Genomic DNA, 72,089 nt, shown 5'->3' with positions numbered 1-72,089 from the left:
ATGATTATCTCCACCAGTCAGCATCTTTACAATTTTCATGTGATCCAAAAATATGTGGTACAATTCTTTGCAGTCCAATCTTAGTGTCATCTTCATTGTCACATCCCTTACATAAAACACCTTAATATATCTGCCTTTCAATTATAAAAAAAAAGATCCTAGTTTCTATTTTTTCAATGTCAACCTTTCTGTTCTAAACTTTATATAGCCTCACTAAAAACTATTTGGTTGTTCCATAATTTAAGCCATGAAGATTACTCATACATGCATATATATATACTAATAGTTCTTTCAATTTTCTATGTACATGTAATGTTTGTGAGTTCAATCAACACAAAGGCCTTTATTTGTCTTTAAACCACACAAAATTGAAATTTCATTGTAAAGTTTTTTTTACAGTTAGTAACAATCTTCACAGATCAATATAATAAGATCTATAAGTATGATTTGATTTAGTAAAAGATTGGGCTTAAGCCTGGTCATAGACATACTTGTAACACTAAAATTAATTTGTATGGGAACACATTCTACTAAAGCAGATCAGTCTCTCTTCATAAAGAAAAATCATAGTGACCAAGGAACGACCATTCAACTTCAAGGGGGTTAAGTTTTTTTCCTTAAAAAATATTCAGATCCCAATTTGATGGAAAAAAGATATTCTGGTCAAGCAGATGAAAAAAAATATTTTGAATGCAGTAAATATAGTGTTAAACAACACACGCAAACATGCGACACGAAAATTACTCTAGCAACCAACACCACCTTTTTTGACATCCACAAAAAATGACAGTTTTCAATATTCCGATTTACCAGCATTTTTTGCTGTTGTAAACTTATTCTAACAGATTCCTCAAAGAGAATGCGGCAAACTTTACAAATTTCTATTTGGTTTATCATTGTCTTTATAGTTCAATGAATTAACTTTTAAAAATAATTCACTCTTCAATTAAGTAGTGTATAAACATTGTTGTACATATAGACTAACAAAACTAATGTTTGTCTCAATATAATTCTGTACACTGAACCAAGCATCTCACATACAATCGTCTAAGCGGTAAAGCCTAACTGGAGCCTTAACTTTCTAATTTCTCTGCTTTGGGAGAGATACATAGCTGTGTATTGTCATGTAAGTTATTCGATAAAGCTTCACAAAGTTTATCTAGTTTGACAAAATATCGCTACACCGCGTCTCCATCATTCTTTATTTTTGGGGGTGAATATATCCGACTACTTTCACTTATACACATCTACCAAACAACCGTGATAAATTTCCTGAGCCTGCTGCAAGGCACTTTAGTGGTGGTCCATATTCAATACAAGTATGTACTTTCATTGTCTAGCGGCAGTTCAAGTGTCATTGACCTTTTATCATGCCGGATGGCAACTATTACAGGGCCTTTTTAAATTTTGTTTACTGCCAACTGATTGTTCTCGGCCTCAACGTTGTGAAAAAATTATTAAAATCGCAGAATTAAATGGAGCTTAATTGACTATTAAACTGTTAAAAGTCACTTAATTGTCTATTAGTTAATAGTATCCTTAAAAGTGATTCAGGCAACGCTATTAAATCACTCTATTAACTAATTGTCAATTAGATATTTAATAGTCTATTAGAAGTTAATAGTCTATTAACTTAATAGATGTTTGTGCAACCCAGTCCTGGTCATAGAAATACTAAAATTTATCAGTAAAAATACCTCTTTGAAATATTATACAAGCTTTTTGATAACCCCTTCTTCACATGGTTCTGGTTATCTTTTTTCTGTAGGTTTCCAAACTCAACTTCAAGTCTGGCTCAGATGTTGCTGCATCATTATCAGCATTTATCGCTAGTTTGTACATTTTTCCTTTTTTTGTGATAATTTCCATATCATGCTTATTGTTTGAGATGGAAACATTATCGCTAGAAACTAAGGAGATCATTTGGCGTGGCTAACGAAATTGACATTGAAACTGACAACGTCGTCATAGGTAAAATAGCGATAAACAGATTATCATTGGTCATCTCAACTGTACCAGCTCAAGCGAGAAAATCAATCTCGTTGAGATAATCAATGATAATCTATAAATATGACTGAAAAGAAGATTGAATAATAATTATAAACCTACAAAAAAGACAACACAAGAGCGGTCAAGATATACAACGGCAAGCATATTTCTTTATTTGGAAAATAGTGATAGCTGTTATATTCTGCCCTATTTAATTACATGTAGCTAATGTAAATAAAGCAACTTAAATAAATATAAACTGGACTTGTACATGATATTGGTATATGTCATAAAAGTGTAAGAATAAAATCCAAGTTTCCTGTAAAAATCACAAAATGATCACCTTTTAAATTTGAGAGTATATTTGAAATAAGAGTTATTTCCCTTTATATGATATTTTCAATGCTTTTTGAGGAACTCAAATTCTTTTTTTTTTAATATGAAACATACCATTAATTTCACATTCATCATCTTTTAGTCTGTGGACCATTGACACGGTCATATCTGCCTCCATGGATTTACTAGACCCATGCCAATTCAAATGACACTGATGCTCCAGAACTGTCTCTTTTCTGTTTTGATGGAACTCACAAATCTTACATGTCTTGATTCTTAAATCGAATGACAGCACATTTCCTGTCTCCTTTCCAATAAAAGTTGCATGTCCTGTTATAGACATGTATTATTTCAAATATGTATTTCATCACAGCTTTGATGTTTTTAACTAAACCATTGTCTCGTCAGTAATTATCAAAAATCACTTTTTTTATGTTTATCATAAAAAGTTTTGATATTTTCTCATGATTGCAACCTTAAACTGTCATGACTGTAGATCTAAAATAATGAAATATACATGCAGAAAGCGCTGTTAATTTCTTTAAGTACCCATGCCATGTCAACTTCAAGGGCCTGTGAATTAGTATTTTTCTATTGGTTTAGGTCCTTCATATTTGTTTTTAGTAAATTAACACGTAAGTTTTTTGTTTGTTTGAATTGTTCCACATGTTTCATATCGGGGCCTGTTAAAGCTTTCTACATGTATATGGTACAAACATTTCTCATTATTGACGACCTTTATTGTGGCCTATAGTTATTAATACATTTTCATTCTTTGAACTCTTTTGGATAGCATTGGTTCTTTGCAAAAAATACTGCATCCTTACTTATAAACAAGATAGTTTAATACAGTAACTTAAATCAATAAAACTGTAAAGAAAGTGAATTTATATTAAAGGCTTTTATCAAAAATAGGGAACATGTCCATGTGACTCAAATGATGCCCTCGCTAGCATTAACGTTATAAACTCATGAACTGTAAATGTGACACTACCAAAATTTTTACTTGATCTGAATTATGGGTTAATAAACATTTTGTATTCATTCTAATTATACAGTATTGTGCAATATAATTGTAAGATCTTGACATTTGTTTTGTGTCAGAAACCAATATGTTATGTCAACAATTTGATCGCAATCTAAATTCAGAGCTGTATCAAGCTTGAATGTTGTGTCCATACTTGTCCCAACTGTTCTGGGTTCGACTTCTGCGGTCATATAAGGCTATGCCCTGCAGAGCATCTGGTTTCATTGTAACAAAGCACAACCCTAGAGCAGTAAAAATAAATCCACAAATTCAAACTTGATCAGTGTTTGTGGTAAAGAGAATTGTGTATAAGTTTCATAACATTTGGTTAAGACAAACTATACTTAGAGAACAGAAACTTAAATTTCCAGCATATTTTCTAGAATGGTACAAGTTACGCAACAAAAATTCAAATTTGACTTGTGAATTGAGATTATAAGCATTGCGTATCAGTTTCATACAATTTGGTTCAGGCAACCTAAAGTAAGAGAACAGAAACGAATTTCTGGATATATACGGAGGTACTTATAAGTAAGGGAAGAATGTACATACTTACAGAAGAACAAGGATAAAAGTCAATACAGTGGGAGCATAACAACAGTAGTATGACCACATGAATAATAGGTTTATATACGCTAGATTCATAATTTTTTTGTTGTAAGCCATTTGTTTGATATATTATGGACCTTTGTAATCATTGCCTCTGTTTTGATGACAAAGCAATTGAATTTCTATTTAAATAGGGCATGCTATGCACATGTTTGTCTGTAATCAATATAAATTTTGAGGTGAAATGCAGCCATTTAAGCCAAAGGGTACACATCAAAATAATTTCATGAACCTTAATCATTTCTAAAGCACTTGTCTTCATACTCTGAGCTATGTTATTCAAGAAGTAGATGCTGACCTGGTTGCTTTTAACATGGATGCTATATGATACGAATTTGCGATAATACACCAGAGGTAGTATAAGTATAATGATGTAAATTATTGGAAGAAGACTGAAGAAGAATTGACGTTGGTCAATGTTTTTCTGCTGTCAGTTTGATCCACTTGAGCATGCTAAACGAGTGAAGGCCCTTATATCCACATTGGAATGTATTTAAATAACGGAATTAAAAGTTTTCAAATGATTTTTGGCATCAAAACCTTTTGATCGATGTTTAGACAAAAACAATGCATTTTAAATTATTCTTTCGATACTCTCGGGTTGTTACCATGTTTACGTACCTACATAGTAAACAGGTAAAAGTAGAGCGGAAAATGTTCATTCATGAAATTTTCATGAATGAAACTGACGCAATCTGGCGTAGATTTCTTGTGATTGTCTCTTCAGCGTATGGCAAATCAGCAAAGTAGTGTTTGAGATACTCATTTTCCAAATGAAGTTAAATTCATCTGAATCGTCGGTGAACATTCAATTCTTTTTAAATTAAAGCTGTAATCTTTTCAGTCAAATGAGAAGTTACTCAAAATTTAAGAAATAATTCCTTGGTGTCATGCTCTATGCTCATTTTAACATGGGTAGGCATTATATTTGTCGATATTTTACACTGAGCGTTAGCGAGGTGTAAAATGTGGTCAAATATAATGCCTACCCATGTTGAAATGAGCATGCAGGTGAAATTTTAGTACTTTATTACTAAAGATTGATTGATTGTTGGTTGCTTTACGCCGCATTAGCACAAAAAGGCTATATCGCGGCGATATTACTAAAGACCTTCCAACACTATTCAGGAGGTTAAAGGGTACAATTTTTTTTCATGACAAATTTAATCTCTTACACTTTACACTTCATGATATGGTACAAAAAGCAACCCAAAATATCAATTCGTTTTGGTCTCAGATGACTTTTGAAATGTTTATATATCATGAAAAAGCTTCAAATTATCTCCCTTTGGTGCCAAATATGCCACTTTTTTGCATTAAAACTGAAATATATTTTTTACTTATTGGTGACATTCTATTATATTTTCTATAGATTTTTTTTTCCAATAAGCTGTACTTAAAGTAAACAATGGTAAAATCTTTTTCTGTTATATAGTTCTTTCTTTATTTGGATATTACCTTTTTATCTCCTATCAGTTCAACAGAAAGTACATTTAACAAAAATGCATGCTTCTTTCTAAGGCAGATTGTGAGCTTAAATGAACAGTGACCCTAATTTTTCATTTAATTTTTCTCTTAATTATATGATAAATAAAATTGAGAATGGAAATGGGGAATGTGTCAAAAAGACAACAACCTGACCATAGAAAAAACAACAGAAGGTCACCAACAGGTCTTTAATGTAGCGAGAAATTCCCGTAACCAAGAGGCGTCCTTCAGCTTGCCCTTAAACAAATATATACTAGTTCAGTGATAATGAACACCATACTAATTTCCAAAGTGTACACAAGAAACTGAAATTAAAACAATACTAGACTAACAAAGGCCAGAGAGACTTGGGACAGGTGCAAAAATGCAGGGGGGGGGGGGGGGGGGGGTAAACATGTTTGTGAGATCTCAACCCTCCCCCTTTACCTCTAGCCAAAGTAGAAAAGTAAACACATAACAATACACACATTTAAATTCAGTTCAAGAGAAGTCCGAGTCTAATATCACAACCACAGAGTGAATATTTGTGGACGCCGCCGCCGCCGGAATGTAGGATCGCTTAGTCTCGCTTTTTCGATTAAAGTCGAAGGTTCGACAAAAATCTACTTATCTCTCCATGTGCTTCTTCTGTATAAGGCCCTCTGTCTGCCTGTGGAAGTCCCGTCCTGAAAGAAAAAGAGTATGAATTAGTAAAAAAGTTTCAAAGAGTGTGCATGGGACTATGTAAAGAAAAATCTACTTATCTCTCCATGTGCTTCTTCTGTATGAGGCCCTCTGTCTGCCAGTGGAAGTCCCGTCCTGAAAGAAAAAGAGTATGAATTAGTAAAAAAGTTTTAAAGAGTGTGCTTGGGACTATGTAAAGAAAAATCTACTTATCTCTCCAAGTGCTTCTTCTGTATAAGGCCCTCTGTCCGCCAGTGGAAGTCCCGTCCTGAAAGAAAAAGAGTATGAATTAGTAAAAAAGTTTCAAAGAGTGTGCATGGGACTATGTAAAGAAAAATCTACTTATCTCTCCATGTGCTTCTTCTGTATGAGGCCCTCTGTCTGCCAGTGGAAGTCCCGTCCTGAAAGAAAAAGAGTATGAATTAGTAAAAAAGTTTTAAAGAGTGTGCTTGGGTCTATGTAAAGAAAAATCTACTTATCTATCCAAGTGCTTCTTCTGTATAAGGCCCTCTGTCCGCCAGTGGAAGTCCCGTCCTGAAAGAAAAAGAGTATGAATTAGTTAAATAGTTTCAAAGAGTGTGCATGGGCCTATGTAAAGAAAAATCTACTTATCTCTCCATGTGCTTCTTCTGTATAAGGCCCTCTGTCCGCCTGTGGAGGTCCCGTCCTGAAAGAAAAAGAGTATGAATTAGTAAAAAAGTTTCAAAGAGTGTGCATGGGCCTATGTAAAGAAAAATCTACTTATCTCTCCATGTGCTTCTTCTGTATAAGGCCCTCTGTCTGCCTGTGGAAGTCCCATCCTGAAAGAAAAAGAGTATGAATTAGTAAAAAAGTTTCAAAGTGTGTGCATGGGCCTATGTAAAGAAAAATCTACTTATCTCTCCAAGTACTTCTTCTGTATAAGGCCCTCTGTCCGCCTGTGGAAGTCCCGTCCTGAAAGAAAAAGAGTATGAATTAGTAAAAAAGTTTCCAAGAGTGTGCATGGGCCTATGTAAAGAAAAATCTACTTATCTCTCCAAGTGCTTCTTCTGTATTAGGCCCTCTGTCTGCCAGTGGAAGTCCCGTCCTGAAAGAAAAAGAGTATGAATTAGTAAAAAAGTTTCCAAGAGTGTGCATGGGCCTATGTAAAGAAAAATCTACTTATCTCTCCATGTGCTTCTTCTGTATAAGGCCCTCTGTCCGCCTGTGGAAGTCCCATCCTGAAAGAAAAAGAGTATGAATAAGTAAAAAAGTTTTAAAGAGTGTGCTTGGGCCTATGTAAAGAAAAATCTACTTATCTCTCCAAGTGCTTCTTCTGTATAAGGCCCTCTGTCCACCAGTGGAAGTCCCGTCCTGAAAGAAAAAGAGTATGAATTAGTAAAAAAGTTTCAAAGAGTGTGCATGGGCCTATGTAAAGAAAAATCTACTTATCTCTCCATGTGCTTCTTCTGTATAAGGCCCTCTGTCCGCCAGTGGAAGTCCCGTCCTGAAAGAAAAAGGGTGTGAATTAGTAAAAAAGTTTCAAAGTGTGTGCATGGGCCTATGTAAAGAAAAATCTACTTATCTCTCCAAGTGCTTCTTCTGTATAAGGCCCTCTGTTCGCCTGTGGAAGTCCCGTCCTGAAAGAAAAAGAGTATGAATTAGTAAAAAAGTTTTAAAGAGTGTGCTTGGGCCTATGTAAAGAAAAATCTACTTATCTCTCCAAGTGCTTCTTCTGTATAAGGCCCTCTGTCTGCCAGTGGAAGTCCTGTCCTGAAAGAAAAAGAGTATGAATAAGTAAAAAAGTTTCAAAGAGTGTGCATGGGCCTATGTAAAGAAAAATCTACTTATCTCTCCATGTGCTTCTTCTGTATAAGGCCCTCTGTCCGCCTGTGGAAGTCCCGTCCTGAAAGAAAAAGAGTATGAATTAGTAAAAAAGTTTCAAAGAGTGTGCATGGGCCTATGTAAAGAAAAATCTACTTATCTCTCCATGTGCTTCTTCTGTATAAGGCCCTCTGTCCGCCTGTGGAAGTCCCGTCCTGAAAGAAAAAGGGTGTGAATTAGTAAAAAAGTTTCAAAGTGTGTGCATGGGCCTATGTAAAGAAAAATCTACTTATCTCTCCAAGTGCTTCTTCTGTATAAGGCCCTCTGTTCGCCTGTGGAAGTCCCGTCCTGAAAGAAAAAGAGTATGAATTAGTAAAAAAGTTTTAAAGAGTGTGCATGGGCCTATGTAAAGAAAAATCTACTTATCTATCCATGTGCTTCTTCTGTATAAGGCCCTCTGTCCGCCTGTGGAAGTCCTGTCCTGAAAGAAAAAGAGTATGAATTAGTAAAACAGTTTCAAAGAGTGTGCATGGGCCTATGTAAAGTAAAATCTACTTATCTTTCCATGTGCTTCTTCTGTATAAGGCCCTCTGTCCGCCTGTGGAAGTCCCGTCCTGAAAGAAAAAGAGTATGAATTAGTAAAAAAGTTTCAAAGAGTGTGCATGGGCCTATGTAAAGAAAAATCTACTTATCTCTCCATGTGCTTCTTCTGTATAAGGCCCTCTGTCCGCCTGTGGAAGTCCTGTCCTGAAAGAAAAAGAGTATGAATTAGTAAAAAAGTTTCAAAAAGTGTACATGGGTCTTTGTAAAGAAAAATCTACTTATCTCTCCATGTGCTTCTTCTGTATAAGGCCATCTGTCCGCCTGTGGAAGTCCTGTCCTGAAAGAAAAAGGGTGTGAATTAGTAAAAAGTTTCAAAGTGTGTGCATGGGCCTATGTAAAGAAAAATCTACTTATCTCTCCAAGTGCTTCTTCTGTATAAGGCCCTCTGTCTGCCAGTGGAAGTCCCGTCCTGAAAGAAAAAGAGTATGAATAAGTAAAAAAGTTTCAAAGAGTGTGCATGGGCCTATGTAAAGAAAAATCTACTTATCTCTCCATGTGCTTCTTCTGTATAAGGCCCTCTGTCCGCCTGTGGAAGTCCCGTCCTGAAAGAAAAAGGGTGTGAATTAGTAAAAAAGTTTCAAAGTGTGTGCATGGGCCTATGTAAAGAAAAATCTACTTATCTCTCCAAGTGCTTCTTCTGTATAAGGCCCTCTGTTCGCCTGTGGAAGTCCCGTCCTGAAAGAAAAAGAGTATGAATTAGTAAAAAAGTTTTAAAGAGTGTGCATGGGCCTATGTAAAGAAAAATCTACTTATCTCTCCATGTGCTTCTTCTGTATAAGGCCCTCTGTCCGCCTGTGGAAGTCCTGTCCTGAAAGAAAAAGAGTATGAATAAGTAAAACAGTTTCAAAGAGTGTGCATGGGCCTATGTAAAGTAAAATCTACTTATCTCTCCATGTGCTTCTTCTGTATAAGGCCATCTGTCCGCCTGTGGAAGTCCTGTCCTGAAAGAAAAAGGGTGTGAATTAGTAAAAAGTTTCAAAGTGTGTGCATGGGCCTATGTAAAGAAAAATCTACTTATCTCTCCAAGTGCTTCTTCTGTATAAGGCCCTCTGTCCGCCTGTGGAAGTCCCGTCCTGAAAGAAAAAGGGTGTGAATTAGTAAAAAAGTTTCAAAGAGTGTGCATGGGACTATGTAAAGAAAAATCTACTTATCTCTCCATGTGCTTCTTCTGTATAAGGCCCTCTGTCTGCCAGTGGAAGTCCCGTCCTGAAAGAAAAAGAGTATGAATTAGTAAAAATTGTTTAAATGACAGGGTAGGGGCCTATGTAAAGTAAACTATACTCAACTTTCAATTTTCTTCTTCTAAACTCTTTCCCTACAGCATCTGAAAGAAAAATAAAGAGTATGAATTAGTAAAATTGTTTAAATGACAGGGTAGGGGCCTATGTAAAGTAAACTATACTCAACTTTCAATTTTCTTCTGTACGCTTTCCCTACAGCATCTGAAAGAAAAATAAAGAGTATGAATTGGTAAAATTATTTAAATGACAAGGTTGGGGGCCTGAGAAAAATGCGACGAAAAATATTCATGGGACTGACTGACGGAAGGACAGACAGAGGTTAAACAGTATACCCCCCTTTTTTAATGCGGGGGTATAAAAACCATAATGTGTAAGCTATTAAAGATTGGGACTTAAAAAATGCGAAAAAAAAATTAAAACAGAGAAAATCAACGGCCAAATAATATTTCAAACAAAATATTTACGAAAAATAAATACCATGTTGTGAAGTGAAAGACATGAACCAAAATGAATGACCATCAGTAAACCATGGGCTTCTCAATTCTTATATAATCATGAAGTAGGTTAAATAAAATTGAGAAGGGAAATGGGAAATAGGGGTGTCAAAGCGACAACAACCCGACCATAGAGCAGACAACAGCCGAAGGCCACCGATGGGTCTTCAATGAAGGGAGAAACTTCCACACCATAGGCGTCCGTCAGCTGGCCCCTTGAAAATATGTATACTAGTACAGTGACAACGGACGTCATACTAAACTCTAAATTGTACACAAGAAACTAAATTTAAAAATCGTACAAGACTAACAACATGAACAAAGGCCAGAGGCTCCTCACTTCAGACAGGCGCAAAATTGTGGCGGGGTTAAACTTGTTTGTGAGATCTAAAGCATAGAGCTTACCCTGCAAGATCCTCATGTATAATCACTGAGATCGTTAAACATCCGTTGCAGGAAACTTTTTAATGATGATTCCTGAGCAGTTGGGGCAAGTACATTGTATGGACACAACATTTAAGCTTGATACAGCTCTGAATTTGGATTGCGATTAAATAGTTTACACAGCATTAGTTTCTGACACAGAAATGAACATGATGAATGTGGTCTAATGAACCAGCTGTTGAATATTAATCCCCTCAAAAAGAGTTTGCAAAAATAACATGTTGAAGAAAATATCATAAAATATCAAAATATAAAATGACGTACAGATATGGTTAAAATTAATACTAATTAATAGTAACTTCTAACATGTCTAAATATAAATCTACATCTAACCATCTCAAGACAATCATCATTTCTTAATACGTAATTTTTAAGCAGTGAAGGGAGTTCTTCAAACATATATATATATAAAACAGTATTCTTTTCATGGAATTGGCTTACCTCCCTTAAACTTTTAAATTGTCTAAATTGTCCAGAAAACCCCTTGTTTCCCCTTTAATTGCTATTTGTGAATTGTTATTTAGGCCCTTAGTTGTTTGCCCTAAATTCCTAAACTGATGATATGAAAAAGAAGACATGGTATGATTGCAAATGAGACAACTATCCACAAAAGACTAAAATGACACAAACATTAGCAACTATGGGTAAAAAAAAACAAGAGTGCACACACTGAAATGTCTCACTTTCTTTACGAATCATTGATATTATGTTGATAGTCCTAGGTATAAAGCTTTATTACAACTGTCACATAAATTTAACAAACCAAGAAAACTTAACATTGACCTTTGAACCATGAAAATGAGGTCAAGGTCAGATGAAACATGCCAGGAAGACATGTACAGCTAACAATTCTCCATACAAAAAATATAGTTGACCTTTTGCTTATAGTTTAAGAAAAACAGACTAAAACACAAAAACTTAACACAAAGCAATGAACCATGAAAATGAGGTCAAGGTCAAATAAAACCTGCGCAACTGACATATAGATCATAAAATATTTCCATACACCAAATAAAGTTGACATATTGCATATAGTAATAGAAAAAAAGACCAAAACTCAAAAACTTAACTTTGACCACTGAACCATGAATATAAGGTCAAGGTCATATGACACCTGTCAGCTAGACATGAACAGCTTACAATCATTCCATACACCAAATATAGTAGACCTATTGCATACAGTATAAGGAAAACAGACCAAAACACAAAAACTTAACTATAACCACTGAACCATGAAAATGAGGTCAAGGTCAGATGACACCTGCCAGTTGGACATGTACACCTTACAGTCCTTCCATACATCCAATATACTACACCTATTGCTTATAGTATCTGAGATATGGACTTGACCACGAAAACTTAACCTTGTTCACTGATCCATGAAATGAGTTGGAGGTCAAGTGAAAACAGTCTGACGGGCATGAGGACCTTGCAAGATATGCACATACCAAATATAGTTATCCTATTACTTATAATAAGAGAGAATTTAACATTACAAAAAATCTTAACTTTTTTTTCAAGTAGTCACTGAACCATGAAAATGAGGTCAAGGACATAGAGCATGTGACTGACAGAAACTTCCTAACATGAGGCATCCACATACAAAGTATGAAGCATCCAGGTCCTCCACCTTCTAAAATATAAAGCTTTTAAGAAGTGAGCTAACACCACCGCCGCCGCCGGATCACTATCCCTATGTCTAGCTTTCTGCGACAAAAGTCGCAAGCTCGACAAAAAAATGAACGAAAAACAAATATGTAACACATAAACAAACGACAACCACTGAATTACAGGCTCTTGACTTGGGACAGGCACATACATAAATAATGTGTCGGGGTTAAACATGTTAGGGGGATCCCAACCCTCCCCCTAACCTGGGACAGTGGTATAACAGTACAACATAAAGAACGAACTATAAAAATCAGTTGAAAAAGGCTTAACTCATCAGAGAGACAAAATATACAAGTGGATGTGGCCAGGTACTTATACATCCCCACGCAAAAAGACACAATGAACAGATTAATGAGACCATTACCCCCAAAATCAATCTAAACCTTCTATCTGTGTTATCAAATATTGTGGTACAATTTCAGAGCAATTGAAATACTTATATACAAGGTGATATCCTGAAAGTAGAAAAAAAATGCGTTTTTGGGCCCCTTTGGGACCCCTTTCTCCAAAACACTTGGGACATTATCCTCCCCAAAATCAATCCCAACCTTCTTTTTGTGGTATTGAACCTTTTAAAAGATTTCATAGAGATTGATTCACTTAAGGGCATATCCAACAGTTTCAGGGGAGGTAAATAACAAACGTAAACGTCGTCTATTGTTTCCCGTAATTTAACGTTGTTTCAACGACGTCATAACAGAATCACCATTGGAATTGCTATGGGCGTCTGGAAAGGGAGGGTGCTTTCATCAAAGAAAAGAGCACAGCGGGAATCGGCCAAAAACTCATACAAAATATTAACAGAAATTAGGACTCAAATCTTTATAGATAAGTTTGTCCTATTGATCTAACATAAAAGAAATGCAGTTATCTTGATCATTATAGACCATACTCACTTAGTTCCCGTTTGATTGAAATTATCGGCAATACATGCAGGAAGGAACAACGAGAACAACTGCATAATGATTTATTACTGCATTAGAATGCAAATTGAAATTAAGTCTTTACCAAACTTTTCCAAGATTTTGTCATTCAGAATAGAAAACTGGTTTAACTTGAGAAAGATGAAAAAAAAGGTTTCTTGAGAAAAATTAAATACGGTGTAAACTAACATTCATCAAGCTTTGAGTTGAAGTGCTATTCATGTACAGTAGCTTTTTAAATGAATACGACCTTTAACTCATCAACAACGTACATTAAACAAAAGATGACACTGTAATATTTAAAAAAAAAATGAAATAGGATAACATTGTAATATATACACTGACATACAAGTAGAAAATATCTGACATATTGGTGTTTGAGGTGTATGAAGAAACTATATAATTGACTAGTTAAACAAGGGCTTACAAAATCCGCAGATCAACAATAGGATAGGGTAAAAAAACAGCCATCGAAATTCCACAATACAAAATTGGGGGAAAAAGGGGGGGGGGGGGGGGGGGGGTAATAGCTTATCTCAAGATTTTGATCTTATTCAACTTTATTCTAGTATGACATTCGATTACTGCTAGCATTTGCCACTGGATCACGGGAGCAATCAATTTATCAGTTTTATATAGTAATGCATAATCATTAGTTCGCAACTGATAATTGTCTCAAATAGTTTTTCAGTTTTGGTATTTTGTTTTTATTTATATTTTGTTTTTAAACGAAAATTTTAGAATTTCTTTCCGCATTTTTCTTTCAATTCATTTGCTTGAATATAATCAATAATAAAATAGAAGCCAACATCAGTAGTTACATTGTATGCAGCCAAACTAAGTGGAGGGCAGTAGAACAGAAAACAATCTCCATTGTGTATATGCAGTAACTCATATATTGAAGCGTAAAACAACGACAGTCATGCTCGATTTTCAGCCCTTTCGCTTATTCTCAATTTATTGTTTTACTGATCTCTTTTGTTAAATAAAGTTTTTTTTCATCTATAACTGCAAAAGGCACAGCATATGTGTTAAAATCAGCATTGTGACTTATTTGAAGATTCATGTATCCTTCGTTGTTGTTAAGAGATTTTATTCAAAGTTCTTATATCCTTCCAACCATTCATTTAGATGTTTGTTTAACGTATAGATAAGTGAAACTCTCACTGCACTATGCATCGGATATACGGCATTTTTATTTCGCCTAAACAAGGCTGCAAATTAATACATCCGAGCAGCTTAACGGCCGCACCCAATTTTAGCAAAGATATACTGTCGGACAGGAGAAGTACAGAGATGTGAATATATACATAAAAAGATGTGGTATGATTGCCAATGAGACAACTACCCACAAAAAGACCAAAATGACACAAACATTAACAACTAAAGGTCACCGTACAGCCTTCAACAATGAGCAAAGCCCATACCGCGTAGTCAGCTATAAAAGGCCCATGCCGAAATCAATCCTTTTGTTTTGAAAAAAAGATTTAAAAGTATACATTAATATGACAGCAACCCAACGACCCATATTTATGTAACTCAAAACACTAAGAGTCAACATACAGAATTTTGTTATAGCTAGAAGCCTATAAAGAACAAAAAGCCCAAAACTGCAAAATGAATAAATAATACGGAGTCAGTGAGTTTTAAGATAAGTGTTAGGTTGCAAAATTGCACGTGCTCTGTGTTAATTTCGATATACGCAAAACGCTTCATTGTAAAGTAAGGGTAAAATAAATAATTATTATGGACGACGGACGTCAAGTGGCATACTATATGAATATTCAGAACAATAAAATCAAATGGATATATAATATGAAAATTAACCCTCCTTAATGTACTATAGATCGAGACACAGAAACGAATTTCTAACCTGTAATACTTTTGTTTTTAAAAGAGGGATGAAAGATACAAGAGGGACTATTTAAAATTTAAATAGTCTGTTATTCCACGGTTGGTATGTTTCAAAACCGGGTTTCACAATCTTGACAAACACAATAGTTAAACTAACTGAATTGTTATCTCGTCCAGATACTGGTTCATTATAAATAAGAAGATGCGATATGAGTGCCATATAGACATATAGACAACTAACCCAACAAAGTCACAGTGTAAATACATTTGTCTACCACACCGTACGTCGCACTGCCTTTAGAAAATTAGCGGGGAAATATAACGTTATTTTCGGAAAGCGTCTTAATTTTTGGCGTAATTTGTGAGGCTCACGGAAGGGATAGAGTAAACTATATCATATTTCTCAATTTTCCTCAAAAACGAGTATGGTGACAAATATTTTTCAAAACGTTATGACATTTCATTTTTTTCAAAGAATAACATATCTAACTTTGGCCAAATTGACACCGTTAGAAATATTTAAAAAAAATCAAAAATGTGCATTTCAAATGTTCATTTCTTGCCGTTGTTTTAGTTCACCATGAGGTTTTTGGCTTTATTTGAGTAAGAATTAATGCTTTAAATGGTAAAGTTAGATTTTTTTTACCATCTTAAATTATTTAGCTTCAATTTGTGCCCAATTAAAATATATAAGTTTATGTTGATAAAAAAATCATAATTAATTTTTTTAAATAAAAAACATTTCTAACTCCAAAATTGCAAAAATTTTCAATTTTCAGCAGCTTTTTTTGCAAAAACGTAATTGACAGCATATATTTTTTTTGTCAAAATTTGATTCTCTGTCAATTGAAGAATAAAATATCTTAAAGGGAAAAAAATCTCACAGTCAGAAATAAACTATTGGATATGCCCTTAAAACTAAAGTTATCATTCGGATAACAAATGTGTCACCTGACGATCCAGATGACAACAACATCATACATGTACGGTACCATTTATATACAAACACAAAAAAAATTGTGGTCTTTTAAAAACATGTCATTCATATTGTATTGGTATAGTTTTTGGAACTTTCTTCTGCATATGTTTAAAAAGCGACAGAAAGTTTGATCATCAAATTGAAATTGAGAATGTCCACATCTTTATTGACTTTAAATTAACAAAACCAAGTATACACCCTTTTAGAAAATTTAAATTTATGCATTGGTGGATCGAGACGGGAGCATAGAGGGCATATATGCCCCCGCCTTCCACCTTTGTTTTGTTTTTTCAATTAAAACTTTAAAATGACTAATCAGACCATCTGTGTACAAGTTTCATGACATTTTGTTTAGAAATTTAATGTTAAAGAACAGAAACCAACTTTGGGATGTACAGACAGACTTCCATACGTACAGAAAGACACAGGTAAAACTCAAAGCCCAGAGGTGGATTAGGGGGGAGAGGGGGGCAGGGGCCCGGGCAACCCCTTTTAAGAAAATAGTTTGTTTGCATATAATTATAGGGATTCATTGAAGCGTTAAGCAATCAGGCCCCCTATCAGGCAGCCAGTGGGCCCCACTTATGAATATTTCTGGACCTGCCACTGATACCCCCAATCTTTTTTATAATAGTGTCACATATTACTCAGGTTGGGAACATGAACCCCTGTATGGCGATTATACATGTATAGAGGGTTAATCCTTCTTTAAAGGGATAAAATTGTCCCCCTGTAGTGGGGTATTTTTGTTTACAATGGGTTTAAAGCAAATTAGGGCAGAATGGCACTTTCTAGTTATATTGACTATAATCTCTAGCATTATGATTATACATGTATGTGCAACATATGCTCTTTAGGTAGCTACCATTTGATTTTTAGGGAGGGGGGGCTAGGATGAAATTTGAAAAAAAAGGCAGGACAGGATTTTGAGTAAAAAAAAAGGCAGGGTGAGTAACTTGACAAAAAAAAAAGGCAGGACAACATTTGTTGTAAAAAAGTCAGGATAAGTTAAGAAAATAAAAGGCAGGACCGAATAGACTGAAAAATAAAAAGGCAGGACAGAGATTACAACTAAAACAAAAGGCAGGACAAAATTTTTCATCCTAGCCCCCCCATAAAAATCAAACGGTAGCTCCGTTACTAAACATTGGGATGACCAGTTTTCTGTTGAAGTGACAAAACATGCAATCTATTGTAGACCTATCATCAACAATAAAAGGAATATAGTTGATCTTTAAATTTCATGTTAAAGCTAACAATAGAAATTCTGTTCAGTGAGGCATAAGTGAGTGGAATTCACCTGATCATAACAGCTTTCAATCATGGTGAACAATAGATTGTATATTTAGTCAGATAAGCAACAAACTGGGCATGTGCATATTAAATTAAGTACATCAATTTGTGTATCAACTGTTGCAAGTTACTGCCATCAATTAGTAAAAAAAAGTCATTCTGCCCTATTTTGATATGAATCCAGTCTAAACAAAAAAATACCACTCTATAGAGTACAGAGGGATAATGTTATCCCTCTATAGAATGATTGTCCCTCTATACAGGTATAATCACCACGAGGGTTTGTTCCCAACCTGTTGCTTGGCATGCATAGATTAAAACCTAATAGAACCTAATAGACATGCAGTTTACCATCCACACACTCATTAATTTTTGGTACAGGTGTCACCATGTGGAAAGTAAGCCACACATCAGGGGCGGATCCAGACATTTTAAGCTTATGAGACACATTGTACAAAATATATTATTATATATACTCTTGGAAATTAATTAACACATCACTTTAGATTTTTTTAATTTTTCAGAACTAATAACTGATTATAACTGTATGCTGGGCTACATTATTTTTAATATAAAATAAAATAAAATTTCAAAATAAAATAAAATAAAATAAAATAAAATAACATAAAAATATTACATTCTCAACAGACTGGGTGCAAATTCTGTGTTCTTCAATTGTTTTTTTACACAAATTATCGATTCACATTTTAAATAACAGCAGTCATATCGGTGTACTCGATCATAAATTTATGTTTATTTTTTTACAGGATTTTTGACTAACATAAATATCGTGGACTTGTAACAGTAAAAGACAGTAATCTAGCCATAAATAAGAGGGATATGTTTATTCTGCCGAACAAAATACATAATATGAACAATGAAATAATTTGAACAAAAGGCCCAGCAACAGGCGAACAAAATCCGTCCGGGAAAACTGAAATTCCCTCAAATGAAAAACAAATTGTCGTACCATAAATATATTTTAAAGGGATCGTACCATGCATAATCTAGTTCTTCTAGAGTTTTAAACTCGTCTTCGGCATTAAAGTTAAACATTCATAATGTGTTTATACAGTTAAAAGATACTTACCCCGGCAGTCAGTAGAACGATCGCCATTTGTGTTGTCAATATGAAGGGAGCTTCCATTTGATTCTTAGGGGTAGTATGAAATTTGAAAACAAGACAAAACACAAGTTTCGGGTCATAAAAAGGCAATAAGACTTTTAGAGGTATAAAAAAGTATAGACCGAAAAAAAAATGAATAATAAAAAGGCATGACAGAGACTACAAGTAAAAAAATGCAGGACATACTTATTTTCATCCTAGCCTCCCTAAGTATGAAATGGTACCTCCTTAAAAAAAGACTGTCCTAATGTCAATTTGTATACGTTATAATATGTCCTATATGGGGGAGGAGGGTCCCGAAATCCTGGGCTTAAAACTTGAAATTCGATGCCCCGTATTTAAATTAATTTAAATCCCGACATCCCAAGATTCGAAAAAAGAATTCCCATTATATAGAGAGGCCCATTTTACAACGTGTATTAGATAATATTAGCTGAAAATGTGAGCATATCTGTTATTCTTAGTAGCGGATCCAGAAATTTTCATAAGCAGGCTCTTAGGACTTTTAGGGGTGGCGCTCCGGTCATCCTTCAGTGATTCTCTACATGCTATATGAGACAATATCTGAAAAAGTCTAATTTCCATGTCCCATCTTTCACCAGCAATTGTTTTTTATTCGGGCATCTTTTTGGAAATTTAAAGTTTCAGTATTAACTCGAGTGTAAAATGCAACAACTGCAAACATTCTTTTTAATATTCGTCTAATAAAATATTTTAATTTAAATGGTCACCCCCCTCCCTAAATACTCAAGTTGTCCCCTGTTATTTTCTGAAAACTAAATCATTCCATATTGTTTCTTGTGTATCATTGCATACAAAACGTATCAATTGGATTAAGAAGGAACAAAACGTAATTGGATTTAGAAGGAACAAAACGTATTGAATTTAGAAGGAACAAAACGTGTTGGATATAATAGAAGGAACGTAAATGGCATCGGATCGGGAATGAAACGCGAAATATATACAAAAATTATCGCATTTAGTGAAAACTGATTTCATAGAAGTTTTATAAATATTTATACATGGATAAGTGGCAAAATTGGCCATTTTTCTCAGTAAATAAATATTCTTAACGGAAGTAAGTAAGTAAGTAAGTAAGTAAGTAACTTTTATTAGTTTAAAATCCAAAATTACAGGATTGATACAATACAAATTTGTTATACACAAACATACAAACATATAAATATATTATGTTCTTCTCATACATGTTATGATGGTATGATACTAAACCCCTAACGGGAAGGATTGTACCTGCATGATGTTCATATGATGAAATCATAATCTTTTAGTCAGTTTAATTGAAGTCTGGAGCTGGCATGTCAGTTAATTGCTAGTAGTCTGTTGTTATTTATGTATTATTGTCATTTTGTTTATTTTCTTTGGTTACATCTTCTGACATCAGACTCGGACTTCTCTTGAACTGAATTTTAATGTGCGTATTGTTATGCGTTTACTTTTCTACATTGGTTCGAGGTATAGGGGGAGGGTTGAGATCTCACAAACATGTTTAACCCCGGTGCATTTTTGCGCCTGTCCCAAGTCAGGAGCCTCTGGCCTTTGTTAGTCTTGTATTATTTTAATTTTAGTTTCTTGTGTACAATTTGGAAATTAGTATGGCGTACATTATCACTGAACTAGTATATATTTGTTTAGGGGCCAGCTGAAGGACGCCTCCGGGTGCGGGAATTTCTCGCTACATTGAAGACCTGTTGGCGACCTTCTGCTGTTGTTTTTTATTTGGTCGGGTTGTTGTCCCTTTGACACATTCCCCATTTCCATTCTCAATTTTATTATATATCATACCAAATTCATAAACATTATATGAGGAGGTGGTAACATAAAGTTATTTAGTGCTTAATAAAGCATTTCTAGAAATGTACATGTCGCTTATAAATTTAACAATAATTCTTATTATATCAGTCTCAACACATGTATACACAAATTTAAATCTTGCTTCATTAGTCATATTTAAAAAAAGAGGGAACTATTTCCCTATTTTTTGAAAACAGTAGTTTTGTACATTTTATAGTGAAATGAAAATCATCTTCTACTTCTAAGAGACACAAACAACAAATTCTTTCTTCTACAGGGGTTTTAGTGTGACGCCCTTGTTCAATTCTAAGAACACTATTACTAATACGAATTTCAGCAAAATGCCCTATCACTTTTCTGTCTATATTTAACAATAAATAGGTTTCCAATTTATAATTTTCTTTAAGCTGTCTATATGTTCTCAGCTTATTAGTTCCCTCTTTTTTTTAAATATGACTAATGAAGCAAGATTTAAGTTTAAATCCGGTCTTGTTTGCACTCTCATATTTACAATTCTTGCCAGATTTTTTATATTATCAGCAATGACAATTTCGAAATAAGTCCTAAGCTTTATCCTTTTGGAATATAAATTATAACGGAAATCCTATCAGTGAATTTTCTCTGAAGCTTTTATTTATCCATTAAAAATAAAAGGAAAAGGAAAAACATTATTTTTATTAGTTATTGCCCTTGTTCCTTGGTTACCGTGCATAAAATATGTGCAATACAGGGGACATACGGGAACCAGTTTGTTCTTTTATTGAAAATAATTTAATTAATATGTGGACCTAGATAGAAACTGGAATTAACTGATAAGCCTAGGAATGATCACACTCTATTATAGATTTTTTGTTCACGTCGTCTTTCATGTCACAGGAAACGATATCAGGATATGGTGGTTTAGTTGTCAGTTATGTTGTTAGACAGTTGTAGAAGTCATTGCTCCGCCTAGGCTCAATTTCAGATGAAACATGTCCGAGGATCTGTGCATCGTCCATCAGTGCACTTGCCGTAGACGACGACGTAATCTTTTTCCAAAAAAAAAAATTAAAAAAATCGAGAACACTTTTCTGTGATTTATCCATCTGGTTTTAATACATGAACTAAAAGACCAAGCATACCTAATCGAAAATAATTGGACGTTATCCTCATATGCTAACCATTGTTACATACGGATACCTCCGAGTTTAACTGCTGCGAACATATCTTTATCTATATATTTTTTCCCTGTGAAAATGATGTGGATGCTTGAGCATCTGAGCATACGGCATGCAAGCTACGCCACTGACAGCAACATCGAAATGAGGAAAAAGTTAACAAAGGCCTGTCATTTTGGGAAGTCAACACTTAATGCGCATCCGTTGGGACGAAATAAAATTATATCTCTCAGACCCCGTTTCATATTTTTTCTTTCAATTCAGTATTTCAAAAATTATTTCTTGAAATTTACAATCACACAATTCATTAAATAAAACCCGTGCAGTGGCCAACAATAAACGAATAATCGTTTTATTATTTTAAGAACTGTCGAAAATAAACTAAGAAGAGCGCTCCGAACTCCAAAACAAAGTAAAAGAGATATGTTTGTTTGATATATTTCTTCAAATGCAGAAACATACTGAAAACACGTAAAAATTTTAATATCATTTTGGTTTGTGTTAATTTACACTTGAGTGTACAGGGATGGGTGTGTTTTGTTGTTGGGTTTGCCATGATTTGCAATTGAGATTTCACAACTATATTCCACTATGATCTTTAAGATAACTATATACATCAAAAGTGCGCATATTCAGAGCACAGAGTCTGACTTCTTCCTTCTACAGTGTACAATTTCAAGGTGGAACTTTTATAATGCACCAAGTGTTTTACCTATAGATGATGCATGTATGTTCTCAGATTTTGTTATTTTATCATTTTTAACGAAAGACAGAATGTTAATTGAACATACATGTATATTTAATACCGTTTGCGAGGTTTGTCTTCAACTATGGACACTACCCAAACCTTTACATCATACAGAGAATATACAACATTAAAACATGATTGTATTATTTTATCTTTTACTTTCAACGGATGGTAGGTTTTTTGCAACCTTTTTTATGGCTGCATTACATCTTAAAAAATGTATGTGTTTTTGAGACACAACAATTTCAAAATGTATAGTATGATACTGAACATGCTTGAAATATTTCGGCCACTGGACATTTTGCAACCTCTAATCAATCCATTCTAATTGTACATGAAAATCACTGTTTACCCAATGAAAGAGGTAGAGCCAATTTGCCGTCGATTTGTTTCATTCGATTAAATAGGTAAATCATGCTTTAAATAGCCCGATAGATGTTGATTATAGTACATGAAAATGCGTCACATCATCTATTTTCATACCTTGAACAGGTATTCCTACAAAAACAAGGCCAAGGCTATTGATTTTTTTAAAATTGATTTTATTTTATTATTAACATCCTTTATGCAAGGTGCCATACCACGTAACATGCTACGGAGCCAAATAACATGGAACAAATTCAAATCTTGATTTTCTCATGCTAAATGTATGTATATCTGTACTTTTCTTGGTCTTTTAAGGTTTTATCGTCTATAAGATAAAATAAGATACTACATGTATATATTTTAACCCGAGAACATCTTACCGTCAGTTGGTCATAGATCACCCTGTGTTACTTACACATGTTATATTGCCTTTTCTGTCATTTTAACAATCGGACCTTCGTTGTGATACAGATGCAACAGCTTCTTGATGTTTTACCTACACTCAGGATTTGTAGTTTAATTGATTGTTCTGTTGTGTTGATTTATTTTCTGATGACTAAGATACCGGTATAGGGACGGTGGTAAAAATTTCAGTACTAGTATCTAAACAGTTTGTGAATTGGCGACACAATTGTTGTTGACTGCATTTGTTACATATAGTACCATGTTCAAAAAAGGTTTCGAAAAATAGTTTGTGTTGTTTTGAAACTTGTATACAGTGGCCTTATTTTAAGTTATGTGTATATAACACCCGCAACATGTAGGTTTCATTGCTGTAGAATTAATTCTTGTGTTATTGGTTATGTACAGGCCCCTACATCAGTTTGACGTCAGTTGGTCCTTGAATATATGTAATAAATGTAACCACATGAATAGAAAGTAAGTCAAGAGTATGGATAGTCTAGGAATGCAAACAACAAGCAATGCATTATTTTTTTCTTTGGTACATGTAAAATAATAAACTAGTAAACTATATAGTCAAAATGAACCAGAATGACTCTAGGAATTAAAAGCAAACATCCGAAAAAATATGATAGAAACATTAAAATTTAATATAACAACACAAAAAAATGCAAATATTCGGAGCGAGATTCGAACCCTTTCTTTAAAACCATCATATATTAGTAGTTCTGTGCCCTTTTTTTTATCATTAATAATTTTTTTATTACATATTTATCATCAAAACTTTCAAACATCTTTTTATCAGCAGCAAATCTATCACTTAAACGACCTTTAAAAAAACACACAAACAAACAAAAAAACAAAAAGTGGTTTGATGCAAGTTTACAACAAGCTCGAACTAACTTGCTTAATTATGGAAAAATTTATTCAAGATTTCCATATGATCCAATTATCAAAAATCACTTTTATAAACTGAATCGTGAATACTCCAAACTAAGGAAATATAAATACAAACAATACAAACAATCATTGATTAGTCAGCTGGACTCCTTGCACGAAGAGAATCCAAAACTGTATTGGAACTTAATTAATGAACTACAGGAAAAAAAATGAAACTAAAAAAAAATGTGGAGTACAACCATCAACTTTGATATCACATTTCCAAAAGTTGTCACAACTGAAAGGTGAATTTCAAAGTAGATATACAGAGCTATGTGAAAAACTGAAACAGTTAGAAAACTCAAAATGTTTCAACGAGTTGGACTCCGTTATCACTGAGTCCGAAATATCCAAAGCCATTTCACACTTAAAATGCAATAAATCATCAGGCTTGGATAACAATTAGTAATAATATGATAAAGAATGGACAGACTTTCCTTTTAAAAAGTTTTCAACAGATGTTTAATACTTGTCTGTCTTCAGGTATATACCCAACATCTTGGGCTGAAGGTTATATTACACCAATTTTTAAAAGCAACGATACAAGTGACCCTAACAATTATAGAGGAATAACAATAACAAGTGCAATTGGAAAGCTTTTTAATAGAATATTAAGTCTAAGACTGGACAAATTTCTTCAGGAACATAATATTATACATGATAGTCAAATTGGATTCACAAGGAAAGCCAGAACTGCAGATCATATGTTTATTTTAAACTGTCTTATTAACAAATACTGTAATTCAAAAGAAGGTAGACTGTTTGCCTGTTTTGTTGATTTTCAGAAGGCTTTTGATACTGTTATACATACAGGGATCAAGATTAAATTACTAGATATTGGGGCTGGGTCTTATTTTTATAACATTATTAAAAGTATGTATGAAATTAGCAAATCATGTGTCAAAATTCAAAATCAAGTAAGTGATTTCTTCCCATTAGATATTGGAGTCAAACAAGGTGACAACCTCAGTCCGAATTTATTCAAGATATTCATAAATGATTTGCCCAGATATTTGTCAGATACTAGAGACCCAGTTAATGTCAATGACAAAGATCTACATTGTTTAATGTATGCTGATGATATTGTTTTATTATCTACATCAGCTGAAGGACTACGAGAAAAGCTGGGAATGCTTGATAAATTTTGCAAAGATTGGTGTCTCAATGTGAATACTAATAAGACAAAGGTGCTGATTTTCAACAAGGCAGGCAGACATGTAAAACAGATATTCACATTTCAGAATATAAATCTGGAATGTGTTTCAAAATACAAATACCTAGGTTTATATTTAAGCTCATCTGGTTCATTCAGTTATGCTCAAAATGAACTATACAAAAAATCCCTGAAAGCTCATTTCAAATTAAGGAAAGATCTTTTATCACTTAATCCTGATGTAAAAACAAGTATTCATGTTTTTGACCACACTGTAAAACCTATTTTATTATATGGTAGCGAAATATGGGGGATGTTTAATTCTCTTTCCTCTAAATGTAAGAAGGAAGATATATCTTTTGAAAAATTATATTCAGGTTTACCCTGTGAGAAACTTCATATAAAATTTTGTAAATTTATACTTGGGGTACACAAGAAAACAACAAATGCTGCAGTGTTATCTGAACTTGGAAGATTTCCAATATATTTTAATATTATAAAAGGAATGTTATTGTACTGGTATAGATTAGAGAATTTAGGTGATAATTTTCCTCTATTAAAAGAGGCATATACACAATCAAAGACACTACATCACATGAATATAACATCATGGTATGGTTCAATAAATGTTGTTTTTAAAATACTTGGTATTGACTATACAAATGCCATAAATGCTCCATTTTGTGAATCCTTATACAAATTTAAGAAATATATACAAACCAAGCTATCAATATTGTTTATTAGCTGTTGGAAAAAACAAATAGATAAATTTTCAGACAGTAAACTGAAAACCTACCTTTTATATAAAACAAATTTTGGTTTTGAAAAATATCTAACATTGATCAAGAATTTTGAACTTAGAAGAAGTTTTACTAAATTACGTGTATCTTCTCATAGATTACAAATAGAATTAGGTAGATATCAGGGTATTCCCCGAATTAACAGAATATGTAATAAATGTTCTTCCAATACTGTCGAAGATGAGGCTCATTTTCTATTTGATTGTAATAAATTTGAGGATGATAGAAATTGTATGTTAGCTAGTATTGCACAATATAATTCTTATTTTAATCATATGAACAGTCAAAGCAAAATTATCTGGTTATTTAGTGTAGAAAATGTTGAGTTACTTAAAATAATATGTAATTTTATATACAAACATCTTCCTTAGTGAAGATTAGTTAAAGGAGATCTATGTGTGTATATACATTTGATTGGACATAGAAAATTATATTCATCTGAATATCACAAACATACTAGCCGATTAAGAAAAAATAAAAATTGTTAAGATATATTATTTATTCAAATGTTCTCTTATATCCTTGAGGCATCGTCCCCTGGTATCAACTGCATTCAAGTTACCTATGATGCTTCCTTGTTTGCTTTTGATACAGGTAGGAAAGAGACATTTACACACATTTTACATGCCTATGGCCCATAAGGTATCGCCCCCTGGTGTCAGCTGCCTTTAGGAAACCATAATGCTTTCCTATTTGCTGCTGACACAGGATGAGTCATGGACATGTTTAATTTCTACTTTCTTTTTGGCTAATTATTATATATTTAATTGATCCAACTTTTTGTGTACTATACATATGTGGATATCTATTTTTCTTTTTTTCTTTTTGGGCTACTTGTTTGTTATCTATATCAACCACACTTGCAATAAAATGCATTAGTATTAAAAAAAAACATACTATAGATTCTTTATCTATGTATTCTTTAAGAACTTAAATAGTTCTCGTTTAACTTTTTTTTTTTTTTTTTATCTCATTGTTTGTATTGTATTATGAAAAAAATTATTGATGTTGTAATGTTTATGCCCTTTGGGGCCCATAATTGGAAAATAAAATATCTTATCTTATCTTATCTTATCATACTGTCACCATGAGACATCCCTCGTTGGTGAGATTTTTTCTATATTTATATACAGAGTTGTTAGTAGTTATCCTCCTACATTAGTAAAGATTAAAATACATCTAGATGATACATGTTTAAAAGTTAAAAGAAATATATACAACATATATGTCCCTAATTTTTTTTTTATGGCGATTCATTTAAAAAAAAAAATCTATATGAATAGACGGTGGACAAATTCTATATTGAAAGCGAGACAACTCCAAAATATTTTCAAAAGTCAAACACACCGAAGTGCGATCGATAATTTAACATTTTGGAATGTGACCTATTGTTCTAACAACCAATCAAATAGAAGTGGACTGTCTAGACAAACAAAACTATGCTTAGTCCAGCAGCTAAGTCCAATATTTTGGGACAATTGATCACTTTATGGTAAAAGCATGAAACTTTGCACAGTGTTAGTTATGATGCTTATAAATGTTTTTGGATATGGAGCCATAAAAAAAATTTCCACAATGGCCGCCAATTTCAAAATGGCCGCCAACAGTTATGAAGTAGAGTCCAAAAATATAGTATAATTTATCATTTGAAAATAAAAGCACAAAACTTTTACATATTGTAAGTTATGATGATGATTAATCTTTTCTGAATATGGAACAATAAAAAAAATCCATAATGGCCGCCAATTTTAAAAATGGCCACCAAAGTCATGAGGCAGAGTCCCAAAATATGGTATAATTTATCATTTAAAAATAAAAGCATAACACTTTGCATATTGCTAGTCATGGTGCTTATTAATCTTTAATGAATATGGAACAATAAAAAATAATTCCATAATGGCCGACAAATTCAAAATGGCCGCCAACAGTCATGAGGCAGAGTAAAAAAAAATGGTACAATTGATCATTTGGAAATTAAAGCACAAAACTTTGCATATTGCTAGTTATGATGCTAATTAATCTTTCTGAATATTTAACAATCAAAAATAATTCCTTAATGGCCGACAAAATTCCAAATGGACGCCAAAAGTCTGCTTATCAGAAACTATGTCGGGTATAACTAGAAAGCTATTAGCGTCACTGATATTTCATTTGTAGACGAAACACACATCTGGCATACAGAAGTTGGCCACAAGGAATATATAAACCAATTTACGATCATAGTTTTTACAACATGGCTGCTGAAAAGTTATTCAGGGTATCAAGTGTAGAATATGACAAACCGACTAAATCAAATAATATTGATTGGGCAAATTGCATCCTATGCCAAGAAATTATAGATGAAAAACTTATATGCCCATTTGATTCTAAACGTCTAAATATGGGTGCTGGTTATCAATCTTTAGCTGACAATATTAAGAAGTTTCATGCATTATGATTGATGTCTAAAGGCATTAATGTGTGCATTGAAAACTTAGATGAGGGATCTGGAATAGCACAGTCTTTCATTGACCAAAAGTCATGTTTGCACAAATCTTGCAACTTAAAACTGAACAGGACAGAGATGAATAGAGCAGAAAAACGAACATCACATGAGAGGATAGATAATAAAGCAACCACATCTAAAAGAAACTATACATAGCTTTTCCTTTCAGTCCTTCAGTAACCCGTCTGTGTGTTTTCCATAATGAAAATGGCCAAGAAGCCCTTTATGAGTCCTCAACGTTTGGATAAGATACATGTGTGAGAGAATGTGCAGTAAAATTAAATGACACATTGTTACTTGCAAATTAAGAACGGTTGATCTAATTGCACAGGAAGCAAAGTAACACTCTGAATGTTTAGTTTCCTTAGATAGTCGTGCATCTCGAATTGAAATGAAAAATGATAATGTCGAATCTAAGAAGGAAAGTCAAATCCATGGTATTGCATTTTCAGAACTAGTTTCTAATATAAATGAAACAAGATCATGCGATGAGACCATAATTGTTTACAAGTTGTCAGATCTATGTTAACTTTATATGGAAAGAATAACATGTCTAGGTGCAGATGTTTCATCTCGAGTTAATAGTTTAGACTAAAACACAAAATTGTATCTAATTTTCCTAACTTAGATGCTTACAAACAAGGCCTTGAAAACATTCTTGCTATCAAAGATGACATTAGTCCTGCATTGAAGAGAGTCTGATTAGAAGATTTTGATAATGAGTTTGTCAACGTATCAAAAGCAGCTTGGTTTGTTCGTAAAGATATTTTCGCATCAAATTTAGAATTTAAAGGAACCTTCCCATATAGATGACAGTAAGTTTCTGTACTCCAGTCATTGCTTTCTTTGGTCAGTATGATTCAGTTTGGACCCAACATTCAGGATTGTTCATATTCGCAGTCGACATTAACAATAGCACAGCTTCTGATGTATAGTTGAACAAAGAAACTATCCAACCGTCAGATGAAAGATCATGAACCTCCAGTGTGTGCTTATTTGGGAATCATGATCCACTGTCATGACTGTACGACTAGAAAATGTGATATAGTAGAAACTTTTTTCAAACTTAGACTGTCTGTCTCCCACGACCGAGCGTTAGAAATTTCTACTTCCATGGCCAATGATGCTTGTCGTCGTTATGTCCAATAAGGTATTGGTTGCCCTACCAATCTACTACGAAATGTGTTTACTTCAACTGCTGTAGACAACATTGATCATAATCCAAGCAGTATCTCGTTAAAAGATGCATTCTATGATACAAGTATATCTTTATTCCAACATATTTCAGAGGATGTTCAAGGCGTTGTTTAAACATTTGACCAATCTGAACCTATGTTGAAATGCCAGTCAAAGATAGTGCCTTCTTGACAGAGAGTTATTCAAACCTTCCACCAGCTGTACTAAGATTCAGCGAACCAGATATCCCATTAGTTGAAGGAGAACTGACATGAAATGTCCGAAGTTCCACCTACATTAAAAGGGGAATTCAAATGGCTGAACAGCTGTGGATAGGATTTGGCACTGGAAAGAACTTCCGATATATTTCAATCCATGGATTTTGTCTTGCTCTAGGACCATTGCAATTGAAAGTCTTTCCACTATTCTATTCATTTACCAGTTATGACACAGTCTCAGTTTTTTCTGGGAAAGGTAAGAAATCAGCTTGGGACACATGGTTCGTATAAGAGGAGTTGTCAGATGCATTTCTGCAGGTTATCGAGAATCCAAATGAAGTAGAAATTTTAAAATTGTTAAAAGTAATAGAACGATATATTGTGCTTTTGTATGATCGGTCTAGTACAGCTAATATGGTGAATGAGTTAAGAAAACAGTTATTCATGCAGAAGACAATAACAATCTGCAACCAGCTGTACTACGATTCAGCGAACCAAATATCCCATTAGTTGAAGGAAACTAACTGAGAACTTATATGACATGTCCTAAGTTCCACCTGCATTAAAAGGGGAATTCAAATGGCTGAACAGCTGTGGATAGGATTTGGCACTGGAAAGAACTTCCGATATATTTCAGTCAATGGATTTTGTTTTGCTCTAGGACCATTGCAATTGAAAGTCTTTCCACTATTCTATTCATTTACCAGTTGTGACACAGTCTCAGTTTTTTTTCTGGGAAAGGTATAGGAGGAGTTGTCAGAAGCATTTCTGCAGGTTATCGAGAATCCAAATGAAGTGGAAAGAAATTTTAAAATTGTTAAAAGTAATAGAACGATATATTGTGCTTTTGTATGATTGGTCTAGTACAGCTAATATGGTGAATGAGTTAAGAAATAACAATTGACAATATTCCTCCAACACGAGATGCACTTCTTCATTTAACATACTATACGTGCAGCTTACCAAGGTAGTGTTATTTGGAGCAATTGTTTAGTTGCAAATCAAAGTATGCTTTCACCAGATTTATTTAGTTGGCAAAAACTTTATGGTATTATTCTGATCTGTTCTTGCTGAAGCTTCAATGTCATGCATGTAAATTCTTGAAAGCAGCATTAAAATGCACAGCATTACGAAACTGCTCACCGGACTGTGAAAGAAAAACTTATTAAGACTGTGCTTTCTTTTGGTTTTCCTGCATTTGTATCATATCTTAATTATAATTTTGACTTTTGTTATGTTAAATAGTTACTTGTAAGTTTTTTTTTTATTTCTTATCTTATTTCTTAAACATGTTTAACAAGAAATAATCTGTGCACTGATTCAATACTGCATATGTTGGATTTTTTTCATTTCAGGAAAATTGTGAAATTTTCAAAGGTCATTACCTGTAGCTGTGAAAAATAAGAACTCGTCAAAGACGCCATTTTGAGTTGTATCGGCCATTTTTATTTCATAGTTAATGTCACCTGTTACATTAAAAAATAACATGTTTGTATATACGTGCTTGTATTGAAATATTTAATGCATTATTTTTTAATTATTTTTATGCCATATTTAAAAACAAACGTTGAATTTTCACATGTTAAACGGCGCCATTTTGAATATTGCCGCCATTTTGAAAATATAATCTATGCACCCAGGTATTAATGATACATTGTAGGCCTTTATCGATATCAAATTATCCAGTTTCACGGATTTGGTAACTTTCTAACACACAATGATGGTGTATACATACGAATACTGTCAAACTTTTTTGACGCGCCATTTTGAATTTGGACATTTTTGATGATTTCTGTATTATAAGGTTTAAAAAAATAATAATTGACATATTTTAATTGTATTTCCTCAAATTTGTGACATCTTCTGAACTCATTAAAATTGGAAGACTTCATCAAGTGAATTATGTTATACTTATGTCAGCCATCTTGAATTTGGCGGCCATTTTGGATTTCTTTTTCGTGGCTCCATATCTGAATTTTGTCTATACCCCTTAAGATTTCATTATGCCAAATTTCATGCTTTTACCATAAAGTGATCAATTATTCTGATATCTGCTGGACTAGCTGTCGTTTTGAATATCTAATAAAGTGTTTTGTGTAAAAAATATTTGTAGAATAATTGTCTTTGTTGTGTCATTTATAATCAATTGTTAATTTTAAAGAGGAGGCATGCAGTCAAAAATAGTAGTATAATTAATATTAATAATCTAAATATTTTTTTTCTTTCAATGCTATATATGCTTGTAGTGTTTAATGTCTATCGTTTTGATATTCCAGTCTGTTTGTTTGTCACAGTTTTGTTTTGTATTTTAGGGGGGGGGGGGGGTCATTTAAGTAACAATCCTATTGTTTGGATTGTAGACTAATAAAGTTCTTATTCTTATCCTTATTCTTATTCTTTAAGCAAGAATTTATAATTATAAATTTTGATTTGGCAGCCTCTAGACTCTCTAGTAGTGTTGTGAAATAACCAGTATTCCAACAAAAAAAGACTGAGAGAAAACCATGACAACTGAAACCAAGACTTAAATCATTGAAGTTCAACGTATAATTTTATGCTCTGATAATAGATTTTGGTGTGAACAGTTTTTCTTCCGGAAACTTTAAACGCTTCAGGAATAGCTATATTTTGAAAGTACGACTGAAACAAAATTAAAAAGACGGAACTTCAATGGTATACGGAAGTTAGTTCTGCTTTCATTTTCAAGAAATATCTGGATCAACAACAAATTTTCCAAATGTTCAAAGAATACGAGATATGGTTCGAAATGACCTTGCATCCCTGCTTGATTCTGTACGAAATAACAGATTTAAAAGTATTAATTAGATACATTGTACCAAAAGTATTATGGCATTGAAAACGAAAAATCATAACAAATTGACTCTAAGTACTGATCTGAGAGCACTCACAGATACGGTATCAGGTCCGTTCGCGCCCAATATACTTTCGCACCCTACACGTTCGCACCTCGCACGTTCGCACCCAAGGTTCGTTCGCACTCTACACGTTCGCGCCCAATTTTAATTCAAATTCCAGTTGAATAATATGAAAATCATGATTGTTGTTTTTAATTGCTTTGATGTAAATACTGAATGTATTTATAGCTTGGTATGAGTAAAAAGATTGAATATTTTAAATACAGAACACAACAGATAATTGTTTTTAACAGCTTGGTTCCTTTGATCTGAAACAATGAAATAATAAAATATGGCAATACACTATTATAAAAACCAAAACATGATAAAATTTATTCAACACACAAAAAAACGTAGTCAGAATCTCCCTTTATTTTGAAACAAGTCAATGAAACAAAGTTATAGGCAATGCACTAAACAAAACATGATTAAGTATTATTCAGCACAAAATAAAACGTTGACAGAATCCCACTTTAATTAGAAAGGAATGTTATTTTTTAACAATACACTCTCAAAAACTTGATAAAAAATTTATTCAACACATTAAAAATGCTGTCTCGCTTTATTTTGAGACAATTAAATCAATTATACTTTTAAGAATACTACTTGCCAAAACTTGATTACAAAGTTATTAGACACAAAACCAATTAAAATTGGGCGCGAACATGTAGGGTGCGAAAGGACTTTGGGTGCGAACATGTGGGGTGCGAAAGTGAAAGGGGGCGAACATGAGTGGGTGCGAACGTGAATGGGCGCGAACGGACCCGGATTCCACAGATACTGACAGCTAGTTGAAAACCAATAAAAGTTTACATTTGCTTTCCTTGATGTCACTACCCATATGTTTATGTTTAAAACAACACCTTATATTCTTATTAAAATTTTAAGAAAAAATATAAGTCATTCCTTTGCCTGTTAAACATAGATTGAAGCTTTCCCAAAGGAGTAGGTTCAGTAAGACCCCTTTTTGGCCCCAAAATATAGGAGTTTTACAAAATTGTGAAAATGTAATCTTTAAGCTATGTTTTGGAAAGTAAAATGCTTCTGCTACATAAATATGAACTGTTTTAGACAATACAATGCACACATATCACATACTAGCATCATTAAGTCAGGCTAAATGACTGAAATCTTCAAAACTTTAGTTTCCGTGTAAAATGAAAGTGGCCGCATTCATGTTCATTCATAATATTGAAACGTAAGTTGTATTTGATGATAATACAAAACATGTATAAAGGTTGACGATGAACACGGATGCGGCCACTTTCATTTTGGACAAAAAACATCTGAAAAGGGTGTTTGTTGGCATATTTGATAGATTTTTATACGACCGCAAAATTTGAAAAAAATTTCGTCGTATATTGCTATCACGTTGGCGTCGTCGTCGTCGTCGTCGTTGTCCGAATACTTTTAGTTTTCACACTCTAACTTTAGTAAAAGTGAATAGAAATCTATGAAATTTTAAGACAAGGTTTATGACCACAAAAGGAAGGTTGGTATTGATTTTGGGAGTTTAGGTCCCAACATTTTAGGAATTAGGGGCCAAAAAAGGCCCAAATAAGCATTTTCTTGGTTTTCGCACTATAACTTTAGTTTAAGTTAATAGAAATCTATGAAATTTAAACACAAGGTTTATGACCACAAAAGAAAGGTTGGGATTGATTTTGGAAGTTTTGGTTTCAACAGTTTAGGAATTAGGGGCCAAAAAAGGGCCCAAATAAGCATTATTCTTCGTTTTCACACAATAACTTTAGTTTAAGTACATAGAAATCAATGAAATTTAAACACAATGTTTATGACCACAAAAGGAAGGTTGGTATAGATTTTGGGAGTTTAGGTCACAACAGTTTAGGAATTAAAGGCCAAAAAGGGACCCAAATAAGCATTTTTCTTGGTTTTCACACCATAACGTTAGTATAAGTAAATAGAAATCTATGAAATTTAAACACAAGGTTTATGACCATAAAAGGAAGGTTAGTATTGATTTTGGGAGTTTTGGTCCCAACAGAATAAGGGGCCCAAAGGGTCCAAAATTAAACTTTGTTTGATTTCATCAAAATTGAATAATTAGGGTTCTTTGATATATATATGCTGAATCTAACTGTGTATGTAGATTCTTAACTTTTGGTCCCGTTTTCAAATTGGTCTACATGAAGGTCCAAAGGGTCCAAAATTAAACTTAGTTTGATTTTGACAAAAAATGAATCAGTTGGGTTCTTTGATATGCTGAATCTAAAAATGTACTTAGATTCTTGATTATTGGCCCAGTTTTCAAGTTGGTCCAAATTGGGGTCTTGGTCATTGTTGAAGTCCGTACAGTGAACTATTATAATAGTTGTTATCTTCTAGGTAAATTGGTCTCTGGAGTGAGAGTTGCCTCATAAAGAATGATACTATGAACGATCTTCCTATTTTTCTATAATCATTACATCTTTCTAACCTTTGTAGAGGAAATTTACTTTGATAGCGTTTGCCAAAGACAAATTGAAAATATTAATTTCATGGTGTAAAGTTTCGTTTGAGGGACATGAACACAGTTGTAATTTATCAACAGCGATAGCAGTGAAAAAAAATATTGAAATAAGTTTTCTTAAAAAAATATAATGCTAAAACAAGCAAACAGTGTCAACTATCAGGACTTGTTCCAGTATCAGGATAGTCTATATTCCCACTTTTATAAAGTTGTTACAACATATTCCTAGATACATCTGCATGTATGGCAGTCACAGATTTCACCACATATTTTGTGTTAACAAGAGTGCACAAGCTGAAATATCTCACCTGCTTCACCATTCATGATTGATTTAATGTTGATATTCCTAAAGGTTTAAGTTTTAGTACAAAGACCAGAAAACAAGAGTGCACACGCTGAAATGTCTTGCATTCTTTACTAATCATTGATATTATGTTGATAGACCTCAATATAAAGCTTTATTACAACTGTCACATAAACTCATTGACAACATTAACCAAAGAAAAGAAACATTGATCAATGAACCATGAAAATGAGGTCAAGGTCAGATGAACCATGCCAGGCAGACATGTACAGCTAACAATTCTTCAATACAACAAATATAGTTGACTTATTGCTTACAAATTAAGAAAAACAGACCAAAACACAAACACTTAACAATGGACCGTGAAAATGAGGTCAAGGTCAAATCAAACCTGTGTAACAGACATATAGATAATAAAATATTTCCATACACCAAATATAGTTGACCAATGCATAAAGTATTAGAAAAATAGACCAAAACTCAAAAATTTAACTTTGACCACTGAAACATGAAAATGAGGTCAAGGTCAGATGACACCTGTCAGCTAGACATGTACACCTTACAATCATTCCATACACCAAATATAGTAGACCTATTGCATATAGTATAAGAAAAACAGATAGACCAAAACACAAAAACTTAACTATAACCACTGAACCATGAAAATGAGGTCAAGATCAGATGACACCTGTCAGCTAGACATGTACACCTTACAATCATTCCATACACCAAATATAGTAGACCTATTGCATATAGTATAAGAAAAACAGATAGACCAAAACACAAAAACTTAACTATAACCACTGAACCATGAAAATGAGGTCAAGATCAGATGACACCTGCCAGTTGGACATGTACACCTTACCGTCCTTCCATACACCAAATATACTAGACCTATTGCTTATTGTATCTGAGATATGGACTTGACCACCAAAACTTAACCTTGTTCACTGATCCAGGAAATGAGGTCAAGATCAAGTGAAAACTCTCTGACGGGCATGAAGACCTTGCAAGGTATGCACATACCAAATATAGTTATCCAATTACTTATAAGAGAGAATTTAACATTACAAAAAAATCTTAACTTTTTTGTCAAGTAGTCACTGAACCATGAAAATGAGGTCAAGGACATTGGACATGTGACTGATAGAAATTTCGTAACATGAGGCATATATATACAAAGTATGAAGCATCCAAGTCTTCTACCTTCTAAAATATAAAGCTTTTAAGAAGTAAGCTAACGCTGCCGCCGCCGGATCACTATCCCTATGTCAAGCTTTCTGCAACAAAAGTTGCAGGCTCGACAAAAACCATTACATATCAAGAAAAAAAAACATTATTATAAATGATCATGAAAATGAGGCCAAAGTCAGATAAATCAATCGGAGCCAGCCTCAAGTACACTGGCGGAACCAGAAATATTCATAAAAGGAGGGTTGTCAAGGACTGCCAAAGAGAGGCCGGCTCAAGCTATTCCATATAACATGTATAACCAACCAATGAGCCCTCACCCTAAATCCGACTCTGTTATAATCATCACATCAACCAAATATTTTTAAACATATTTAGTATTCAAGAAAAAGATAGAACCATGAAAATGAGGTTAAGTTCAGATAAACCCTACAAGACAGGCATATTTGTTTTTCATTCGTTATTTTGTACATAAATCATGGCATTAGTTTTTTTACTTGAATTGTTTTAAATTGTTCATTTGTCATTTCAAGGCCTTTTATATCCAACTATGCAGAATAGGTTTTAATCATTGTTGAAGGTTGTATGGTGACCTAAAGTTATTTCTGTGTAATTTGGTCCCAATCATGTCACATTTTCTTATTTATATTTCAATTTACACATTAAATAATCATTCCATACACCAAATATAGTTCGACATGTTGAATACACATTGTAGCATATTAAAAGGGGACTTACTATTGAACAATGGACCATGCAAATGAGGTCAATGACAACTGCCAGACAGACTTGTACTCTTTAAATTTGTAAATCATTGCATACATATAGTTTATCTACTACATTTTTGTACATGTACATGTACTTCTAGTATTTGAAAATCTTTTAAAACTTGACATTGACAAATGACCTATTGCTAATTAAAGTTAAACAACCATAATCAGGTAACTTTAACCTTGATCACTTATCTATAAATTTGAAAAAAAGGTTGAGATCTTTGTTGCAATCTGTATCAATTTCAGTGCATATCTAATTTTACAAAGCAATTTTCATCTGATTTCATGATAAGTCATCTGAATCATTATCATGATTATGATACTGTAAATTCAGAAATTATTGTGATGTTTTAATGCAACAGGGTGCAATAATAAGAACTCACATTCTGATAACTGAATTAATAAACATCTTAATTTAATGCAAAAAATTTTGTCATCCCAAAAAATGTAGTCCACTCTTGATAAATTGCAATAATAAATGCACGCAATAATTTAAGAATTTACCATAGGTAAAAGGTTATCAGTAAGTGAGACAAGTTTCCCAGACAATACGTGTACATAATTCTTTTGTTTGTTTTGTTTGGTTGCTGTCTCATTGAACAAAACTATATTTTATTTCTCCTTCTATCCAGAAAATATAACTTTTGAAATAGAAGCTGAATAGCATATCGATATGGATGGACAACAAATGCCAAATGATGCAAATTATAACCATTTAGGTCAGAGATAAAAGATGAAGCAAAGGCATGTGTATATACCAGAACTCCTACTTGGTATTGTGATTTCCAAAATTTCCAAATCTCACTAGCTCAACCTTCTGTATTAAAGACAACTACATATATTGTAGTTTGCATACCATGGATCATATCTGCAGAAAACTTCACTTCAGGCAGCAAAACAATTAAATTAAAACAGTTCATTTAAAATTATTTGAAACATTCTTTATTTTTATTCCTCATATGTCTTTTAGATCAAATTTATAAAACATTTATTAATATAACAATTTTAATATACTAGTATTAAACTGTTGACATGTATACATTATGTAGTTGAGGTGGTACCTAACACAACAGGGAGATAACTCTGTAGAATCAACAGAACGTTTCATGACGTTGTGTTCTTAAGGGAATATTAAGCTTCTCAATGATCAAAATAAGTGTTTGTCAAACTGCTATACATGTATAACCAGTGTAATTTTTCTGATTAGACGGCTGGATCAAATCTTTTGAAATTTTTATATTTTTGTCAAAGGGTCAAAGTAAATACTTTGTCAAAATTTTAAGAAAATTAAACGAGCCAATTTAATTTTAGTTAATGTGTTAGGTACCACCTTAATTTCAATATATGTCCAGTCAAACTAAGATTTAACCCTAAACTAATTGCAACAAAACATGTTTAAGTTCTAATCTATAGCATTAAGCTCTTAACATACACAGTAAAAAGTCCCATAAAATCTAACTTGAGAAAAACTCAAAATCAGAACTTTTAATTTCCTATGGAAATTACCATTGAAAGGGGAGATAAAACTGCAAAAAATGAGTCTTTTTTTTTTTGATTTTCTTCAAATTTATGAAAATTTTGATAATTTGATGGGGTTATAAGTTTGTATTTTACTAAATTATATAATCTTCTGCTCATGAAATGTACAAAACCAAAGTTTTATGGTAATTTTTCATACAAGAAATTGCAAATTTGTTGCTTTGTAACCATTTAAAAATATAATTTGAAAATTTGAAATTGTTTTTATCTGTATATTATATTTTTTCAGCATCTTACTTATTTAAAGAAACTTTATACCACAAAAAGAAGAATACATGCATAATTATTTTTTATCAAATTAGAGATTCTTACAATTGACATGTTAAAAAATTTGATAAATGGTCAATGAATGTATTTCGAAATCTAGATTGTAGCTTGATAAAACATATGAAAACACCTTTAGAATGGTTTATTATACTCTAAAGACAGCTAAGATATCAAGAATCAATACATTCTGATGAATAGAAGAATAGCATTTTCTTGTTTATATGAAATCATTTTCTTTTAATGTTAAATACATTATTTGGGTCTTCTTTCTGTGAATATTTAGGGTATAATTCTAAAGATTAAAACTTAAAAATCTTCTGTTGCATTTACTTCAAGGTTAGGGTCAACTAGTAATTGTTTACATGTATACATCATGTACATGTACAATCCTTATTTTTCATCATTTTTATATCAATATTCTTCTTCACTGTTTTTTTTTAACAAGAACCAATAATCTGTTTTCATCATTGGGACAGGTAGGTAAAGTAGGTCCTTTAGTGATCTTTGATTTTTTTTATGAATTTTGCCAGCACTTATGCATACATTTCTAAATTATAATTGATCCTTTGCTTCTTAAGTGGCTGGATTCTGTCAACACATTACATATACATAAAGACACCATGTGTAGATTGATTCTCATATGGAGTCTGACATTAATACATGTACTCTGATTATACATGATGATGTAGACACCAAGTGTAGATTGGTTCTAATATGGAGTCTGACAGTACATGTACTCTGATTATACATGATGATGTAGCTCCTAAGTATTGTTGATCTTGGCTTTTAATGTTGTTATCAAGTTTCAGCAGTTTACATATAGTTTCCAATTGCAAAACAAGATGATAATTAACTGGCTTCTGGTGTAAATTATGTCCATTCTCATCCAATAGTTTCTAAATACAGTTTCTTTTACAATATATAAATCCTTCCTCTTACATATAATTGGAGCCTGAAATTAAATATCAGAATACTGGTAATTCTGTCAGAAAAATGACATAATATAAATGCTTATTTAAGGTTGTACTTAGGTGATTTAAGGTAAAATTAAATAGATAAAGAAATCAATAGTGATACTTTAAGCTGGAAGAGTATTAGTTAGTTAAGGGTCAAAATAAGCTAAAGATATTGATAGGTCATGGAGCTCCCTGTCAAGATATTTCATTTATAAACATGGCGGGAAAAGGCTGACTCAGACTTTTACCTTATATGTGGATTGGCATGCTTAAATTTTGTCAAATTACCTTTTATGAGCTATTAGTCTTATGTTAAAAGATAAATAGGTGTTATGGGGCAAAATATTATACCTTGTATCGTATGGAAAAACACCAATGAGTCCATACATTTGACACTTATTCGAAAACCTGACCTAAGTACATATATATATGCAACCTTAAGTAACAAATGATTGGTCAAGATTATTGAATGCAATTAACTCTAGATCTGTCAAGCAATATTTAGTATAAATTAAGGTAGATCAGAGGAATATATATTTCCTGAGATAATTTTTTTAAATACTTTGCCAAAATAAAGAATTTCTATGTTTTTTCCAAAAAATATAATAAAATTATGAATCACAGTGCTATTTTTCAAGCTACCAGTCATACGAAATAGCCCAGCTTTGCTTAGATTGTTCATGAAAAAACACATGATTTTTGTGCATAACAGAAATTTTTAAGATATAATTTAAAATAGAATATGAGAAGATTGATTTTATAATATGCTTTGAGAAATCCCAATATGCTTCCAAAGGAGTGGGGGCAATAAGGCCCTTATTTGGCCTAAAAATTACTGCAAATTTAAAAGATATCATACATATTTTTAAATTACTGTACAATATCTAAGGTACAAGGTATTCAGAAAAACAAAACAATATTAGACATTGAACAAGTTACCATGACAACAAATCATGACTTAATTTGCATTTGATGTTGTGATTTTCTTTGTTTTTCATAAAAATTTTAAGTATATTTTAGATTGAAAAAGTATGTGCGCACCCAAGAAACAACTTTATATTTAGTGACACTATGTCAATAGTTATGATAAAGATTCTGTTAAATCCTTTTGTTGTATCTTGGCTGTGCATGATGTTTCCACAACAGAATTAAAGATAGAAAATTGCATAAATTCTGTATTTTTTATTATTTTTGTAAAAACAGTACATATTATGACGTCATCAAATAAAAATCTTAATGTTTTTCATAGATATTTCTTGACCCTATGCATTTCTTAACATTATGTGCCAATTTTGAGAAAGTTATCAAACATTTTATTTTCTTAGGCCAAAACCAGGCCTTAATGCCCCTAATCTTTTGCAGATTTTTGCAAAGATCTAGACCAATTGTGTACAATCTTAGATGGCGGTAAACCATTAATCTTCCTTAAATCATATCACTATTACCAATTAAGTTAAGTTATAATGGTTCTGTATAATGACATGTTAACAGCTTTGATCAAATTTTTTATAAGTCTGTCACGAAATGATTAAATGATATTTTTTTCATGTCATTTTTTTGGAAAAAAAGTATTTTTATTACCTCTGGGCCAACGGTCTGCTAGCATAAACCAAAGTTGAACTACTTCCGGCTCATATCCAGCCCCTTTTCCCTAAAAATGGAGCAAGCTGAAACTGACAAACAAAGCATATCATGATTATAAATTGCAAAAAAAAAACCACAAGAAAATATGTCCACAGTACACTGATGACCCACTACCATTCAAAATAACCTTAACCTTAAATTTAGACTGAGATTGACTGCTTTAATTTATCTATCACATTTTTTATAGCTTATGTTCAGTGAAAGGAGAGTAACTTATCATAAGAACCGGCAACATATCACTTTTGTAAATGATTTTAAAACAACATTTGTGTTCTACAATAAGAAGGCTTTTTGTTGTTAATATAATGAGTAATTTGAAAAAATGGTAAAACTTAATACTTCAAAATAGTATAGTAGATAAATTGTAAAGTTCCATGCGGTCAAGAAACATTTTTTCAAACTGGTACCGAAGACCTTGACTAAAATTAATTTGGCTCGTTCAATTTTCATAAAATTTTGACAAAATATTTACTTTGAGCCATCAATAAAAATATTTAAATCTCAAAAAACTTTTTCCAATCACTTTCTCAAAAAAAAAATCATACGATATGTAGCAATTTGACAAACATCAATTTTGACCATTGAGATGGGTAATATTTCTTTAATAATACAAGCTGATTAAAATGTTTAGCTGATTTTACAGACTTATCTCTCTATTGTGTTAGTTACCACCTTAAATAAACATTAATGTAATTTTGTCAATGCTTTTTGAGGGACCTCGGTGGCCAAGTGGTATAAGTTGTTCTACTATTGTAATCACAAGCCACTAGTAAACACATGAGTTGAAAACTTTTATGTGCTAGTGCACTTGACTTTAATTGAGTAGAATTGTCAGTTTCCCAATCGAAATTTAATGCTTTTTTTCAGGCACTCTGGTTTCCTTCAACATTAAAGGCTGGCCACCACACTATAGTCCAAAAGTGGCCCTAAAAAGTGGTGTAAAACACCGACAATCAATCAATCAATATAATCTTTTGATTGTAAATTATTTAATTTTTATAAAAAGATTTACTTACAAAAGCTTTAAAATCCTTCTCTTGACTAGATCTATGGTAGCGGATAAAAGAACTTCCACATTTGTGATGAAAACCATTCCACTCAGCACTGTTAATAGCTAGCTGTATGTTTTCCTGTTATGACATGTAAATTATTAAAACAAGATAATGTAGAAATATTTTATGAAATTCTAAATAAATGTGCACTAAAAGACTTTTAACACTATTCCATCATTATAAAAGTAGGGAGATTATTTTTTCAAATTAAAAATTCATAATCAAGAACATAATGCTGCTTCTTTCAAGTCAAAAATGAAACTTGACATTATGAACTTAGTTCATGTTGCTACGTCTAAATAAGAGAAATAAGACAATAAAACATATTTATTAAGGGCTTCTATTTTTTTAAATTATACACATGTGTGTTTCACAAAATACTATAAATATAAATCTATTTTACTTTTTCCTGCTTTCTTTTTAGTTGTATTCTTTCTCTTTTAAAACTCAAAACTCTTGTTCTGCTTTTTTTATTTTTAAATTTCATCATAGCCTTAAGCTCCACCCCACCTCAAACTAAATCAAAATTAGAATCAAAAGCTACAATTGTTTGGACATAAAAAGTTTAGTCTTTAAATCAAATAATAAATTATTACTAGTATATTAAATACCTTCTGTAATTCTGTGGAGCAACTGAGCATGGAGGATAGCAATATCAAAATATCACCCAAATATCGGCAGTGCAGTAAATCTGGTGGTAGATCCCTTTCAAATAAAAACAAATTTATTGGCATAATTTTTTTTGTTGATAAGCTGATTTCAGAACGTTTTGGCATAATTTTATTGCAAATGAATGTTTTATATCTTATGTTTCATTGTTATATTGGTTTAATACAAATACAAAATAATAAATATCATATTATGCAACATTATTATTTGCATTTATTTTGATTGGATAATGTCACAAATTTTCATGGCATATCATATTTACTATTCATGGTCTAAAATTAACATGCAAGCACAAAAACATATAACAGATTTTAAAGGTATGATTTTTACATTGTTTTCTTTAAGATTCATTAGAATGGAGGAAACACTATTTTGTATTTAAAGAATTTCTAGCATATTGAATTAATTTCATCAATGTTTGCCTTGCTGAATGAACTAGTGATTTGATCGGTACTTATATACTTGCTCCACTAACATTTCACCACTAAACTATATAATTTGTATGGTTTAGTAACAATTGTTTCATAAGTTATTTTCAGATTTACCCTGTACATGTTTATTTACCTATGAGGATCCCACAACTCAGCTTTATTTAGCTCATCAGCCGTTTTCTTTTTTTTGATGCCATGTTCAGTGGAATGTGATGGGTACTGATCTACCTCCTGCAATATTTCCTCAGTTATTTCCTTTCTTCTTGGCTCACCTTTGCTTAAATACTACCTCTATACTCAAATTTGAGACAATTAATTTAGAAATGACAAACAACAATAACAACAAATAATTTATTATAATCTCACCTCTATAAAATATTTGATATAAAACACATTACAATATTAAGAGGACCAATTTATAAAAGTTTTTTCATATCTTTAGGTTGAGGCTAACTTAAGTTAATATAAAACAGAAATGAAAAATTCAACAATTTTTAATATTTTTAAATTGTAAGCTGTAATTCTAGAACAGTTAAAGTGACACCAATAAAATTCAAAATTCAAACTTGTTTTTTTTTTTAGGTTATAAGCATAGTGTAGAAGTTTCATAAGTTACATTTGGTCGAGGAAATCTTAAGTTAGAGAATGAAAACCATTTTTGGGATGTAACTATATAAAATAATCAACAAACAGATGAACAACACTATACAATTATGGCCCTTTGAAAAGGTGAATATCCAAAATTGTCAACACGAGAAGGTTATTTCAATGAGGGCACAACCCCAGGTGAAATAACTTTTAAGGGTTAACAATTTTGGATATTCATCAATTCTCAGGGGCCCCAATTGTTTTATTATACAGAACTAACAATGGAAAGACCTTTTGATCACTTTTTATATTCTTTAAACTTTAAATAGCCTTTTGATCACTTTTTATATTCTTTAAACTTTAAATAACAAAGACAAGCTGACATTTGAAAATACAATTGTGTTCTAGAATTTCTCAAATGTATAACAAAGGTAGAACCTTTTTGTAAAATATTGATGGCCCTGAAAAGGACCGTTACTTTATAAGAGCTATCATCAGCTGCTGGCACTCTGTTCAAGTCCAATGCCTTATTTTCTCATCTCTCGGTGGGCTTCCAGTGTGTTATGTGAACGCTGCCATTTTGTTTATTTACATCTGTGACGTCATTTTCATTGGAGATAACTCAAGCACTAATCAACAAACTCAAAATGTTATTTGCCGGTGAATAATAGGTTATTAACCGCTGGTGGAAATTTTTAGGGTTATTTGTCCTTCCTTGCAATTGAATGAAAAACAACTGAATTATTCCATGTCATGTAAAAATGTTTCAACTAATAGAATTGTTTAAAATATATGTAAGATATAATAATAAAACGTAATGCCCTCTGCACTAAAGTGGGGACATAAAAATACACAATATTTTTTTGGCATACTTCTAACTGCAACTACATGTAAATGTGGTGTTGTTTCCTGATTATACATGTAGTAAGAAAGTAATGTTTGTGCAATGTTGATTTCATCAGGGCCAAATTTTCCACCATTAAGGGTTCATTTGAGATGAAAAAAAGTCTGAAAAGAGCTAATGTGTTAAAAAATTTGAATAGCCATCAATGTGTTTAGTTGTAGTACACAAACATCATTAGGTAATGTCTAAAGCATTGACAGTGTTGTTATATATTTATTATGATAATTGTAAAATATTTCTCACCTTACAAAATCTGCAATTTTCTTTAGCTGCAGCGCCTAGTAACTGTGACAAAACTATGCTGCCATTGTATTGTCCATCAACCCTTTACCCAGCTGTGAAGTAACAATAACATCTTTTTTCAAATAGGAATCATACATTACTTTCCCTTCACTATTAAAATATAAAGTCAAAATCTGAACTCTGTGTTATTAAAAATTGTTAATACTACATGTATGTGGAATTTTATAGAATAGCTAGATTTTTTTCTCACATTTTTATTTTTAGCTATGTAGCATAAAACCATGTTTTTTACCGACGAACAGACAAATGTACAGATGAACAAACTTACACATCAATATGTATCTCTCCTATATATTTAGGGTACATGTATAATAAAATGCATGTTTACGTAAACCAAGACTACAAAATCTTCGTAGTTCTGGTTATAGATTCTTTGATAGATTTTATTTGGCCATTATATGTTAAAGATTATTAAAGTGTTCTAGAATATAATGAGCAATATCATGAATCTTATATAAGTTGCTTCACATTATTTATATTTGTAATATGTTTTTCAATCCTTTTCATACTCTTACCATTACTGAGGAAATACAAAATATTGCAACGCATGCTGGTTATTACAACTTTTGAGAATAAAAGTAATGTATAAAAAATAAACCAACTTTAAAAAAAAATCATCAACTTTCCAACTTTCACCATTAACTCCATTGGGCACAGTCACCAACATATAATCTTTGTTCTTTTGAGTTCTTGGCCATAAGAGACTCGATGTCTTTTCCCCACTTTATCCCTTTGTTCTGGTGTGATATGAAATTTGATTCTTTTGGATACCTGTATCAGAAATGTTAAAGCAAAAGATATGATTTTTAAAAATTGTGTGGTGGGTGAGGGGGAGGGAAGGATCACTGCTACACGGCAAACAAAATTATAAGAATTTGTCAGAGAACACAAATTCATTGCTTTTGAAAGTTATAAAGGAACTTAAACAGTTAATAATAATTATTCCATGATTGTGTCCTGCAACTGTAAAAAGTTGATCAATTTCATTCAAGCCATTAAAGAGGGTTGTCACATAATGATCTTACATTAAGACCTGTTGCAACATATTGCAATAAAGATTAAGTTAATTCAATTATCTCCCTTGAAATATTTTAAAACCACAATTATGTTCCATTGTGCACATTCTCAATTGCTTATTGCAACATTATAAGTAATGTTTCATCAATAACGATCATGCAATTTATGAGGAGTTGTGTTTACAAGCCCAGTGTTGACACATATTGCAATATTAAACTTAGAATAGTTCAATTATCTCCATTAAAATATTTTGGACTATTCTTATTTCCCTTTATGCCCTTACAAGACATATGGAGGTTTTGACGGACAGATAAAAATATATTATTGCATTTGTTCAGCAATTTTAACTTTTGATAGCTGCAAATTGATTATATCAGATGGCCTTATATAAAAGATATCTTCATCCTCAATTGTAATCTGAAAGAAATATACCAATGTGTAAATTGAACTAATGCAAAAGCAACTTACTTCAGTGATCAAGTAATTAACCTGTACAGGAACTGCAACCATGCAAATGTGAATCCTATACCGGTATATAAGATGCAAATTGCTGTAATTTTTTTTAAATGATATTAATGTATTCTAGAAATAAGTAAATCATATAACATGAAAACACAACATTTCAAAACTTTGATCAATCAACAATTATCACATAAATTGAGTTATCTCCCATATATCAAAGCTTGTAGAAATAAACTTGTTTCATAGTTTTATTGTATGAATGATATTTTATATAAATCTTAAAGAAAAATATAGGATAATTAAATATTATACATAAAGCAATATTGTGTTTCAAAAATATTTTCGAACACAAGCTTTGCTCATTGTTGAAGGCTGTACAGTGACCTATAGTTGTTAATGTTTGTGTCATTTTGGTCTTTTGTGGGTAGTTGTCTCATTGGCAATCATACCACATCTTCTTTTTTTATATTTACAGTTTACAAGTATTTCTATTATATATTTTAAGAACCAATCAGGATATAATAATAACAATGACTGACTATCTTGTAAGGCACTGTTTCTACTGTACTGACACTGACTATCTTCTAATGCACAGTTTCTACTGTACTGAGACTGACTATCTTGTAAGGCACAGTTTCTACTGTACTGAGACTGACTATCTTGTAAGGCACAGTTTCTACTGTACTGAGACTGACTATCTTGTAAGGCACTGTTTCTACTGTACTGAGACTGACTATCTTGTAAGGCACAGTTTCTACTGTACTGAGACTGACTATCTTGTAAGGCACAGTTTCTACTGTACTGAGACTGACTATCTTGTAAAGCACAGTTTATTCTGTACTGAGACTGACTATCTTGTAAGGCACAGTTTCTACTGCACTGAGCCTGACTATCTTGTAAGGCACAGTTTCTACTGTACTGAGACTGACTATCTTGTAAGGCACTGTTTCTACTGCACTGAGACTGACTATCTTGTAAGGCACTGTTTCTACTGTACTGAGACTGACTATCTTGTAAGGCACTGTTTCTACTGCACGGAGACTGACTATCTTGACATGTAAGGCACTGTTTCTACTGTACTGAGACTGACTATCTTGTAAGGCACTGCTTCTACTGTACTGAGACTGACTATCTGGTAAGGCACTGTTTCTACTGTACTGAGACTGACTATCTTGTAAGGCACTGTTTCTACTGCACTGAGACTGACTATCTTGTAAGGCACTGTTTCTACTTTACTGAGAATGACTATCTTGTAAGGCACTGTTTCTACTGCACTGAGACTGACTATCTTGACTTGTAAGGCACTGTTTCTACTGTACTGAGACTGACTATCTTGTAAGGCACTGTTTCTACTGTACTGAGACTGACTATGTTGTAATGCACAGTTTCTATTGCACTGAGACTGACTATCTTGTAAGGCACTGTTTCTACTGTACTGAGACTGACTATCTTGTAAGGCACAGTTTCTACTGTACTGAGACTGACTATCTTGTAAGACACAGTTTCTACTGTACTGAGACTGACTATATTGTAAGGCACAGTTTCTACTGTACTGAGACTGACTATCTTGTAAGGCACTGTTTCTACTGTACTGAGACTGACTATCTGGTAATGCAGTTTCTACTGTACTGAGACTGACTATCTTGTAAGGCACTGTTTCTACTGTACTGAGACTGACTATCTTGTAATGCACAGTTTCTACTGTACTGAGACTGACTATCTTGTAATGCACAGTTTCTACTGTACTGAGACTGACTATCTTGTAATGCACAGTTTCTACTGTACTGAGACTTACTATCTTGACATGTAAGGCACTGTTTCTACTGTACTGAGACTGACTATCTTGACATGTAAGGCACTGTTTCTACTGTACTGAGACTGACTATCTTGTAAGGCACAGTTTCTACTGTACTGAGACTGACTATCTTGTAATGCACAGTTTCTAATGTACTGAGACTGACTATCTTGACATGTAAGGCACTGTTTCTACTGTACTGAGACTGACTATCTTGACATGTAAGGCACTGTTTCTACTGTACTGAGACTGACTATCTTGTAAGGCACTGTTTCTACTGTACTGAGACTGACTATCTTGTAAGGCACTGTTTCTACTGTACTGAGACTGACTATCTTGTAAGGCACTGTTTCTACTGCACGGAGACTGGCTATCTTGTAATGCACAGTTTCTACTGTACTGAGACTGACTATCTTGTAAGGCACTGTTTCTTCTGTACTGAGACTGACTATCTTGTAAGGCACTGTTTCTACTGCACGGAGACTGGCTATCTTGTAATGCACAGATTCTACTGTACTGAGACTGACTATCTTGTAAGGCACTGTTTCTACTGTACTGAGACTGACTATCTTGTAATGCACTGTTTCTACTGCACGGAGACTGGCTATCTTGTAATGCACAGTTTCTACTGTACTGAGACTGACTATCTTGTAAGGCACTGTTTCTTCTGTACTGAGACTGACTATCTTGTAAGGCACTGTTTCTACTGCACGGAGACTGGCTATCTTGTAATGCACAGTTTCTACTGTACTGAGACTGACTATCTTGTAAGGCACTGTTTCTACTGTACTGAGACTGACTATCTTGTAAGGCACTGTTTCTTCTGTACTGAGACTGACTATCTTGTAAGGCACTGTTTCTTCTGTACTGAGACTGACTATCTTGTAAGGCACTGTTTCTACTGCACGGAGACTGGCTATCTTGTAATGCACAGTTTCTGCTGTACTAAGACTGACTATCTTGTAATGCACAGTTTCTACTGTACTGAGACTTACTATCTTGACATGTAAGGCACTGTTTCTACTGTACTGAGACTGACTATCTTGACATGTAAGGCACTGTTTCTACTGTACTGAGACTGACTTTCTTGTAAGGCACAGTTTCTACTGTACTGAGACTGACTATCTTGTAATGCACAGTTTCTACTGTACCGAGACTGACTATCTTGACATGTAAGGCACTGTTTCTACTGTACTGAGACTGACTATCTTGACATGTAAGGCACTGTTTCTACTGTACTGAGACTGACTATCTTGTAAGGCACTGTTTCTACTGTACTGAGAATGACTATCTTGTAAGGCACAGTTTCTACTGTACTGAGACTGACTATCTTGTAAAGCACTGTTTCTACTGTTTCTACCTCTAGCCATTGTAGAAAAGTAAATGCATAACATCACATTAAAATTCAGTTCAAGGGAAGTTCGAGTCTGACGTCAGAAGATGTAACAAAAGAAAATAAACCAAACAACAATAATACATAAATTACAACAGACTACCAGCAGTTAGCTGACATGCCAGCTCCAGACATGTATGCTAACAATAAAGCACAATGAAGGGCAAAGGTGACTTGGATGATATCTGAAGGTCAATTTTGATTTTTCTATAATATGAATCCCGAAAAAATTAAATTGTTTTAAAAGATTCACTAAAGAAAAAGAAGAAAGTATTTACAGATACAATCAAGATATGGATGCTTTAACTACAACAGTGAAACATATAAAAAAAATGTTTTAAAGTAGTGAAAACCAATGATTGTTATAATTTAGAGCAATACTCACTTAATTATAACTGATCCAACCAGTGCAAACTGTTGCTTGGTTCCTAAAAACAAACAATTTCAACATTTATCTTTTCATTGAAAACTAATAAACTGCAACCTGCCTGACAAGAAAATTAAGTTTTATATGCATGCAGGTTTTTTTTTGTTATTGGCTTTGAACTAGCTGTCAATTATTGCAATGTTACATATTAGTTTTTCATTTGTTTATTTTTTACATTACTTTGGCCTTTAGTTTTCTTGTTTACATTGTGTTGAATGTTGTACTTTGACATATCTATAATTTGTTTCTTTTTACAAATTGTGACTTGGATGGAAGAGGTGCGTCTCATCGGCACTATTACCACATATTCTTATATCTAAACATAAATTTGTGAATTGGGGCCTTTTATAGCTAATTAACTACCAATATGTCATATGAGAATTGCTCATTGTTAAAGGCCTTACTGTGACCCGTAGCTGTTAATTTCTGTGTCATTTGGTCTCTTGTAGAGAGTTGTCTTATTGGTAATCATACAACATATTTTTTATACTTATATTCATTGTTGCTATAGAATGTGGACTGACATGCAAATACCACATATAAATTACCTTGATTTGGGTGCTTTTACAGATACAAGCTGGTTAAAGCTGCCATTTGACTGTGTAGATCCAAGATCATTTAAAGATTTACTCCTACCAATCATTTCTTTGCACTAAATTATTCAATTCAACCTTTAATCCTTTAGACTTGAGTGGTTTCCCATTTGGTAAACTTTTATACCTGAAATGGAAATGAATGAAATGAAAATAAAGTTTATTGAATTTTAATTTTCACAAAATTCTTAGCCTGAAACTTTAGTTTTATTATAAAATTATAAAAAAAGGGGCAGGAGGTGTTAAGAAAAAAGGGGAGTTCTTAGGAAAAAAAAAGGTGCAGCTTGATACGACCACAGAGGTCTGACCTAAAATCAAAAATCTAAATACATGGTTATGTTCAGCATATAAAAGACCCCCAGATATTTCTTTTTTTTTAAAATCAAATAAAGTTTAATTTTTTACCCATTGGACCTCAATGTTGACCAATTTAAAAACCCTGCCATAATTCCAAAAACTTAATACACGGTTAGATTCTGCATACATTGTATAAAAGAATTATTTTTTTGGATTTTAGGATTGATATATATGTATAATTGGTTTCTTTTTACAAAATGTGACTTGGATGGAAGAGGTGTGTCATTAGCACTCATACCACATCTTCTTATATCTGTTATTTCTTTAAGAAATAAGACAATACAGAAAATAATATGTTGTCAGTACCAGTATAAAAGATCTTCATAAATTTTTCTGGATCTTGATGATAGCTACATAAGTCAGCATCTTTACAATTTTCATGTGATCCAAAAATATGTGGTACAGTTCTTTGCAGTCCAATCTTAGTGTCATCTTCATTGTCACATCCCTTACATAAAACACCTTAATATATCTGCCTTTCAATTATAAAAAAAAGGTCCTAGTTTCTATTTTTTCAATGTTGACCTTTCTGTTCTAAACTTTATATAGCCTCACTAAAAACTATTTGGTTATGTTCCATAATTTAGGCCATGAAGATTACTCATACATGTATACATATATACTAATAGTTCTTTCAGTTTTCAATGTACATGTAATGTTTGTGAATTCAATCAACACAAAGACCTTTATATGTCTGAACAACACAAAATTGAAATTTCATTGAAATGTTTTTTTTTAGAGTTAGTAGTCTTCACAGATCAATATAATAAGATCTATAAGTATGCTTTAATTAATTAAAGAATGGGATTAAGCCTTGTCATGGACATACTTGTAACACTAAAATTAATTTGTAAAAATACCTCTTTGAAATATTACACAGGCTTGTTGATAACCCCTTCTTCACATGGTTCTGGTCATCTTTTTTCTGTATGTTTCCCAACTCAACTTCCAAGTCTGGCTCAGATGTTGCTGCATCATTATCAGCATGTATGACTGAAATAAAGATTGAATAATAATTATAAACCTACAAAAAGCCAACACAAGAGCGGTCAAGATATACAATGAAAAGCATATTTCTTTATTTGGAAAATAGTGATAGCTGTTATATTCTGCCCTATTTAATTACATGTAGCTAATGTAAATAAAGCAACTTAAATAAATATAAACTGGATTTGTACATGACATTGGTCATGTTATAGCATTAACAACTTGATTTTATGTTATAAAAGTGTATATGTTGTGTACAAGTTATCATTTTGTACAAATTATAATTTGTATTTTGACTTTGTACAAATTATAATTTGTACAAAACGTGCTTGTTCAAATTGTAATTTGTACAAAATTTGACCAAAATTCACTTATAACTTACAACAGTTTCAAATATGAATTTTGGTGAAAAATTGCACTGATTCACACAATAGAATTGAAGTTAACTGACTACACACCAAACCTTATTAACAAAATACACCGTTTTTACACAAATACAAAAGGCAGTTAGATCTTCGAAATTTTTGAGAGAAAAAAAAGTAAACAAAAAGGATTTTTTTAAAATTGTTAATACCTACTACTTTTTCTTAAAAAAAATATCATTTGAAAGTAGTGCTTGAGTAGTACTTATCGTTATTTTGAGGTGTTTTTTTTATTCAAAACTACATATATAATACTAATAGTAAGTAAGTTCATAGTACATCAGCAAAATCGAGACAAGCACATAAAGTTGATATTTTAAATCCTTCATAAACGTATAATATTAAAAAAAACAATTTTAAAAAAGAGCAGAAAATCTTAATCTGAGGTGCATGGATTGGGTAGTTATTTTAAATCATTACGTGAAAGTTAACTTATAAAATCAGTCTATTATTTGAAGCCAGGGGTTCCAGCCGGTGTACGCTCTTTGCAATGGTTTATTTTCATAAAATATTATTTTTTCAATAAACAAATACACATGTTCATTCACAGCAACGGTTCCTGAGCTTCAACGTTTGCTCTATATATGTGAAGCAGCTAAAGGGGAAAACAGGTCGTCATCGAATTGAGAGTGAAAAGATGGTTTGCAATATCAGATTCCATAAATCACTAGATCACCTGCTCAAACAAATGATAAAGTACTGACTTTTGAATTTTTAAACCTAGGTGTAATGTGTTGTCATTTGATAGCAATGCTGTTTCTCCAAAATCCATATGATAAATTATTGTACAAGTTATAAGTGAATTTTTGTCCAATTTTGTACAAATTGTAATTTGTACAAGCACTTTTTGTACAAATTACAATTTGTACAAAGTCAAAATACAAATTATAATTTGTACAATATTTTTGTACAAATTATAATTTGTACATAAGAACAAAATCAAAGTTTCCTGTAAAAAATCACAAAATAATCACCTTTCTAATTTGAAAGCAATTTGAAATAAGAGTTATTTCCCTTTATATAATATTTTCAATTCATTTTTGGGAACTCATTTAATGAAATTGTATTTCAAAATTCTTTTATTGAATATGAAGCATACCATTCATTTCACATACATCATCTTTTAATCTGTGGACCATGGACACTGCCATATCTGCCTCCATGGATTTAGTAGACCCATGCCAATTCAAATGACACTCATGCCCTGGAACTGTCTCTTTTCTGTTTTGATGGAACTCACAAATCTTACATGTCTTGCTTCTTAAATCGAATGACAGCACATTTCCTGTCTCCTTTCCAATAAAAGTTGCATGTCCTGCAAGAATTAATATAAAAGGTAATACATGATGCAATGATAAATTAACAGTTTAGTAAATATTGTTATGAAGTTTGGTTTCAATTTGAATAGGGGTGTGAGTTAATGGATATTTTAATGAAATGTTAACAGATATAATATTACAGATATTAATATGACGAACAGATACTGATAATAAAGAGCCTGTAGTTCAGTGGTTGATTGTTTATATCTGTCATATTTTCTTCATAAATTGTTTTATTATTAATTATGTCTTTGGTGTCTTTATTTGAATTGTTTTGTATTTTTCATGTTGGATATAAGTTTTTCTCATTGTTGAAGGTTTTATAGTTGTGTAGCTATAATTGCCTACTTCCAATTCATGTGAGCTCTGGTGGACAGTTGAGTCACTGGCAATTATGTACAATGTAACACATCTTACTTCTATAATGTATACAAAATGATGGCAAAAGTTCACCTTTTTGCTATACAGGTAATTGAACCAGGTAAGTTAAAGAGATCTAGCCTAGGGAATGAATAAAAATAAGTATGGGGAGACATTTCTTTAACTACAACTTCTTTATATATCAAACTAAATTGTAAAATTAATTCTTTGTCCAATTGAGTTATTTTTATTAATAATTGATTCAGCAAAATTTAACAAAATACAGTAATTAGATCATAAATGTCAGACCCTAAATTATATAATAATGTCTGAAAGAAAAATAAAGAGAAGCTTTGTCAAATGTATCTATAAAATCTTTGATAAATTCTGAAATATGTAAAGAAAAATCTACTTATCTCTCCATGTGCTTCTTCTGTATAAGGCCCTCTGTCTTCCTGTGGAAGTCCCGTCCTGAAATAAAAAGAGTATGAATTAGTAAAAAAGTTTTAGAGAGTGTGCTTGGGCCTATGTAAAGAAAAATCTACTTATCTCTCCAAGTGCTTCTTCTGTATAAGGCCCTCTGTCTTCCTGTGGAAGTCCTGTCCTGAAATAAAAAGAGTATGAATTAGTAAAAAAAGTTTTAAAGAGTGTGCTTGGGCCTATGTAAAGAAAAATCTACTTATCTCTCCAAGTGCTTCTTCTGTATAAGGTCCTCTGTCCGCCTGTGGAAGTCCCGTCCTGAAAGAAAAAGAGTATGAATTAGTAAAAAAGTTTCAAAGAGTGTGCATGGGCCTATATAAAGAAAAATCTACTTATCTCTCCATGTGCTTCTTCTGTATAAGGCCCTCTGTCCGCCAGTGGAAGTCCCGTCCTGAAAGAAAAAGAGTATGAATTAGTAAAAAAGTTTCAAAGAGTGTGCATGGGCCTATGTCAAGAAAAATCTACTTATCTCTCCATGTGCTTCTTCTGTATAAGGCCCTCTGTCCGCCTGTGGAAGTCCCGTCCTGAAAGAAAAAGAGTATGAATTAGTAAAAATGTTTCAAAGAGTGTGCATGGGCCTATGTAAAGAAAAATCTACTTATCTCTCCATGTGCTTCTTCTGTATAAGGCTCTTTGTCCGCCTGTGGAAGTCCCATCCTGAAAGAAAAAGAGTATGAATTAGTAAAAAAGTTTCAAAGAGTGTGCATGGGCCTATGTAAAGAAAAATCTACTTATCTCTCCATGTGCTTCTTCTGTATAAGGCCCTCTGTCCGCCTGTGGAGGTCCCGTCCTGAAAGAAAAAGAGTATGAATTAGTAAAAATGTTTCAAAGAGTGTGGATGGGCCTATGTAAAGAAAAATCTACTTATCTCTCCATGTGCTTCTTCTGTATAAGGCCCTCTGTCCGCCTGTGGAAGTCCCGTCCTGAAAGAAAAAGAGTATGAATTAGTAAAAAAGTTTTAAAGAGTGTGCATGGGCCTATGTAAAGAAAAATCTACTTATCTCTCCATGTGCTTCTTCTGTATAAGGCCCTCTGTCCGCCTGTGGAAGTCCCGTCCTGAAAGAAAAAGAGTATGAATTAGTAAAAAAGTTTCAAAGAGTGTGCATGGGCCTATGTAAAGAAAAATCTACTTATCTCTCCATGTGCTTCTTCTGTATAAGGCCCTCTGTCCGCCGGTGGAAGTCCCGTCCTGAAAGAAAAAGAGTATGAATTAGTAAAAAAGTTTTAAAGTGTGTGCTTGGGCCTATGTAAAGAAAAATCTACTTATCTCTCCATGTGCTTCTTCTGTATAAGGCCCTCTGTCTGCCTGTGGAAGTCCTGTCCTGAAAGAAAAAGAGTATGAATTAGTAAAAAAGTTTCAAAGAGTGTGCATGGGCCTTTGTAAAGAAAAATCTACTTATCTCTCCAAGTGCTTCTTCTGTATAAGGCCCTCTGTCCGCCAGTGGAAGTCCCGTCCTGAAAGAAAAAGAGTATGAATTAGTAAAAAAGTTTCAAAGAGTGTGCATGGGCCTATGTAAAGAAAAATCTACTTATCTCTCCATGTGCTTCTTCTGTATAAGGCCCTCTGTCCGCCTGTGGAAGTCCCGTCCTGAAAGAAAAAGAGAATGAATTAGTAAAAAAGTTTCAAAGAGTGTGCATGGGCCTATGTAAAGAAAAATCTACTTATCTCTCCATGTGCTTCTTCTGTATAAGGCCCTCTGTCCGCCTGTGGAGGTCCCGTCCTGAAAGAAAAAGAGTATGAATTAGTAAAAATGTTTCAAAGAGTGTGCATGGGCCTATGTAAAGAAAAATCTACTTATCTCTCCATGTGCTTCTTCTGTATAAGGCCCTCTGTCCGCCTGTGGAAGTCCCGTCCTGAAAGAAAAAGAGTATGAATTAGTAAAAAAGTTTCAAAGAGTGTGCATGGGCCTATGTAAAGAAAAATCTACTTATCTCTCCATGTGCTTCTTCTGTATAAGGCCCTCTGTCCGCCTGTGGAAGTCCCGTCCTGAAAGAAAAAGAGTATGAATTAGTAAAAAAGTTTTAAAGAGTGTGCATGGGCCTATGTAAAGAAAAATCTACTTATCTCTCCATGTGCTTCTTCTGTATAAGGCCCTCTGTCTGCCTGTGGAAGTCCTGTCCTGAAAGAAAAAGAGTATGAATTAGTAAAAAAGTTTCAAAGAGTGTGCATGGGCCTTTGTAAAGAAAAATCTACTTATCTCTCCATGTGCTTCTTCTGAATAAGGCCCTCTGTCCGTCTGTGGAAGTCCCGTCCTGAAAGAAAAAGGGTGTGAATTAGTAAAAAAGTTTCAAAGTGTGTGCATGGGCCTATGTAAAGAAAAATCTACTTATCTCTCCAAGTGCTTCTTCTGTATAAGGCCCTCTGTCCGCCAGTGGAAGTCCCGTCCTGAAAGAAAAAGGGTGTGAATTAGTAAAAAAGTTTCAAAGAGTGTGCATGGGCCTATGTAAAGAAAAATCTACTTATCTCTCCATGTGCTTCTTCTGTATAAGGCCCTCTGTCCGCCTGTGGAAGTCCCGTCCTGAAAGAAAAAGTGTATGAATTAGTAAAAATTGTTTAAATGTTAGGTAGGGGCCTATGTAAAGTAAACTATACTCAACTTTCAATTTTCTTCTTCTAAACTCTTTCCCTACAGCATCTGAAAGAAAAATAAACAGTATGAATTAGTAAAATTGTTTAAATGACAGGGTAGAGGCTTATGTAAAGTAAACTATACTCAACTTTCAATTTTCTTCTTCTGTACGCTTTCCCTACAGCATCTGATAGAAAAATAAAGAGTATGAATTAGTAAAATTATTTAAATGACAAGGTTGGGGGCCTGAGAAAAATGCGACGAAAAATATTCATGGGACTGACTGACGGAAGGACAGACAGAGGTTAAACATACCTTTTTTAAAGCAGGGGTATAAAAACCATAATGTGTAAGCTATTAAAGATTGGGACTTAAAAAATGCAAAAAAAAAAATTAAAACAGAGAAAATCAACAGCCAAATAATATTTCAAACAAAATATTTACGAAAAATAAATACTATGTTGTGAAGTGAAAGACATGAACCAAAATGAATGACCATCAGTAAACCACGTGCTTCTCAATTCTTATATAATCATGAAGTAGGTTAAATTAAATTGAAAAAGGAAATGGGGAATGTGTCAAAGCGACAACAACCCGACCATAGAGCAGACAACAGCCAAAGGCCACCGATGGGTCTTCAATGAAGGGACAAACTTCCACACCATAGGCGTCCGTCAGCTGGCCCCTTGAAAATATGTATACTAGTACAGTGATAACGGACGTCATACTTAACTCTGAATTGTACACAAGAAACTAAATTTAAAAATCGTACAAGACTAACAACATGAACAAAGGCCAGAGGCTCCTGACTTCAGACAGGTGCAAAATTGCGGCGGGGTTAAACTTGTTTGTGAGATCTAAAGCATAGAGCTTACCGTGCAAGATCCTCATGTATAATCACTGAGATCGTTAAACATCTGTTGCAGGAAACTTTTTAATGATGAACCCTGAGCAGTTGGGGCAAGTACATTGTATGGACACAACATTTAAGCTTGATACAGCTCTGAATTTGGATTGCGATTAAACAGTTTACACAGCATAAGTTTCTGACACAGAAATGAACATGATGAATGTGGTCTAATAAACCAGCTGTTGAATATTAATCCCCTCAAAAAGAGTTTGCAAAAATAACATGTTGAAGAAAATATCATAAAATATCAAAATATAAAATGACGTACAGATATGGTTAAAATTAATACTAATTAATAGTAACTTCTAACATGTCTAAATATAAATCTACATCTAACCATCTCAAGACAATCATCATTTCTTAATATGTAATTTTTAAGCAGTGAAGGGAGTTCATCAAACATATATATATATAAAACAGTATTCTTTTCATCGAATTGACTTACCTCCCTTAAACTTTTAAATTGTCTAAATTGTCCAGAAAACCCCTTGTTTCCCCTTTTATTGCTATTTGTGAATTGTGATTTAGGCCCTTAGTTGTTTGCCCTAAATTCCTAAACTGATGATATAAAAAAGAAAAAAACATGGTATGATTGCAAATGAGACAACTATCCACAAAAGACCCAAATGACACAAACATTAGCAACTATGGGTAAAAAAAACAAGAGTGCACACACTGAAATGTCTCGCTTTCTTTACGAATCATTGATATTATGTTGATAGTCCTAGGTATAAAGCTTTATTACAACTGTCACATAAATTTACCAAACCAAGAAAACTAAACATTGACCTTTGAACCATGAAAATGAGGTCAAGGTCAGATGAAACATGCCAGGAAGACATGTACAGCTAACAATTCTCCATACAAAAAATATAGTTGACCTTATGCTTGTAGTTTAAGAAAAACAGACTAAAACACAAAAAATTAACACAAAGCAATGAACCATGAAAATGAGGTCAAGGTCAAATAAAACCTGCGCAACTGACATATAGATCATAAAATATTTCCATACACCAAATAAAGTTGACATATTGCATATAGTAATAGAAAAAAAGACCAAAACTCAAACACTTAACTTTGACCACTGAACCATGAATATAAGGTCAAGGTCATATGACACCTGTCAGCTAGACATGAACACCTTACAATCATTCCATACACCAAATATAGTAGACCTATTGCATACAGTATAAGGAAAACAGACCAAAACACAAAAACTTAACTACAACCACTGAACCATGAAAATGAGGTCAAGGTCAGATGACACCTGCCAGTTGGACATGTACACCTTACAGTCCTTCCATACATCCAATATACTTCACCTATTGCTTATAGTATCTGAAATATGGACTTGACCACAAAAACTTAACCTTGTTCACTGATCCATGAAATGAGGTGGAGGTCAAGTCAAAACAGTCTGAAGGGACTGGAGGACCTTGCAAGATACGCACATACCAAATATAGTTATCCTATTACTTATAATAAGAGAGAATTTAACATTACAAAAAATCTTAACTTTTTTTTCAAGTAGTCACTGAACCATGAAAATGAGGTCAAGGACATTGGACATGTGACTGACAGAAACTTCGTAACATGAGGCATCCACATACAAAGTATGAAGCATCCAGGTCTTCCACCTTCTAAAATATAAAGCTTTTGAGAAGTGAGCTAACACCGCCGCCGCAGCCGCCGGATCACTATCCCTATGTCTAGCTTTCTGCGACAAAAGTCGCAGGCTCGACAAAAAAATGAACGAAAAATAAATATGTAACACATAAACAAATGACAACCACTGAATTACAGGTTCCTGACTTGGGACAGGCACATACATAAATAATGTGGCGGGGTTAAACATGTTAGGGGGATCCCAACCCTCCCCCAACCTGGGACAGTGGTATAACAGTACAACATAAAGAACGAACTATAAAAATCAGTTGAAAAAGGCTTAACTCATCAGAGAGACAAAATATACAAGTGGATGTGGCCAGGTACTTATACATCCCGACGCAAAAAGACACAATGAACAGACTAATGAGACCATTACCCCCAAAATCAATCTAAACCTTCTATCTGTGTTATCAAATATTGTGGTACAATTTCAGAGCAATTGAAATACTTATACTCAAGATGATATCCTGAAAGTAGAAAAAAATGCTTTTTTGGGCCCCTTTGGGACCCCTTTCTCCAAAACACTTGGGACATTATCCTCCCCAAAATCAATCCCAACCTTCTTTTTGTGGTATTGAACCTTTTAAAAGATTTCATAGAGATTGATTCACTTAAGGGCATATCCAACAGTTTCAGGGGAGGTAATAACAAACGTAAACGTCGTCTATTGTTTCCCGTAATTTAACGTTGTTTCAACGACGTCATAACGGAATCACCATTGGAATTGCTATGGGCGTCTGGAAAGGGAGGGTGCTTTCATCAAAGAAAAGAGCACGGCGGGAATCGGCCAAAAACTCATACAAAATATTAACAGAAATTAGACCTCAAATCTTTATAGATAAGTTTGTCCTATTGATCTATCATAAAAGAAATGCAGTTATCTTGATCATTATAGACCATACTCACTTAGTTCCCGTTTGATTGAAATTATCGGCAACATTGTAATATATACACTGACATACAAGTAGAAAATATCTGACATATTGGTGTTTGAGGTGTATGAAGAAACTATATAATTTAGCAAAAAAAAAAGCGGTGTAGGTCTTCATGAAGGTCTTGACTAGTTAAAAACGGCCTTACAAAATCCGCGGATCCACAATAGGATAGGGTAAAAAAAACAGCTATCCAAATTCCACAATACAAAATTGGGGGGGGGGGGGGGTAATAGCTTATCTCAAGATTTTGATCTTATTCAACTTTATTCTAGTACGACATTCGATTACTGCTAGCAAACTCTTTATCATAATAATGTCTCAATGATTTACTTTAGATCCACTTTCGCCTCGTCGTAAATATGTGTGATATATTTGCCACTGGGGGGGGGGGGGGGGTAATAGCTTATCTCAAGATTTTGATCTTATTCAACTTTATTCTAGTACGACATTCGATTACTGCTAGCAAACTCTTTATCATAATAATGTCTCAATGATTTACTTTAGATCCACTTTCGCCTCATCGTAAATATGTGTGATATATTTGCCACTGGATCACGGGAGCAATCAATTTATCAGTTTTATATAGTAATGCATAATCATTAGTTCGTGACTTATAATTGTCTCAAACAGTTTTTCAGTTTTGGTATTTTGTTTTTATTTATATTTTGTTTTTAAACGAAAATTTTAGAATTTCTTTCCGCATTTTTTCTTTCAATTCATTTGCTTGAATATAATCAATAATAAAATAGAAGCCAACATCAGTAGTTACATTGTATGCAGCAAAACTAAGTACAGGGCAGTAGAACAGAAAACAATCTCCATTGTGTATATGCAGTAACTCATATATTGAAGAGTAAAACAACGACAGTCATGCTCGATTTTCAGCCCTTTCGTTTATTCTCAATTTATTGTTTTACTGATCTCTTTTGTTAAATAAAGTTTTTTTTCATCTATAACTGCAAAAGGCACAGCATATGTGTTAAAATCAGCATTGTGACTTATTTGAAGATTCATGTAACCTTCGTTGTTGTTAAGAGATTTAATTCGAAGTTCGTATATCCTTCCAACCATTCATTTAGATGTTTGTTTAACGTATAGATAAGTGAAACTCTCACTGCACTATGCATCGGATATACAGCATTTTTATTTCGCCTAGACAAGGCTGCAAATTAATACATCCGAGCAGCTTAACGGCTGCACCCAATTTTAGCAAAGATATACTGTCGGACAGGAGAAGTACAGAGATGTGAATATATACATAAAAAGATGTGGTATGATTGCCAATGAGACAACTACCCACAAAAAGACCAAAATGACACAAACATTAACAACTAAAGGTCACCGTACAGCCTTCAACAATGAGCAAAGCCCATACTGCGTAGTCAGCTATAAAAGGCCCATGCCGAAATTAATCCTTTTGTTTTGAAAAAAGATTTAAAAGTATACATTAATATGACAGCAACCCAACGACCCATATAACTCAAAACACTAAGAGTCAACATACAGATTTTTGTTATAGCTAGAAGCCTATAAAGAACAAAAAGCCCAAAACTGCAAAATGAATAAATAATACGGAGTCAGTGAGTTTTAAGATAAGTGTTTGGTTGCAAAATTGCACGTGCTCTGTGTTAATTTCGATGTACGCAAAACGCTTCATTGTAAAGTAAGGGTAAAATAAATAATTATTATGGATAACGGACGTCAAGTGGCATACTATATGAATATTCAAAACAACTAGATTTCATTGAGATGGGAGCCATCTCTTTGGGCCCATAAGTTGTATGGATAATCTGATATGAAGCATTATTTGGAAGTTATTACATAGTCTCACATGTGATTTTAATCTAAGATTTTAAGTTAAAACTGATAAATATTCTCAACTTACTTTCATAGTATATATAATAGTGATATGACTGCATGATGTGAACTCATTGTTGACTACTCTAAGGTGACTTCTGGATATATGGATTGATGTTTGAACAATGTTTAAAGATGCTGCCCAATTGATATTTGTCACATATTTTTAGAATTATGCCTTCAATATATTATGACCCACCAAGTATAAAGTATGAAATATTAACGGTTCTCGAGAGGTAAAGCGGACACAATTTGTTAAGAACAACGAACGGATGGACAGACCAACGGACTGACCTTTGACCTAGGATGCATACATTATGACACATTTAATATATATGTTAAGTTGAAAATGTTTGTCAGGTATAAAGTATGAAATAATAACAGCTGTCCTCTCAAAATATAGTGTGGATCAAATTTGTTAGCGATGGACAGACCAACAGACAGACAGACCTTTGACCTAGGAAGTGGTACATACATCATGACACACCCTCTGGTGTTGGTTAAAATGGATGTCAAGTATAATATTTGAAATCATAATGGTTCTCAAGATATAGAGCGGACACAATCTTCACAACAGAACACAGGGATGTCAACTGAAACCAAAGTTTTTTTGACGTTGACCTTTGACCTAGGAAGTTGTACATACATCATGACACGCCCTCTGGTGGTGGTTAAAATGGATGACAAGTATAAACTTTGAAATCATAACGGTTATCTAGATATGGAGCGGACACGATCTTCACCACAGGACACGGGGTTGTCAACTGAAACCAAAGGTTTTGACCTTGACCTTTGACCTAGGAAGTTGTACATACATCATGACACACCCTTGGGTGTTGGCTAATAATCATGTTAAGTATTAAGTATAAAATCATAACGGTTATCTAGATATGGAGCGGACACGATCTTCACCAAAGAACACAGGGTTGTCAACTGAAACCAAAGTTTTTGACCTTGACCTTTGACCTAGGAAGTTGTACATACATCATGACACACCCTCTGGTGGTGGTTAATATACATGTAAAGTATAAAGTATGAAATCATTATGGTTCTCTAGATATGGAGCGGACACGAAAGTGTTACGGACGGACGGACAGACGGACGGACAGACGGACGGACAGACGGACGGACGGACAGACGGACGGACGGACGGACAGACTGATCACTATAGGGCGACCGGCCTTTTCGGCGGGGCCCTAATAAAATCAAATGGATATATAATATGAAAATTAACCCTCCTTAATGTACTATAGATCGAGACACAGAAACGAATTTCTAACGTGTAATACTTTTGTTTTTAAAAGAGGGATGAAAGATACCAGAGGGACTATTTAAATAGTCTGTAATTCCACGGTATGTATGTTTCACAACGGGTTTCACAATTTTGACAAACACAATAGTTAAACTAACTGAATTGTTATCTCGTCCAGATACTGGTTCATTATAAATAAAAAGATGCGATATGAGTGCCATTATCCATATAGACATATAGACAACTAACCCAACAAAGTCACAGTGTAAATACATTTGTCTGCCACACCGTACGTCGCACTGCCTTTAGAAAATTAGCGGGGAAATATAACGTTTTTTTCGGAAAACGTCTTAATTTTTGGCGCAATTTGTGAGGCTCACGGAAGGGATAGAGTAAACAATATCATATTTCTCAATTTTCCTCAAAAACGAGTATGGTGACAAATATTTTTCAAAACGTTATGACATTTCATTTTTTTCAAAGAATAACATATCTTACTTTGGCCAAATTGACACCGTTAGCAATATTTAAAAAAAATCAAAAATGTGCATTTCAAATGTTCATTTCTTGCCGTTGTTTTAGTTCACCATGACGTTTTTGGCTTTATTTGAGTAAGAATTAATGCTTTATATGGTAAAGTTAGATTTTTTTTACCATCTTAATTTATTTAGCTTCAATTTGTGCCCAATTATATAAGTTCATGTTGATAAAAAAATCATAATTATTTTTTTTAAATAAAAAACGTTTTTTACTCCAAAATTGCAAAAATGTTCAATTTTCAGCAGCATTTTTTGCAAAAACGTAATCGACAGCATATATTTTTTTTTGGCAAAATTTGATTCTCTGTCAATTGAAGAATAAAATATCTTAAAGGGAAAAAAATATCACAGTCAGAAATAAACTATTGGATATGCCCTTAAAACTAAAGGGATAACAAATGTGTCACCTGACGATCCAGATGACAACAACATCATACATGTACGGTACCATTTATATACAAACACAAAAAATTTTGTGGTCTTTTAAAAACATGTCATTCATATTGTATTGGTATAGTTTTTGGAACTTTCTTCTGCATATGTTTAAAAAGCGACAGAAAGTTTGATCATCAAATTGAAATTGAGAATGTCTACATCTTTATTGATTTTAAATTAACAAAACCAAGTATATACCCTTTTAGAAAATTTAAATTTATGCAGTGGTGGATCGAGACGGGAGCATAGAGGGCATATATGCCCCCGCCCTCCCCCTTTTGTTTTTTCAATTAAAACTTTAAAATGACTAATCAGACCATCTGTGTACAAGTTTCATGACATTTTGTTTAGAAATTTATGTTAAAGAACATAAACCAACTTTGGGATGTACAGACAGACTTCCATACGTACAGAAAGACACAGGTAAAACTCAAAGCCCAGAGGTGGATTAGGGGGGAGAGGGGGGCAGGGGCCCGGGCAACCCCTTTTAAGAAAATAATTTGTTTGAATATAATTATAGGGATTCATTGAAGCGTTAAGCAATCAGGCCCCCTATCAGGCAGCCAGTGGGCCCCACTTATGAATATTTCTGGACCTGCCACTGATGCCCTCAATCTTTTTTATAATAGTGTCACATATTACTCAGGTTGGGAACATGAACCCCTGTATGGTGATTATACATGTATAGAGGGCTAATCCTTCTTTAAAGGGATAAAATTGTCCCTCTGTAGTGGGGTATTTTTGTTTACAATGGGTTTAAAGCAAATTAGGGCAGAATGGCACTTTCTAGTTATATTGACTATAATCTCTAGCATTATACATGTAAGTGCAACATATGCTCTTTAGAGAGCTACCATTTGATTTTTAGGGAGGGGGGGCTAGGATGAAATGGCAGGACAGGATTTTGAGTAAAAAAAAAGGCAGGATGAGTAACTTGGCAAAAAAAAAGGCAGGACAACATTTGTTGTAAAAAAGTCAGGATAAGTTAAGAAAATAAAAGGCAGGACCGAATAGACTGAAAAATAATAAGGCAGGACAGAGATTACAACTAAAACAAAAGGCAGGACAAAATTTTTCATCCTAGACCCCCCATAAAAATCAAATGGTAGCTCTGTTACTAAACATTGGGATGACCAGTTTTCTGTTGAAGTGACAAAACATGCAATCTATTGTAGACCTATCATCAACAACAAAAGGAATATATATATATAGTTGACCTTTAAATTTCATGTTAAAGCTAACAATAGAAATTCTGTTCAGTGAGGCATAAGTGAGTGGAATTCACCTGATCATAACAGCTTTCAATCATGGTGAACAATAGATTGTATATTTAGTCAGATAAGTAACAAACTGGTCATGTGCATATTAAATTAAGTACATAAATTTGTGTATCAACTGTTGCAAGTTACTGCCATCAATTTTAGTAAAAAATGTCATTCTACCCTATTTTGATATGAATCCAGTCTAAACAAAAATACCACTCTATAGAGTACAGAGGGATAACTTTATCCCTCTATAGAAGGATTGTCCCTCTATCATACGCGTAGCCAGGGGGTTCGGACGAACCCCCCCTTGAAAACAAATAAGCACTGTTAAAGTCGCTGTTCTGTTCGAATTGTGACTGTTAAAGACAAGTTTGTGAGTCAAACGAACCCCTCCTTGGAAATTCCTGGCTACGGGCCTGCTCTATACAGGTATAATCACCATATAGAGGGTTTGTTCCCAACCGGTTGCTTGGCATACATAGATTAAAACCTTATAGCACCTAATAGACATGTGGTTTACCATCCACACAATCATTAATTTTTGGTACAGGTGTCACCATGTGGAAAGTAAGCCACACATCAGGGGCGGATCCAGACATTTAAAACTAGAGGCTCTAAAGAGCCTGTGTCGCTCACCTTGGTCTATGTGCATATTAAACAAAGGACACAAATGGATTCATGACAAAATTGTATTTTGGTGATGGTGATGTGTTTGAAGTTCTTACTTTACTGAACGATATTGCTTCTTACAATTATATCTATCATGAACTTTGCCCATTAGTAACAGAGAACTATATTTGGTAGAAATTTACATAAATTTACCAAATTAATGAAAATTGTTAAAAATTGACTATAAAGGGCAATAACTCCTTAAGGGGTCAATTGACCATTTAGGTCATGTTGACTTATTTGTAGATCTTACTTTGCTGAACATTATTGCTGTTTACAGTTTATCGCTATCTATAATAGTATTCAAGATAACCAAAAACTGCAAAATTTCTTTAAAAATTACCAATTGGAGGGCAGCAACCCAACAACCAGTTGTCCAATTCATCTGAAAAATTCAGGGCAGATAGATATTGACTTGATTAACAATTTAACTTCTTGTCAGATTTGCTCTAGATGCTTTGGTTTCATAGTTATAAGCAAAAAACTGCATTTTACCCCTATGTTCTATTTTTAGCCGTGGCGGCCATCTTGGTTGAATGGCCAGGTCATCGGACACATTTTTCAAACTAGATACCCCAAAGATGATTGTGGCCTAGTAGTTTCAGTGGAGATTTTGTAAAAGATTACTTAGATTTATGAAAAATGGTTAAAGATTGACTATAAAGGGCAATAACTCCTAAAGGGGTCAACTGACCATTTTGGTCATGTTGACTTATTTGTAGATCTTACTTTGCTGAACATTATTGCTTTTACAATTTATCTCTATCTATAATAATATTCAAGATAATAACCAAAAACAGCAAAATTTCCTCAAAATTACCAATTCAGGGGCAGCAACCCAACAACCGATTGACCGATTCATCTGAAAATTTCAGGGCAGATAGTTCTTGACCTGATAAACATTTTTATCCCATGTCAGATTTCCTCAAAATGCTTTGGTTTTTGAGTTATAAGCCAAAAACTGCATTTTACCTCTATGTTCTATTTTTAGCGGTAGCGGCTATCTTGGTTGGTTGACCAGGTCACGCCACACATTTTTTAAACTAGATACCCCAAAGATGATTGTGGCCAAGTTTTGATTAATTTGGCCAAGTAGTTTCAGAGGAGAAGATTTTTGTAAAAGATTACTTTAATTTACGAAAAATGGTTAAAAATTGACTATAAAGGGCAATAACTCCTAAACGGGTCAACTGACCATTTTGGTCATGTTGACTTATTTGTAGATCTTACTTTGCTGAACATTATTGCTGTTTACAGTTTATCTCTAACTATAATAATATTCAAGATAATAACCAAAAACAGCAAAATTTCTTCAAAATTACCAATTCAGGGGCAGCAACCCAACAACCGATTGACCGATTCATCTGAAAATTTCAGGGCAGATAGATCTTGACCTAATAAACATTTTTACCCCAAGTCAGATTGTTCTAAATGCTTTGGTTTTTGAGTTATAAGCCAAAAACTGCATTTTACCCCTATGTTCTATTTTTAGCCGTGGCGGCCATCTTGGTTGGTTGACCGGGTCACGCCACACATTTTTTAAACTAGATACCCCAATGATGATTGTGGCCAAGTTTGGTTTGATTTGGCCCAGTAGTTTCAGAGGAGAAGATTTTTGTAAAAGTTAACGACGACGGACGACACTGACGACGACGACGACGGACGACGACGGACGACGACGGACGCCAAGTGATGAGAAAAGCTCACTTGGCCCTTCGGGCCAGGTGAGCTAAAAAAAGGGGGGGGGGGGGGGGTTCTTACCCAGGACAAAGGGGGGTTCTAACTATATGTCCCCATTCAAATGCATTGATTGTCCATAAAAAACGGGGATCCAACCCCTGGAACTCCCCCTGCCCCCCCCCCTTTTCCCCCTTGATCCGTGCCTGCACATTGACTGCACATTGACAAGTGCCTGTAAATAGAACAATAAAAACCCAGCCATATCTATTTAGCTTATGAGACACATTGTACAAAATATATTATTATATATACTCTTGGAAATTAATTTACACATCACTTTAGATTTTTTTAATTTTTCAGAACTAATAACTGATTATAACTGTATGCAGGGCTACATTATTTTTAATATAAAATAAAACTAGAGGCTCTAAAGAGCCTGTGTCGCTCACCTTGGTCTATGTGCATATTAAACAAAGGACACAAATGGATTCATGACAAAATTGTATTTTGGTGATGGTGATGTGTTTGAAGTTCTTACTTTACTGAACGATTTTGCTTCTTACAATTATATCTATCATGAACTTTGCCCATTAGTAACAGAGAACTATATTTGGTAAAAATTTACATAAATTTTCCAAATTAATGAAAATTGTTAAAAATTGACTACAAAGGGCAATAACTCCTTAAGGGGTCAATTGATCATTTAGGTCATGTTGACTTATTTGTAGATCTTACTTTGCTGAACATTATTGCTGTTTACAGATAACCAAAAACGGCAAAATTTCTTTAAAAATTACCAATTGGAGGGCAGCAACCCAACAACCAGTTGTCCAATTCATCTGAAAAATTCAGGGCAGATAGATATTGACTTGATTAACAATTTAACTTCTTGTCAGATTTGCTCTAGATGCTTTGGTTTCATAGTTATAAGCAAAATCTGCATTTTACCCCTATGTTCTATTTTTAGCCGTGGCGGCCATCTTGGTTGAATGGCCAGGTCATCGGACACTGTTTTCAAACTAGATACCCCAAAGATGATTGTGGCCTAGTAGTTTCAGTGGAGATTTTGTAAAAGATTACTTAGATTTATGAAAAATGGTTAAAGATTGACTATAAAGGGCAATAACTCCTAAAGGGGTCAACTGACCATTTTGGTCATGTTGACTTATTTGTAGATCTTACTTTGCTGAACATTATTGCTGTTTACAATTTATCTCTATCTATAATAATATTCAAGATAATAACCAAAAACAGCAAAATTTCCTCAAAATTACCAATTCAGGGGCAGCAACCCAACAACCGATTGACCGATTCATCTGAAAATTTCAGGGCAGATAGTTCTTGACCTGATAAACATTTTTATCCCCATGTCAGATTTCCTTAAAATGCTTTGGTTTTTGAGTTATAAGCCAAAAACTGCATTTTACCCCTATGTTCTATTTTTAGCGGTGGCGGCCATCTTGGTTGGTTGACCAGGTCACGCCACACATTTTTTAAACTAGGTACCCCAAAGATGATTGTGGCCAAGTTTGGATTAATTTGGCCAAGTAGTTTCAGAGGAGAAGATTTTTGTAAAAGATAACTTTAATTTACGAAAAATGGTTAAAAATTGACTATAAAGGGCAATAACTCCTAAACGGGTCAACTGACCATTTTGGTCATATTGACTTATTTGTAGATCTTACTTTGCTGAACATTATTGCTGTTTACAGTTTATCTCTATCTATAATAATATTCAAGATAATAACCAAAAACAGCAAAATTTCCTCAAAATTACCAATTCAGGGGCAGCAACCCAACAACCGATTGACCGATTCATCTGAAAATTTTAGGGCAGATAGATCTTGACCTGATAAACATTTTTATCCCATGTCAGATTTCCTCAAAATGCTTTGGTTTTTGAGTTATAAGCCAAAAACTGCATTTTACCCCTTTGTTCTATTTTTAGCCGTGGCGGCCATCTTGGTTGGTTGACCAGGTCACGCCACACATTTTTTAAACTAGATACCTCAAAGATGATTGTGGCCAAGTTTGGATTAATTTGGCCAAGTAGTTTCAGAGGAGAAGATTTTTGTAAAAGATTACTTTAATTAACGAAAAATGGTTAAAAATTGACTATAAAGGGCAATAACTCCTAAACAGGTCAACTGACCATTTTGGTCATGTTGACTTATTTGTAGATCTTACTTTGCTGAACATTATTGCTGTTTACAGTTTATCTCTAACTATAATAATATTCAAGATAATAACCAAAAACAGCAAAATTTCTTCAAAATTACCAATTCAGGGGCAGCAACCCAACAACCGATTGACCGATTCATCTGAAAATTTCAGGGCAGATAGATCTTGACCTGATAAACATTTTTACCCCATGTCAGATTTGCTCTTAATGCTTTGGTTTTTGAGTTATAAGCCAAAAACTGCATTTTACCCCTATGTTCTATTTTTAGCCGTGGCGGCCATCTTGGTTGGTTGACCGGGTCACGCCACACATTTTTTAAACTAGATACCCCAATGATGATTGTGGCCAAGTTTGGTTTGATTTGGCCCAGTAGTTTCAGAGGAGAAGATTTTTGTAAAAGTTAACGACGACGGACGACGACGACGACGGACGACGGACGACGACGGACGACGACGGACGACGGACGACGGACGCCAAGTGATGAGAAAAGCTCACTTGGCCCTTCGGGCCAGGTGAGCTAATAAAATTTCAAAATAAAATAAAATTTCAAAATAAAATAAAATAAAATAAAATAACATAAAAATATTACATTCTCAACAGAGTGGGTGCAAATTCTGTGTTTTTACACAAATTATCGATTTACATTTTAAATAACAGCAGTCATATCGGTGTACTCGATCATAAATTTATGTTTATTTTTTTGACAGGAATTTTGACTAACATTAATA

General features: G+C 33.4%; 1 long non-coding RNA gene across 1 annotated transcript; it reads right to left on the bottom strand.

Annotated features, from left to right (window-relative positions):
• Window positions 1-46,395: 46,395 nt before the first annotated feature.
• On the bottom strand, window positions 46,396-51,557 carry LOC134713945 (uncharacterized). Its single transcript, XR_010106440.1, has 4 exons — window positions 51,430-51,557; window positions 50,840-50,882; window positions 47,273-47,354; window positions 46,396-46,558 (listed from the first exon to the last, which is right to left on the bottom strand). It is a non-coding gene; the product is annotated as an uncharacterized LOC134713945 (long non-coding RNA).
• Between the last annotated feature and the right edge of the window lie 20,532 nt (window positions 51,558-72,089).

The sequence above is a fragment of the Mytilus trossulus genome, chromosome 4 (genome assembly GCF_036588685.1).
Source record: "Mytilus trossulus isolate FHL-02 chromosome 4, PNRI_Mtr1.1.1.hap1, whole genome shotgun sequence".
Classification (NCBI taxonomy): domain Eukaryota; kingdom Metazoa; phylum Mollusca; class Bivalvia; order Mytilida; family Mytilidae; genus Mytilus; species Mytilus trossulus.
The sequence above is the reverse complement of the archived record's forward strand: the minus strand, read 5'-3'. Positions and strand labels throughout refer to the sequence as shown.